Here is a 52015-nt window from a genome sequence, read left to right as displayed (position 1 = left end):
AGGGAAGGAATGTGACTGACTGAGGCTTCAGATGGCTTTGCCTGAGCAGGGCCCAGGTGTTGTGACTGCTCCTTTGCTCAGATAATACTACAGTGTCCACAATAAAATGTCATTGTATTTGAACTTGGTGTTTGTTTGTCCTGTTGAGTCGTCGAGCACAGGGTCTGCAGAAGAGAGCAGTGCTTGTAACTCATCCCGCTCTAATCCTTGTTTCTGAGTGGTAACCATCAGCCAGAAGCATGACACACGTGGAGGCAAGCTTCTGCATACATATCGCAAACAAGTCTTAGCATCTTGCTAGTTGGAGAAGGATTCTTCAGCTGCACCCACTAGCTCCTTAGGACAAATCATTCCTGAGCTTTGGAGATCAGGCCGTAGGAGATCTGCCTTCAGAGCTTTTCAGTGAGCAAGGGCTGGAGGCAACCAGTGCAGCTCTGCTAGAAACTACCTTTGTGCCTTCCACTCTGGGGGTGGGGAGCCACTCACTCACTATTTCCTGAATAGCTTTTTAAAAACCAGTTGGGGGCAGGGTAGAGAGGAGAGGGAGAGTAGTGCCAGCATGTGCAATACAAGCAGCTTTAGCATGGCATGGGCTTTTTGGAGTCGCGATGCCCTAAAGCCATCCACATCAAAGCTGCATAGGTAGCCCCACCCCAGCTGTATATGTAAACAGTAAAGATGACAGGCAATGTTAACACACGGGTGCAGGTTCTTGGATCACAGTACTCAATTTTCCACTGGTATTAGAAGGTGTGGGAAATCTTATGCTCCAGTATGGGGGTTAGTTTATTTCTAATTTATGGAATAGCACAGATGCCATAAGAGCTTTAGTTATTGATGATACAGCAGTGATTATAGAGGAGACAGGCTGGGCAGGGGTAGTGCATCTGTGGAAGGTAAGCATAAGGGCACGGATCTCCACATTTGAATGAGGGCACCATTGAGAGTGGTCCCATTTGCAAGTGTCCGCATGTGGGTAAAGTGATGCTTTGCTGCAGAGTTCTTTGGGAGCAATGAGTAATCTACGTAGTAGTAGTAGTAGTAGTAGTAGTAGTAGTAGACTTAGTGCCTAAACCCTGTTAGTGCAGGGGGGGCTGGCTTTTAATTTAGAGCTTTCTTAATTTAAAAAAAAAAAAAAAAAAAAAGAGAACCCACACGTGCCAACCTTGACCATTCTAAATTGAACTTGGGGAATCTCCTAAACAGTGCCTGCTTCAGATGGATAAATGAACTAGTATTTGCAGAAGCCCAAGGGCTAAGGTCAGTGTGAATGTCTAGTGAAGGCAATGAGGAGAAAGACAGACAAGCATTTCGCTGAAATACGCTATGTGGGGAAAGGCTACTTCTACTGCTAGATGTGCATGTGCCCTAGTTGTAGGGGGGCTGCAGTGCTCACAGACAAAGGGTGCTGGGGGTATACTGAACTCAGTGCTTGGCTGCTACTTCATCAACCATTTGATCCAAAAGGGACCATTACACTTATGGTCAGCTATTGAAATGTAGAGCGGGGTCTCCCAGCTGCAACAGGCTCTACCTAGCTCTAAATGGCTCCTGGAAGGGAGCAGCAGGCCTGTGGCCCTAGGCACAGGGGCCTCTGTACACTTGCCCATTCCCCAAAACTCCCGTGGGCCAGGAAGAGCAACCAAGGGAAGCTCCAGGGCCAGTGCTTCTGGGTGGAGAGGCAGGCAGCATACAGCCTACTCAGGCTTACGGGCCACAGGGTCCTTGCAGCCTCTTCAGGAAAGTGTAATTAGTGGGGCTGGGAGTCCCCTACCTGAGCCCCCACCTCTATTCCTCCCTATACCACACCCCTGTGCCTCAGCCCAGAGCCCTTTTCCACTCCCTGAACCCTTAATTTCTGACCTTAGTGGGAGCGCTTTCCTGCAGCTCATGTCCTACTGCTCCAGTATCCAGCCTGGTATAGGTGAGCAAAGTGTGGGAGAGGGAGAGCTAGGGGGGCGTGAGCCTCTAGCGACAGGGAAGGAAGCAGGGCAGGGGCATTAGGTTTTGTGCAGTAAGAAAGAGAGCAGCTTTTCTCCCTGCTTCAGCTCAGTGTTCAGTGGCCTGCAGCAAGTGGGAGGAACAAGACTGGAGTGTGCTCAGGGGAGGGAGTGAAATGGGGCTGGGTAAGAAAGCAGCAAGGCTCAAGCACCCCTACCGCTGACGCTTTTAGGAGCATGGCATCCCGAAATGACAGCTGTGCCAGCCAAAGGAGGCTAGCCCAGAGATCGATGAACCTTTCAAAATTTCTGGTGCATGCGTAACCTGCCCTTAATAGCACCTCTACTATTAACCTGACCCCTCTCTCTCTCCCCCAGCTTTAACTAAAAATAAGCATTACCAGTTCCTTACCCATCTCCTGTGAGGGAACAGATGAACATCTGACTTGACTAGGATTAGTGTCTGAGTTTACATTGGACCCATAGAGCTAAATTCAGTAAGTTCCCTTGATCCAGCCTCCGGTGGTCCAGAAATCCTGGTGGTCTGCCCTCTGGCAAAAATAGTCCCATTTAAAGAGCTAATGCTACAAAATTTGATGGTGTGGCATGCAGTAGTCTCCCAAGATATGCATGGGTTGCCTTTGACATAACCCTTGGGTCCCTCAAAGTTTGCATGAGTCAGGGGGCTTGGGTAGGGGCTGTGGGAGGGGGAAAGGAGGATTAAGATTGGGGTGGGTTAGGGTGCAGAGGAGCCAGGGGTGGAGTTGAGCTGGGGTGTGCGGGAGCTGGAGTTGGGGAGCGCTACAGGGGTGAAGCTGGAGATGTGTGGTGGTGAAAAAGCAGGAGGAGCGTGGGGGTGGTGAAGTGGCAGGAGCACGTGGTGGGGACATCCAGTGGTCCCAGGCAATTTGGCAATCCAGCACCTGTCCAGTCCTGGACATGCCAGATATCAGAAAGCCCAGCGTAAACTCAGCTGCATTCCGAATGCAAGTGAGGGGCAATGTTTTCATCATGATATTAGGTGGTCAACTTGTTACCTAGGCTCCGCGAGCTACAGTACGAGAGAAGATGGCTTGAGCTAGCGTGCTGAAGTTAGGTGTTAAGTAAATGCAGCCCCTGTCCCTGGTTAAGGAAGGCACTACATCAGCCAAGATGTTTTCCAATTGTGAATCACATTAAAAAGGTACATTTTCAAGAAGGGGAAACACCTCGTTCTGTACACAGCTCTGAAACCACATCTTCAGGTTGCCTCAGAGTTATGAGAAAACTTCAGACCTGGCATAAAAAAAAAAAGGAAAGAAAGCCATGTGCTTTGTCAATTATAGAACAAAAGACGACTTGTAGGACCCATTCTGGGAAGCCCCCACCCCACAATAGCAAGCAGCCAGGGAGCCTGGGTTGTCCCATCCAGACCTCTTAACGTTTCTGTGACTTTTTCCATTATCAGGAGTGTCCGATCTTCTGATGCTAATGGAGACGTTGCCATGGACAAAACTATGATGCAATATTATCGGGAAAAAAAACCTGGAAACATAAGAGCATTAAAAACAGACACATAAGCAGCTGCCCGCTTCTGCAGAGGCCCTGACTCAGTAGCTCGGGGAGGTGTGAGGTGCCCTATTCAGCTAAATGATGCCAAGTGATGGCTATAGAAAAGTCTAGGTTTATCCTATATCATCGCTGCTGATAAATAGCAAGAAGAGAGAGGAAGGATTACCGATCTATGTAATGTACTAGTTGCGGCTTCTCATTTTCCTGGTGAGGGGGGGTGGGATTTGGGAACTCTTCCCATTCACCGACCACAATCTGAGCTTTGGGGGTCAACGGCCGTATGCCACCGATCCCATTGAGCCCAGCCAGCCTTTTCCCTACTAAAGTGAGGGAGGGTGAATGGGTGGGCGCACATCAGGGCCAACAAGAGCCGGTTACCTCTCCTGCTATGGATGCTGCATTGCCCGCTGCTGGAGTCTGGGTGACAGCACAGGCAGCCATCACCAAATCCCTGGCATTCAATGGATGTTTTCAAGCTTTTCCTTGCAGCCCCATTGGACCAAAAAAAAAAAATAGAAAAAGCTTATTTTGAAATGGCAGCTGACATTGACCTAATCACATGACTGGGCTCCAGGCATGTGGCTATTGTGCTGCCATGGTTCTGTGGTCATGTGGTGCGGCTGAACCTCCTGGGAGGGACCTAATCCCAAAGAACCCAGCAGAGCATGCGTGCGCCTGGTCCGAACACCTGCACAGTCTGCTATCAGGAGCATCTCACGCAGGCGGAGCTTGGCCTGTTAGCAGGGCCTGAGACTGTATCACCACTTTTTCCTCTCCCAGTTGAAACCTGGAGGGAGAGCAATGAAGGGGACACAGAGGGATAAACACTCTTTTCTCACACCCTTCCCTTAAAACGGTGGTTCCCAAACTTTTTGGCCCCACGCTCCCCTTTTGAGTTTTGAGAAACCCTCATGTCCCCCCAGTTGTCCTTTCCCACCTTCCAGCCCCCCGCTTTAAAAAAAATCCAACTTGGAATTTGAAATGAACACAGAAACTTGATATAAAAATATTTAAAATTAAAAATAAGCTCAAATAGTTGTTCTTGGCCCCTTGTGGGACCCTGGTGCAGCCCCAGCTGGCCAAGTCCCGTGCCAGCTGCCTGCCTGCCCGCCTGAGCCTCCAGAGCCACCCATCTGAGCTGACCGAGCCCCGTGCTCCTATCGGGGACCAGGGAGTGTGCGGGCAGAGCCCAGCCATGACTAAAAGGTCCTCCTCAAGAGGAAGGATCCACTAAAATACATGGGCCCCAAATAAATTCGGGGGACAACTAAAAAGAAAAACAGGGGCTGGAGTGGAGCCTGGTGCACGATGCCCAGAGGAACTCTGCTCAGATTCGTGATCAGAGGGCGGAACGGAAGTTGGTCCCACCGTCACAGGCCCCTCCCTTGGCCAGCCTCCTTTTCCTGGGCTACATCTCTACTGGGACACAACGTTGAAGTAGGCTACTTCGACGGTTATCGTCTATACGTCCTCCAGGGCTGACAACTTCGACGTTCAACGTTGAAGTAGCCCCGGAGAACACCGAAAAGAGCTGCCCCGGAAGGAAACGCGGAGCGTCCACACACACAATTCCCCTCTTTCGAAAGAAGGGGCCAGGAAAGCCCGCGGACCGGGTCACAGAGCACACTTGCCCTTCCGGGGCAGCTGCAAGCCGCTCCCTTAAAGGGCCCCTCCCAGACACACTCGGCCTGCACCGCACGAGCAGCCCTGCGTTGGTGATACAAGCCTCGCAGACCTCGAGCCCGCAGACATGGACGTGCAGCAGGAGCTGGAAGCCCTGCAAGTCACTTCCCGCGGAGCAGGCGCCCTTCTAGATGCTGCCCAGGCAGCCGCCCAGCAGCTTCTGGAATGCAAGCCCTCCCCAGGAGCACTAGGAGACACCCCCGACCATCGGGCCCTCCTCACCCTCCCGCGCCGTGTGCCCCGCCGACTCTGGAGCTACCCCTCCCACACCGAGTGGTGGGAGCACCTGGTTACGGGGGAATGGAATGATGAGCAGTGGCTGCGGACCTTCCGCATGAGCCGGCAGACCTTCCTGGAGCACTGCCAGTGGCTCACCCCTGCACTCAGGCACCACGACACCCGGATGCGGCGCACCCTCCCCGTCGAGAAGAGGGTCGCAGTGGCTGTCTGGAAGCTGGCCGCTCCAGACAGCTATTGCTCCATGGGACAGCTGTCTGGAGTGGGAAAAGTCACAGTCGGGGCTGTCCTCATGGAGGTAAGGATGCCTGGGGCTGAACTCCCTGCTGCGGAGGGGGGCCTGGGTGAGGGGGGCTGAGGAGAGGGGCCTGGGAGAGAGGGGCCTGGGTGAAGGCGGTCACACTCTGCAAACCCTCACAGGCACTCATGTTCCCTCCCCACAGGTGGTGCATGCACTCAATGCCCTGGTGCTGAAGAGGGTCATCCGAGCTGGGGACCTGCACGCGGCCGTCAAGACATTTGCCGCCATGGGATTCCCCAACTGCTTTGGAGCCCTTGATGGGACCCACATCCCCATCCGCGCCCCAGACCACAGTGGTGGCTGCTACGTCAACCGGAAGGGCTACCACTCTGTGGTCCTTCAGGCCGTGGCCGCTTCCAGGACATCTACGTGGGCTGGCCTGGCTCTACCCACAACGCCCGCGTTTTCCGGAATTCGGGACTATGCCACCGACTGCAGGCGGGGCCCTACATCCCCCAGAGGGAGATCCCTCTGGGGGATACCACCACTGTACCCCTCTGCCTTGTGGGGGACGTGGCATACCCCCTCCAGCCCTGGCTTACGCGGCCCTATACACGCCACCTCTCTGATAGCCAGGACCGCTACAACGCCCGACTCAACCACGCCCAACAAGGAGTCGAGCAAGCCTTCGCGCGCCTGAAAGGCCGCTGGCGTTGCCTCCTGGCACGCCTAGAACTGGGCCTCCCAAACACCCCCCAGGGGAAACTGAGGCACTGAGAAGCTAAGCAACTTGGTCAAGGTCACACAGAAGCTCTGTGAAAGAGGATGGAATTGACAGCAGCTCAAATCCTAGGCTAGTGTCCTAACCCTTTGGAAAAAAATACGTGTCTGTAGAATGCCACTCTTTGCTACAGTGGGCCAGTGTTTACTTTGAAGCTATGAGCAACTTGTAGAGGAGGCAGGTATCTGGATCTCTGCAACCTTACCACCACAGAAGGTTTATATATTTTTTTCTTTTTTCGAGATTTTTCAAAACAAAGCCAGAACTTCAGTTTCAATATTTTCCCTTGTCTCTCTCTTTTCCCATGGTCAATTGCAATGAAGGTCAATAGCTTTTTGTCACAGAAGTTCTTTAGAACATTTTACCTATACTAACTAGCAACTGTTTCAAGACAGCAGTGGTATCAGTGAATTCAGCTGGACGACAGCAGAAGACCCGGGGGAATAATTGGAATCACATATGGTGAAGAACTCAGGCCCAAACTTTGCAGTCCCCAAGGGATTTGCATTCTCTTATTGGTCAAGGAAGTGGAAGCTTTCTTTCACTGGCTCCCTAAACTGTCAGTCCTCATTATTTCACCACTCCCTCATTATGACATCACCAGGAGTGTATAAAATCTTGCCAGAGGGGAAGAAAAGTAAGGCAGTGTTTGGAGTCCTAGGGTAGGTTGGTGGTTGTGACTGGGAATAAGGTTTTGAAGGGGGTTTCCTGTCTTTCTTTTTTCTTTTTCCTCTTCTTTCGTCATGTCTTTTTGTTTATGCTCCTAAGAAATGTTTGGCTGTGCCTGTGTGCTGTGCTTATATTGTGAAGGAGTTGGTCTTAAGCCCTTTCTCTCCTGTGACAGACTCATGTGCTTTTCATGCACTTAAAAGCAACGTAGAACCAATAGAATCTACAGCCTTCAAAGGGCTTATAAAAATGAGACTTTTTTTTTTTTCTGGTTACTCTTATGTGACAGAAAGGAGGAGCATTTTCTTATCTATATAGTAAAATTTTTGGCTCCACTGCTTTTTACAGAGTAAGTGCTAGATACCAGCCATTTGTTAAGCTGTTGGGGCTACCAATTGGCCGTTGTCTGGAATAGAACCATCTTCTTCCCTTTGAAGGGCTGTAGCTCCCTTAGGAAGGGTTACAACTTGCAAAGTAAGCTTCTCTCTCTTCAGGCACATCTAATTCCACTATGGATTCTAATGGCAAGGATACAAAGATGGCATCCCTGGAGCATGGGGAGGAGGAACAGCAGGTAGGTATTGCCTCTTAGGCATCACTGGTTCAGTTGATGACAAAGACACAAGATGTCTGGCTTACCCTATTGAAAACCACTTCTCCCCTCCCTGTCCAGTGACCTTTGTGATCAGGCTCATCTCTCTCAAGTGAGACCTAGCTGTTAGGTGTGCTAGCTCTGTAGCCTCTTGCACCGTTACAGAATCTTTTTGACTCGGGGATAACAGCTGAAAAGTAATGAGTGGCTCCAAGCTACAGCCTTGCTTCTGACTTGCTCATTTTCCTCCTTGCCTCCCTAGACTGTCTTGAAGAGGGTGACCAGTCTCCCGCTAGTGAATGCTGCCTGTGACTCACATTCAGACTCCAATAGGGCATCTTGTAAAATGGCCATGTTCCGTAAGGCTGGGTGTGGGGGAGGAATATGGTCACCCGAGCAAGGTAGGGAGTTCTTCATGTCTAGATGGACAAGTGGTAAACATCCTCCAGTGACTCGACTCCCTGGGCCGATGTGGTTTATTGCCCTGAATGTCTGGTCAGTAATGCTTTGCTTGACCCTTCTCTCCAGGCTGTGCCCGACACACAGGAGTCTGTCTCCTCCAGACTGACAGATGTCAAGGAGGCCATGAGCAGAGTGGTAGACATGACGAAGGAGGCTGTGCAGGATGGGATGAAGGCCACCAAGTCAGCAGTGACGGACAGCATGAGCACAGTAGCAGAATCCAGAATGGGCCAACTGGCCGTGAGCGGAATGGAAGCAGTGCTGGGGAAGTCAGAAGAGCTCTTGGATCACTACCTTCCCATGACGGAGGAGGAACTGGGTGAGAACACAAAGGACAGGGCTATGGTTTCAAAGAGCAAAGTAACACTCCCTTTGGTCCAAACTTGTCTGGACAAGACTGAGAAGCCTCTCAGCCTGCACTGGCTGACAGATGGGCAGCATTTTCATGAGTAACGTGCTTGGCCAAGGGAGTTCCTGGCTACATGCCCATTGAAAATGATGTGAGCAAGTGGGGAAAGGGTGGTGCTCGAAGGTACTATGGCCATGAATTAGGACTACATCTTGGAGTCCATGTCAAGTGTGCAGAAACAGTCCTAGTCGTCTTGGTATGGGGTCAGTTATTAGCCGCCTTAAAGGCAGAGGTTGATCTCATGGCTTTTTGAAGGGCTATTCCGCCAAGAATTTGGGGTAGCATTGGGCAGTTGAGTATAGCTTGTCCTCCTTTCCCAGGCTCTTACCCTCAGATTCTTCTTGCCTTCAGCTGAACTTGCTGAATCCATGGAAGGGACTCCAGCGTCTTCAGCACAAGCGCCGGAGCATCGCAGCTACTTTGTGCGTTTGGGTTCCCTGTCGGCCAAACTCCGCCAGCGCGCCTACCGCTATTCCCTAGACAAGATGAGGCATACCAGCCAAAGCATCAATGAGGCTCTGTCCCAGCTTCGTCAGGTCATCGGACTGGTAAGGACTTGCTCCGCTTCAGGAGGCGGTCTACTAGTAAACCCTAGCCCAGTGCCTGGGCAAATAGAGTTGCTCGTGGCTTGGACTCCTTTGCCCTACTCCCCTGCCTTTCAGGCCAGGCAACTCTTCCACTTCATCCTGTGTGGACCAGGGCGTGTTAGGCTTATAGAACATAAAATGTCTGCAGGTTGAAGTTGTGTCCTCAAGCAGTAGAGCTAGAGGAACTGAGAGATTTATTCAATCCCTTTCTAGATTGAATACATCAAAGAAGGTGTGAGGCTCCAAGATGCCCGGGAGAAGTTCCAGGAGATGTGGCTGAACTGGAGTCAAAAGCAGCCAAAAGGCAGTGAGATCACAGACTTGGAAGAGACAGGGGTATGTCCATAGCTTTGCCCTTCTGCTCGGAGGCTGAAAAGTGTTTTGGGCCTTGCAAGGTAGCTGCTGAGCTCCTCAGCCAGACAGATACCTGGTGACCTCCTACCTTGAGGGAAAACAGGGTTGCCCATAAGTGTTCCTCGAATACATCTCAAATTGGTCACTCGTGAATGCTGTGTCCAAGGGGCTTCACTTCCCTTCTTGGTAGGGTAGCTGTAAGTGTTGCCCTCCCTTAACCTCAGCATAGCCTTCAAACCTTTAGTCATGTAACTGATAAGGAGATCCGTAAACTCTCCCCTGATCGAGCTCTGTTCCAGGCATCTTATGTCTCTTAGTGTCACAGGCTGCAAACAATGGTAATACAGGCTTCCTGAGTCCTAAAAGCCAAATAGCTTCCCTTTCTATGGAAAGAATGGCTAAAGCCAATGCTCTTTCCATGAAAGAGCTCCTGGTTTCTGTCCCTGCTATCCTTTTCAGCACAGCTTCCAGCACGAGGAAATCTCCAGAAGAGGTAGCAGCAAGTCCCATCTTTGTGTGTCTGTGGTGAACGTAAACCTTGGGTTTGTTTCTCCACCAGATGGAGTCTGAGACTCTGGCCATGTCCCGCAGCATTCTCCAGCAGCTGCAGGATGCCTGCCAGGTGCTAGTATCCAGCATTCAAGGCCTCCCCCCCAGCCTTCAGGATAAGGTGCAGCAGGTGTATCGCAACATGGAAGAGCTCCGTGCCTCCTTCTCAAGCGTTGGTTCCTTCCAGGATCTCTCCAGCAGCCTCCTGACCCAGAGCCGGGAGATGATGAGCAGGGCCCAGGAATATGTGGATGAGCTGATGGCTTACATGATGCAGAATACACCTCTGTCCTGGATTGTGGGTCCCTTCATCCCCTCAGGTAAGGGGTCTGCAGGTTCCGTGGAACCACCAAGCCAAGAAAATGAGGATAAAGAAGCAGAAGTCACAACAGCATCTAAGGCTGACTGAGGACCTAAAGCTGGGAAGACTGAATTTCAAAGAAGGAAGGCAGAATTGCTTTTTGTCCCCCAGCTATCCCCCCACCTTTGACTTCACATGCACAAGAGACTTCTTCTTCTTGTCCAGGAGGCTCTGTTTAGATGGAACTTGAGGGAGGTCCAGAATGGGAGCATTTAGAAGTGCTAGTGGTATTAATGTATGCCAGCTGTTGACCTGCCCCTCCGCTTGTTTCTTGGTTGACCTGTTTAAATCTGAGGGAAGGAATGTGACTAACTGAGGCTTCAGATGGCTTTGCCTGAGCAGGGCCCAGGTATTGTGACTGCTCCTTTGCTCAGATAATACTACAGTGTCCACAATAAAATGTCATTGTATTTGAACTTGGTGTTTGTGTCCTGTTGAGTCGCCGAGCACAGGGTCTGCAGAAGAGAGCAGTGCTTGTAACTCATCCTGCTATAATCCTTGTTTCTGAGTGGTAACCATCAGCCAGAAGCATGACACACATGGAGGCAAGCTTCTGCATACATATCGCAAACAAGTCTTAGCACCTTGCTAGTTGGAGAAGGATTCTTCAGCTGCAACCACTAGCTCCTTAGGACAAATCATTCCTGAGCTTTGGAGATCAGGCTGTAGCAGATCTGCCTTCAGCGCTTTTCAGTGAGCAAGGGCTGGAGGCAACCAGTGCAGCTCTGCTAGAACCTACCTTTGTGCCTTCCACTCTGGGGGTGGGGAGTCACTCACTATTTTCTGAACAGCTTTTTTTTTTTTTTTTTTTTTTTTTAAAAACAAGTTGGGGGCAGAGGAGAGGGAGAGTAGTGCCACATATGCAATACAAGCAGCTCGAGCATGGCATGGGCTTTTTGGAATCCCAAGGACCTAAAAGTCATCCACATCCAAGCTGCATGGGTAGCCCCACCCCAGCTGTATGTGCAAACAGTAAAGATGACTGGCACTGTTAACAGTGTGGTGCAGTTTCTTGGATCATAGTACTCAATAGTCCACTAGTATTGCAAGGTGTGGGAAACATTATGCTCCGGTATGTGGGTTAGTTTTTTTCTAATTTCATGTAATAGCCCAGATGCCATAAGAGCTTTAGTTATTGATGATACAGCAGTGACTACAGAGGAGACAGGCTGGGCAGGGGTAGTGCATGTGCTGAAGGTAGCATGAGGACACAATCTCCACATTTGAATGAGGGCACCATTTAGAGTGGTCCCATTTGCAAGTGTCTCCATGTGGGTAAAGTGATGCTTTGCTGGAGAGTTCTTGGGAAGAAATGACTGATCTACTCATGACTAGTAGTAGTGACTTCTGTGACTTAGTGCCTGAACTCTGTTAGTGCAGGGGGGCTGGTCTTTTCTTCATAGTTTTCTTTTTTAAAAAAAACAAAAAAACAAAAATAAACCCACACATGCCAAGGGTGATCATTCTAAATTGAACCTTGGGAATCTCCTGAACAGTGCCTGCTACAGATGGATAAATGAACTGGTATTTGCAGAACCCTTAGGGTTAAGGCCAGTGTGAAGGTCTAGTGAAAGCAATGAGGAGAAATGCAAGTGCTTCTGGTGAAATACACGACTGTGGGTTCCCCACCCCCCCAAAACAAGCTGTGGGGGGAAAGGCTGCTTCTACTGCTAGATGTGCATGTGCACTAGTTGTAGGGGGCTGCAGTGCTCACAGAAAAAGGGTGCTGGGGGTATACTGAACTCATTGCTTGGCTGCTTCTTCATCAAAAAGGGACCCTTACACTTCTGGTCAGCTATTGAAATATAGAGCGGGGCCTCCCGGCTGCAACAGGCTCTCCCTCGCTCTGGAAGGCAGCAGCAGGCTGTGACCCTAGGCACAGGGGCCTCTGTACACTTGCCCGTTCCCCAAAACTCCCATGGGCCAGGAAGAGCAACCAAGGGGAGCTCCAGGGCCAGTGCTTCTGGGTGGAGAGGCAGGCAGCATACAACCTACTCAGGCTTACAGGCCACAAGGTCCTTGCAGCAGCATCTTGGAATTGTAGTTCGTGGGGCTGGGAGTCTGCTACCTGAGCCCCCACCTCTATTCCTCCCTATACCACACCCCCTTGCCTCAGCCCAGAGCCCTTTTCCACTCCCTGAACCCCTCATTTCTGGCCCTAGTGGGAGCGCTTTCCTGCAGCTCATGTCCTACTGCTCCAGTATCCAGCCTGGTAAAGGTGAGCAAAGTATGGGAGAGAGAGAGCTAGGGGGGCGTGAGCCTCCAGGGACAGGGAAGGAAGCAGGGGCATTAGGTTTTGTGCAGTAAGAAAGAGAGCAGCTTTCCTCCCTGCTTCAGCTCAGTGTTCAGTGGCCTGCGGGGAGTGGGAGGAACAAGACTGGAGTGTACTCAGGGGAGGGAGTGAAATGGGGCTGGGTAACAAAGCAGCAGGGGTCAAGCACCCCTACCACTGTTGCTTTTAGGAGCATGGCGTCCCGAAATGACAGCTGTGCCAGCCAAAGGAGGCTAGCCCAGAGATTGATGAACCTTGCAAAATTTCTGGTGCATGTGTAACCTGCCCTTAATAGCACCCCTACTATTAACCTGATCCCCCCCCACCCCCCATCCTTAATTAAAAATAAGCACCAAGTGGTGGGAGCACCTGGTTATGGGGGAACGGAATGGTGAGCAGTGTCTGCGGAACTTCCGCATGAGCCGGCAGACCTTCCTGGAGCTCTGCCAGTGGCCCACCCCCGCACTCAGGCACCACGCCACCCGGATGCGGCGCACCCTCCCCGTCGAGAAGAGGGTCACAATAGCTGACTGGAAGCTGGCCACTCCAGACAGCTACCGCTCCATGGGACAGCTGTTTGGAGTGGGAAAAGCCACTGTCGGGGCTGTCCTCATGGAGGAAAGGATGCCTGGGGCTGAACTCCCTGCTGCGGAGGGGGGCCTGGGAAGGGGGCTGGGAAGGGGGGCCTGGGTGAGGGGGGCTGAGGACAGGGGCCTGGGTGAGGGGGGCCTGGGTGAAGGCGGTCACACTCTGCAAACCCTCACAGGCACTCATGATCCCTCCCCACAGGTGGTGCCTGCACTCAGTGCCCTGGTGCTGAAGAGGGTCATCCGAGCTGGGGACCTGCACGCGGCCGTCAAGACATTTGCCGCTATGGGATTCCCCAACTGCTTTGGAGCCCTTGATGGGACCCACATCCCCATCCGCGCCCCAGACCACAGTGGTGGCTGCTACATCAAGCGGAAGGGCTACCACTCTGTGGTCCTTCAGGCCGTGGTCGACAGCCGTGGCCGCTTCCAGGACATCTACGTGGGCTGGCCTGGCTCTACCCACGACGCCCGCGTTTTCCGGAATTCGGGACTATGCCACCGACTGCAGGCGGGGCCCTACATCCCCCAGAGGGAGATCCCTCTGGGGGACACCACCACCGTACCCCTCTGCCTTGTGGGGGACGTGGCATACCCCCTCCAGCCCTGGCTTACGCGGCCCTATACACGCCACCTCTCTGATAGCCAGGACCGCTACAACACCCGACTCAACCACGCCCGACAAGGAGTCGAGCGAGCCTTCGGGCGCCTGAAAGGCCACTGGTGTTGCCTCCTGGCACGCCTAGACCTGTGCCTCCCAAACACCCCCCAGGTTGTGGGGGCCTGCTGCACACTCCACAAGCTGGTGGAAAGCAAGAGGGAGGCCTTCGTGCAGGGCTGGGCACAGGAGGCTGCAACAGCCTACCCCCAGCCAGCCAGCCGCCGCCCCGAGCCACCAGGCCCACCAGGACAGGGTCCGGGAGGCGCTAAGGGAGTACTTTTACCAGGGGGCCCAGTGAGTGACCCCCCCCAGCCATCCCTGCAGCCCGCCCCAGCACCCACCCCTCACCCTCACCAAAAACACACGGGACACAGGTTTTTGGAAAAATAAAACTATCATTATTTTTACAAGAACAAAAATGTCTCCTCTTTTTGGCATATAAATAATATTAGCAGAAATAAAACAGATTCAATGAAAATAATAACCATATACAATTGGGACATCTCTACAAACTATTACGGGGGGGGGTCAACTATAAATAACTATATACAGTGGTGGGGACAACTCTGTACAAGGGGGAGATGTGGGCACGCCACATCCGCCCATCATTCTGGGGCGGGAGTGGACGGGCGCGAGCCCCGCTGCGTTCGGCTGGCCGGTCCCCCTGTCACCCGGGGTCCCCGGCGAGGCCGGCTGGGCGCCGGGAGCACGGGGAGGTATGGCCGAGGCGGGTCCTCAGCCCCGGGTGGCTCTTGCTCTGAGGAGCTGGTGGGTGGGGCAGAAGGCGGGACATCGGGCGGGACAGCAGGCAGGAAGCAGCAGGCAGGGTGGCGAAGAGGGCAGCACGGATGACATCAGGGGGAGGAAGACTGGCCACCAGCTCCTCAAACGCATTGGCCACCCGGTTGAATGTGGCCATGAATTCCCACCAGGCCTCCCGGCGCCAGGCAGCCTCCCGCTCCTCGAATTGGAGCCTCTGCTCCATGAGGTCCGCCTGGCGCCGGAGGGCCGCAGCCGCCTCCGGGACATAGGTGGTGGTGGTGCGGCGGTGTCCTCGGCAGTGTCCTCGGCGGCGGTGGGCCCGTACTGCGGCAGGTGGTGACCCCGGGAGGTGGTGCTCCGGTGGTCTGGGAGGGCTGTTGGGGACCACGGATGGTGTGGCTGCAGAAATAGGGGGGATGGGAGGCCGTGAGTACCCAGCCTTGACCCATGGCCCACCCCCCATCCCCCCAAGGGCCTGTGTCCCCCCGCATCCATCCCCCATTGGTGCGTGCAGTGATCCTGTGGGTGGTCCCCTCCAGTGGTCCGCCCCTCTCTCCTCCCACCGGGGGTGGGGCACGGAGCTGTCCATGGGTGGAGGTGCTGCTGGGCACTGGTGGCTGTGGCACCATCCCTGTGCTGTGCATTGCCTGGGCCATGTCAGACTGCGGTGTTTTGGGCATGTGTGGGGCCCCCAGTCAAGTGGTGCCCCTGCCCCATGCTCAGGGGGTCTGCGCCCTGTGGGGTACGTACCTGACAGTGCACTGCCAGACTTCAGAGATCCCTATGCAGCAGACACGCGGCTGGAGCTGCAGGACGGGACGTCCAGCACCAGCTCCTGCTCCTCGCTGGACCACTCGGTGGCTGGGGCGGAGGGTCCCGGCTCTAGGCGTGGCGGGGGGCAGGGCTGGCCTCTGGACCCGACCCTGTCTCCGAGGGTAGCTGGGGCTCGTCAGCCATGGTGTCAATGGTGGCTGGGGGGGAGGAGGTGCCCCGGGGGCCCAGGATAGCCCTGAGCTCCCAGTAATAGGGGCAAGCAGCGGGGGCAGCCCCAGACCAGCTGGCTGAATCCTGGGCCTTGGCGTAACCCTGCCGCAACTCCTTGACTTTACTCCTGACATGGTCAGGAGCGCGGGCAGGGTGAGCCCGGGCAGCCAGGCCCTCAGCCAGCCGGGCAAACGCCTCCGCATTCCGCCGCTTGCTCCCCATGACGTGAAGCACCTCCTCCTCACCCCAGAGCCCCAGCAGGTCTCGGAGTTCAGGGTCGGTCCAGGAGGGGGGGCCCCGCTTCCTACCCGGCCGCCTGGAGGCCTGGGAGCCCTGGGATGGCCCGGAAGGGGAGCTCTGGGTGTGCTCGGGTGGCTGGCTGGCCGCCGTGATGGTGTCCCTCTGGCTGTGCAGGGACCTCGTGGCAGGGCTGCTGCACGCACGCTTGCCGCCAGCTTCCTGCTACGGGCTTTCCAGGTCCCTGCGGCTTTAAGAACCGCTGAGTGCAGAGATCATAGAGCCCTGCAGGGGCTGGCCAGCACGTCTCAACCCCTCAGCTGATTGCTGCCATGGAGGACACCGCTATTTCGAAGTAAGGGGACGCGGATTGTCTACCCACACCCTACTTTGACGTTGAACGTCGAAGGAGGACGCTGTTCCCGTCTTCTGATGGGAACAGCGATTTCGACGTCTCGCCGCTTAACTTCGATTTGAACATTGAAATAGCGCACGGCGCGTGTAGAAGGTGTCAGCAGACGGATGTAAAATGATCTCCAGATTAACCTGCATTGCAAAGTGATTATGTTGCAAAGTGACTAGTTACAACATGATGCAGCAAAATCCAAACTCCTGCCAAAAGCAAGTCTTATAAAAGGTTAGCTCTTGTCAAAGCTTTGGATTCATCCTGCCAAGCAAAAGCCTCATAGCATTGGAGTCAGGAGTGACAGATTCTAGCTTCCCCACTCAGACCAAATCTAACTGGCTTGAGCCTTCGTCTGGCAGCGAGACCCATGTTCGCAGGATTGGGGTCAGTGTGTGGGAACACTTATGCGTCTTACTTTGGAGTCTCCAAAATTTGGCATATTGCCTTTTCCCCTAAAACGATAACATGGGAGCTGTAGTCCGTACTGTCAGGACTCTGAATCTTCTACCCCAGCCTAGAATCCTCTCTGCGCCCAACCTCCTTCACAGAGCCTGCACCTCCCTTCCTCTGCCTCATAACTCTCTGCCCCGGCCCCCAGTCCTCTCCTGCACCCAAACCCTTATCCCTGGCCAGAGCCAGGAGGAGCCTTCCTGCCCCTCCCAGACCAACTCCCTGTCCCAGGAGCCTTCTCCTGCACACGGAACCGCTCATTTCTGGCTCCTTCTGTAGCCTGCATCCCTGGGCAGAGCTCCCCTTACACACCTGAGTCCCCCACCCCAGCGCAGTGAATGTGAGTGAGGTTGAGGGAGAGTGAAGAGTGGAGGGAAATGCAATGGAGTTACCCAGACGCAAGGCCTTGGGGAAGGGGCGGGGCACGCACAGCGCCCGTGGGAAGGAGAGGGGCAGGGAGTGCAGCAGAGGTATTCGGCTTAGTGCATTAGAAAGTTAGCAGTGGGACCTTCCCCTGATGTAGGACAGCCGTGGGGGAGGGGAGATGTCCAGCTGGTGAGTGTTCAGCGGAGGGGTGGCATGGGGCACGGGCAGGTGGAGGCAAGGTGGGGGCAGGGCTTGGGGCAGAGCAGAGGTCAAGCACCTTACACTGCCAGCCACTTGGAAACACAGCAGCCCTGGCACCGGGGCTGACAGTGATGCCAGCCAAAGTAGACGAGGCCGGAGATTTATGAAGTTTGCAGATGGGCTCGTTGAGTGGGGACAAAGAAGACAGATGTCCTGGGGCCTGGCAATTTAAAAGGCCCCATGGTGCTTGGCCACTATAGAGGCTACAGCTGCAAAGGTAGCACCCAGAGCCCTGGGTGGCACACACTGCTGAAGGGCTGGCTTGGGTAGGCTCGTCCTCAGCCCTGTTGCTTTGTGCAGGGCTCCACCTCTTGCAGCTGCCCAGAGATGCCCCTCCCACCTGCCCAGGGCCTGCTGAAATCTGCTGGCTGCCCTGCTTACAGGATTCCTTAGGGGTGCATAAACTGCTATTAATCGCGGAAAGAGTCAAAGTTTGCAAGACTTCTTATTTATTTTGGCCTCTTCAAGATAGGATATAGCTCTGATACTCAGACAGACCCTCACAAGGTATAAGTGTCTATTGAATGCATCATATCTGACATGTCTCGAGAAGATGATAGGAAAATTCTGTGGTTTAATCATTAATCCATCAGGATGTCTTTTGTTGACCAATTAAATTATCAATTTGCACTAAGCTATTAACTTTTTGATGAGGTGAATGACATAGATAGTATAAAACTCAATGTAGTACTATAATACATGCAATAATTAATTCAAATGATGGTGGCTCCTTTGCATAACACTGGTTGCTAGTTTGGCTCCTGGACCAGTGAGTATCACTGGAATACAATTTCAACAGATGCTCCTCAATGATCAGGGGGAACAAAACCCAGCAAGGCTGCATTGGCACTGGAAACATCAAAGAGAGTGGCAGCGATGGTTCTGCATGGGGGAGCAGTTTTTGGATGAAACAATAGCGGTTGTGGCTGTCTACCCCCTCAAGAGATGTTTTAAAAATTGCACCTTCACAATATTAATTTCCTTCTTGAAGTTCCAAAGCACTGCATTATTGCCCTGATTCACACGTTTCCCCTGCCCCCGATGACCATCCACCTCATCCTACTGATTAGTAAAGAACAAATTTCAGGACAACATGCAAGACGTTTACTGTACCATAGAAATGCTCCATGCTTCATTTGCCACATTTAGATTCCTTCCAAAACCTGTCTAGACTAAGGCTCGCCAAAATGGGACAGCAGACAGGTCATGAAGGGCGACTTTGGGATCAGCAGAATGGCTGAGTAGGGAGACGTGTTCTGTAGCTGATGGGATAGTAGGCAGTGGAAGGGCTGCTACTGCCTTCCCCACTCGAGATGGGCAGAGAATGGGCAGTCATGAGGGAAGAAGACGTAGATCTTCAGAGTATGTCCTAGGGCACGTGCATAATACAGGCTGGCTTCTCAATTGCCTTGTATCTTGTTCAGTCATTTACTTCAACACACAGTGGGTGATGTTACAAAGGGATGAATTAAAACTCTTGTCTCTCGCCCATCACAGAAAGGGAACTTGTTCTGCTTCTTTTTTCTGAATTGGGGCTGAAAGAGGAGTGAGGAAGGGCTATGCCAGTTACCCGACCCAACTTTTGTTCCCTAACAAAATGTATCCTTCTCTAAGGTGCTTATATGGTCCTGATTGCCAGAGTATCTGAGCACCTCACTACACTTCTGTGAGGTACAGTAGCTCTATCATCCCCACTGGTCAGAGAGGAAACTGAGGCACTGAGAAGCTAAGCAACTTGGTCAAGGTCACACACAAGCTCTGTGGGAGAGGATGGAATTGACAGCAGCAGCTCAAATCCTAGGCTAGTGTCCTAACCCTTTGGAAAAATATACGTCTGTAGAATGCCACTCTTTGCTAGAGTGGGCCAGTTTTCACTTTCAAGCTATGAGCAACGTGCAGAGGAAGCAGGCATCTGGATCTCTGCAACCTTACCACCAGAGAAGGTTTATATATTTTTTTCTTTTTTCGAGATTTTTCAAAACAAAGTCAGAAGTTCAGTTTCAATATTTTCCCTTGTCTCTCTCTTTTCCCATGGTCAATTGCAATGAAGGTCAATAGCTTTTTGTCACAGAAGTTCTTTAGAACATTTGATCTATACTAACTAGCAACTGTTTCAAGACAGCAGTGCTATCAGTGAATTCAGCTGGACGACAGCAGAAGACCCGGGGGAATAATTGGAATCACATATGGTGAAGAACTCAGGCCCAAACTTTGCAGTCCCCAAGGGATTTGCATTCTCTTATTGGTCAAGGAAGTGAAAGCTTTCTTTCACTGGCTCCCTAAACTGTCAGTCCTCATTATTTCAGCACTCCCTCATAATGACATCACCAGGAGTGTATAAAATCTTGCCAGAGGGGAAGAAAAATAAGGCAGTGTTTGGAGTCTTGGGTAGGTTGGGGGTTGTGCTTGGGAATAAGGTTTTGAAGGGGGTTTTCTGTCTTTCTTTTTTGTTTTTATCCTTCCTTGGTCATGTCTTTTTGTTTATGCTCCTAAGAAATGTTTGGCTGTGCCTGTGTGCTGTGCTTATATTGTGAAGGAGTTGGTCTTAAGCCCTTTCTCTCCTGTGACAGACTCATGTGCTTTTCATGCACTTAAAAGCAACTTAGAACCAATAGAATCTACAGCCTTCAAAGGGCTTATAAAAATGAGACCACTTTTTTTTTTTTTTCTGGTGACTCTTATGTGACAGATAGAAAGGAGGAGCATTTTCTTATCTAGTAAAATTCTTGGCTCCACTGCTTTTTACAGAGTAAGTTCTACATACCAGCCACTTGTTAAGCTGTTGGGGCTACCAATTGGCTGTTCTCTGGAGTAGAACCATCTTCTTCCCTTTGAAGGGCTGTAGCTCCCTTAGGAAGGGTTACAACTTGCAAAGTAAGCTTCTCTCTCTTCAGGCATATCTAATTCCACTATGGATTCTAATGGCAAGGATACAAAGATGGCATCCCTGGAGCATGGGGAGGAGGAACAGCAGGTAGGTATTGCCTCTTAGGCATCACTGGTTCAGTTGACAAAGACAAAAGATGTCTGGCTTACCCTATTTAAAACCACTTCTCCCCTCCCTGTCCAGTGACCTTTCTGATCAGGCTCATCTCTCTCAAGTGAGACATAGCTGTTAGGTGTGCTAGCTCTGTAGCCTCTTGCACCATTAGAGAATCCTTTGGACTCGGGGATAACAGTTGAAAAGTAATGAGTGGCTCCAAGCTCCAGCCTTGCTTCTGACTTGCTCATTTTCCTCCTTGCCTCCCTAGACTGTCTTGAAGAGGGTGACCAGTCTACCGCTAGTGAATGCTGCCTGTGACTTGGCTGCAACTGCCTATGCCTCCACCAAGGAGAGCCATCCCTATGTCAAGTCTCTGTGTGACCTGGCAGAGAAGGGAGCGACATCCATAACCAACGTTGCAGTCGGCAGCCCCGAGTCAGTTCCCCCTGTATTTGAACCTCAGGGTGAGTGAAGTCTCTGCAGAGGTGTGTGTGTGTGTGTGTGACAACTTGACCATAGGTGCTTAAGAAATGTAGGCCTGCAATATTAGAGGTGGGAATGATGGTAGTGTAGAAAGGTACAGAAGCCCAGGGATGTAAATATCCACCTAGAGGATAAGGAAGGGGTTTGTTGACACTGACTGTTGCTGAACCTGCAGTTGCCTTCATTGTGGCCAGGAAGTAAAGATTCGGGCTCAGCTAACTTTCTTTCAAGAGCAATAATCCTTGCAGGAGATCCAACTGCAAAATGAGCAGATCCCTGTACAACAAGGGATGCTCTAACCTCTTTCAGTCAGGCAAAACCCAAAAAACCAGATGGAAATATGCTGTCTCTCAACAGGGACTAAGGCTGTTGCTGAAGTAGAGAAGGTGGAGGAGACTCTACCAACTCCTCAGCAGACTGCTGAGATGGTAAGTCTGTCCCCACAATGACATGTTGAGCAATATTTTACGAACGCCACTGAAGGTGGAGGCAGGTGTCTAAGGCCTGATAGCAAGCTGCAGATCTTCTACTGAAGAGTTGACGCCCTCTTGGGCTGAACAAGGGACAATTCCTGACCTCAGGCCAGGACTCAAGGCAGTTCACTCACATTAAGACTCCAATAGGGCATCTTGTAAAATGGCCATGTTCCGTAAGGCTGGGTGTGGGGGAGGAATATGGTCACCCGAGCAAGGTAGGGAGTTCTCCATGTCTAGATGGACAAGTGGTAAACATCCTCCAGTGACTCGACTCCCTGGGCCAATGTGGTTTATTGCCCTGAATGTCTGGTCAGTAATGCCTTGCTTGACCCTTCTCTCCAGGCTGTGCCCGACACACAGGAGTCGGTCTCCTCCAGACTGATAGATGTCAAGGAGGCCATGAGCAGAGTGGTAGACATGACGAAGGAGGCTGTGCAGGATGGGCTGAAGGCCACCAAGTCAGCAGTGACGGACAGCATGAGCACAGTAGCAGAATCCAGAATGGGCCAACTGGCCATGAGCGGAATGGAAGCAGTGCTGGGGAAGTCAGAAGAGCTCTTGGATCACTACCTTCCCATGACGGAGGAGGAACTGGGTGAGAACACAAAGGACAGGGCTATGGGTTCAAAGAGCAAAGTAACACTCCCTTTGGTCCCAACTTGTCTGGACAAGACTGAGAAGCCTCTCAGCCTGCACTGGCTGACAGATGGGCAGCATTTTCATGTGTAACATTCTTGGCCAAGCGAGTTCCTGGCTACATGCCCATTGAAAATGATGTGAGCAAATGGGGAAAGGGTGGTGCTCGAAGGTACTATGGGCATGAATTAGGACTACTTCTTGGAGTCCATTTCAAGTGTGCAGAAACAGTCCTAGCCCTCTTTGTTTGGGGTCAGTTATTAGCCGCCTTAAAGGCAGAGGTTGATCTCGTGGCTTTTTGAAGGGCTATTCTGTCAAGAATTTGGGGTAGCATTGGGCAGTTGAGTATAGCTTGTCCTCCTTTCCCAAGCTCTTAGGAAGGCTTACCCTCAGATTCTTCTTCCCTTCAGCTGAACTTGCTGAACCCATGGATGGGACTGCAGCGTCTTCAGCACAAGCGCTGGAGCATCGCAGCTACTTTGTGCGTTTGGGTTCCCTGTCGGCCAAACTCCGCCAGCGCGCCTACCGCTATTCCCTAGACAAGATGAGGCATACCAGCCAAAGCATCAATGAGGCTCTGTCCCAGCTTCGTCAGGTCATCGGACTGGTAAGGACTTGCTCCGCTTCAGGAGGCGGTCTACTAGTAAACCCTAGCCCAGTGCCTGGGCAAATAGAGTTGGTGGTGGCTTGGACTCCTTTGCCCTACTCCCCTGCCTTTCAGGCCAGGCAACTCTTCCACTTCATCCTGTGTGGACCAGGGCGTGATAGGCTTATAGAACACAAAATGTCTGCAGGTTGAAGTTGTGTCCTCAAGCAGTAGAGCTAGAGGAACTGAGAGATTTATTCAATCCCTTTCTAGATTGAATACATCAAAGAAGGTGTGAGGCTCCAAGATGCCCGGGAGAAGTTCCAGGAGATGTGGCTGAACTGGAGTCAAAAGCAGCCAAAAGGCAGTGAGATCACAGACGTGGAAGAGACAAGGGTATGTGCATAGCTTTGTCCTTCTGCTCGGAGGCTGAAAAGTGTTTTGGGCCTTGCAAGGTAGCTGCTGAGCTCCTCAACCAAACAGATACCTGGTGCCCTCCTACCTTGAGGGAAAACAGGGTTGCACATAAGTGTTCCTCGAATACATCTCAAATTGGTCACTCGTGAATGCTGTGTCCAAGGGGCTTCACTTCCCTTCTTGTTAGAGTAGCTAAGTGTTGCCCTCCCTTTACCTCAGCATAGCCTTCAAACCTTTAGTCATGCTATCAAAATAAAAAACACAGTAATAATAGGAGATTTCAATTATCCCCCTATTAATTCGGTGCATGTCACCTCAGGACGGGATTCAGAGATTAAATTTCTTGATGCCTTAAATGACTGCTGCTTGGAGCAGCTAGTACAGGAACCCACAAGGGGAGAGTCAAGTCTCGATCTAGTCTTGACTGGAACACAGGATCTGGTCCAAGAGGTAACTGTTACTGGACCGCTTGGAAATAGTGACCACAATATAATAACATTTAATATTCCTGTGTTGGGAAGAACACCGCAGCAGTCAAACACTCTGGCCTTTAATTTCAAAAAGGGGAATTACACTAAAATGAGGAAGCTAGTTAAACAGAAACTAAAAGGTAGAGTAACTAAACTAAAATCCCTGGAAGCTGCATGGAAACTGTTTAAAGACACCATACTAGAGGCCCAACTTAAATGTAGACCCCAAATAAAAAAACACAGTAAGAGACCTAACAAAGAACCACCATGGCGAAACAGCCATGTTAAAAAGGCAGTGAGAGAAAAGGGCAGCTTTTTAAAAAGTGGCAGTCAAATCCTAGTGAGGAAAATAGAAAGGAACAAAAACACTCCCAAATTAAGTGTCATAATGTAGTAAGAAAAGCCAAAAAGACTTTGAGGAACAGCTCGCCAAAAATTCAAAAAAGATAGTAAAATGTTTTTTAAATACACTAGAAGCAGGAAGGCTGCTAAAAAAGCAGTGGGGCCCTTGGACGATCAAGATATAAAAGGAGCGACCAAGGAAGACCGTGCCATTGCGGAGCGATTAAATGATTTCTTTGCTTCAGTCTTCACGGCTGAGGATGTTACAGAGGTTCCTAAATCTGAGCCAGCCTTTTTCGGTGACAAAAAGCTGAGGAACTCTCTCAGATTGAAGTGACATTAGAGGAGGTTTTGGAGTGAATTGATAAGCTGAATAGTAACAAGTCTCCAGGACCAGACGGTATTCACCCAAGCGTTCTGAAAGAAGTCAAATGTGAAATTGCGGAGTTAATAACAGTGGCTTGTAACCTATCCTTTAAAGCCACTTTGGTACCAAATGACTGGAAGACGGCCAATATAACACCAATATTTAAAAAAGGCTCTAGAGGAGACCCTGGCAATTATAGACCGATAAGTCTAACATCAGTACCAGGCAAATTAGTAGAAACACTAGTAAAGAATAAAATTGCAAGGCACGTAGAAGAGCACGAATTGTTGGGCAAAAGTCAGCATGGCTTCTGCAGAGGGAAGTCGTGTCTGTCTAATCTATTAGAAGTCCTTGAAGGGGTTAATAAACATGCAGACAAGGGGCACCCAGTGGACCATAATATACCTAGATTTGCAGAAAGCCTTTGACACGGTCCCACACCAAAGGCCTTTTATGTAAATTAGGCAGTCATGGGCTAGGAGGAAAGATCCTTTCATGGATCGGGAATTGGTTAAAAGACAGAAAACAAAGGGTTGGAATAAATGGTAAATTTTCACAATGGAGGAGGGGAACTAGTGGTGTTCCCCAGGGGTCAGTCCTGGGACCGATCCTGTTCAACTTGTTGATCAATGATCTAGAAAATGAGGTAAGCAGTGAGGTGGCAAAGTTTGCAGATGACACCAAGTTGTTCAGGACAGTCAAAACCAAAACAGATTGTGAAGAACTACAAAAAGTTCTCAGCAAACTGAGTGAGTGGGCAGCAAAATGGCAAATGAAATTTAATGTGGGTAAGTGTAAGGTAATGCACGTTGGAAAAAACAATCCAAATTACACGTACTACATGATGTGGTCAAATTTAGCTACGACAGATCAGGAAAGAGATCTTGGAGTTAGAGTGGATAGTTCTCTGAAGACATCCACGCAGTGTGCAGCGGCAGTTAGTAAAGCAAATAGGATGTTAGGAATTATTAAAAAAAAAAAAAAAAAAAAAAGGGATGAATGATAAGACAAAAGAGATCATGCTTCCCCTATATAAAACTATGGTACGCCCACATCTTGAGTACTGCGTGCAGATGTGGTCTCCTCACCTCAAAAAAGATATATTGGCATTAGAAAAGGTTCAGAAAAGGGCGACTAAGATGATTAGGGGCTTGGAACAGGACCCATATGGGGAGAGGCTAGAGACTGGGACTCTTCAGTTTGGAAAAGGGGCAATATGATAGAGGTGTATAAAATCATGAATGGTGTGGAGAAAGTGAATATAGAAAAATGATATACCTTTTCCCAGAATACAAGAACTATGGGACACCAAATGAAATTGATGGGTAGTAGGTTCAAAACTAACAAAAGGAAACTTTTCTTCACACAGCGCTGAGTCAACCTGTGGAACTCCTTGCCGGAGGAGGCTGTGAAGGCCAGGACTCTGTTAGGGTTTAAAAAAGAGCTTGATAAATTTTTGCAGGTTAGGTCCATAAATGGCTATTAGCCAGGGGTAAAGTATGGTGCCCTGGCCTGCAGGAGATGGATGGCAGGAGATAAATCACTTGATCATTGTCTTCTGTTCTCCTTCTCTGGGGCACCTGGCATTGGCCACCTTCGGCAGATGGGATGCTGGGCTGGATGGACCTTTGGTCTGACCCAGTGTGGCCATTCTTACCTAACTGATAAGGAGATCCCTAAGCTCTACCCTGATTGAGCTCTGTTCCAGGCATCTTATGTCTCTTAGTGTCACAGGCTGCAAACAATGGTAATACAGGCTTCCTGAGTCCTAAAAGCCAAATAGCTTCCCTTTCTATGGAAAGAATGGCTAAAGCCAATGCTCTTTCCATGAAAGAGCTCCTGGTTTCTGTCCCTGCTATCCTTTTCAGCACAGCTTCCAGCACGAGGAAATCTCCAGAAGAGGTAGCAGCAAGTCCCATCTTTGTGTGTCTGTGGTGAACGTAAACCTTGGGTTTGTTTCTCCACCAGATGGAGTCTGAGACTCTGGCCATGTCCCGCAGCATTCTCCAGCAGCTGCAGGATGCCTGCCAGGTGCTAGTATCCAGCATTCAAGGCCTCCCCACCAGCCTTCAGGATAAGGTGCAGCAGGTGTATCGCAACATGGAAGAGCTCCGTGCCTCCTTCTCAAGCGTTGGTTCCTTCCAGGATCTCTCCAGCAGCCTCCTGACCCAGAGCCGGGAGATGGTGAGCAGGGCCCAGGAATATGTGGATGAGCTGATGGCTTACATGATGCAGAACGCACCTCTTTCCTGGATTGTGGGTCCCTTCATCCCCTCAGGTAAGGGGTCTGCAGGTTCCATAGAACCACCAAGCCAAGAAAATGAGGATAAAGAAGCAGAAGTCACAACAGCATCTAAGGCTGACTGAGGACCTAAAGCTGGGAACACTGAATTTCAAAGAAGGAAGGCAGAATTGCTTTTTGTCCCCCAGCTGTCCCCCCACCTTTGACTTCACATGCACGAGAGACTTCTTCTTCTTCTTCTCCAGGAGGCTCTGTTTAGATGGAACTTGAGGGAGGTCCAGAATGGGAGCATTTAGAAGTGCTAGTGGTATTAATGTACTCCAGCTGTTGACCTGCCCCTCCGCTTGTTTCTTGGTTGACCTGTTTAAATCTGAGGGAAGGAATGTGACTAACTGAGGCTTCAGATGGCTTTGCCTGAGCAGGGCCCAGGTGTTGTGACTGCTCCTTTGCTCAGATAATACTACAGTGTCCACAATAAAATGTCATTGTATTTGAACTTGGTGTTTGTGTCCTGTTGAGTCGTCGAGCACAGCGTCTGCAGTAGAGAGCAGGATGAGGTACAAGCACTGCTATAATCCTTGTTCCTGAGTGGTAACCATCAGCCAGAAGCATGACAGACATGGAGGCAAGCTTCTGCATACATATCGTAAACAAGTCTTAGCATCTGGCTAGTTGGAGAAGGATTCTTCAGCTGCAACCACTAGCTCCTTAGGACAAATCATTCCTGAGCTTTGGAGATCAGGCCGTAGGAGATCTGCCTTCAGATCTTCTCAGTGAGCAAGGGCTGGAGGCAACCAGTGCAGCTCTGCTAGAACCTACCTTTGTGCCTTCCACTCTGGGGGTGGGGAGTCACTAGCTATTTTCTGAACAGCTTTGTTTTTAAAAACAAGTTGGAGAGAGGAGAGGGAGAGTAGTGCCAGCATGTGCAATACAAGCAGCTCTAGCATGGCATGGGCTTTTTGGAATCCCAAGGACCTAAAAGTCATCCACATCAAAGCTGCGTAGGTAGCCCCACCCCAGCTGTATGTGCAAACAGTAAAGATGACAGGCAATGTTAACACGCGGGTGCAGGTTCTTGGATTACAGTACTCAATTTTCCACTAGTATTAGAAGGTGTGGGAAATCTTATGCTCCAGTATGGGGGTTAGTTTATTTCTAATTTATGGAATAGCACAGATGCCATAAGAGGTTTAGTTATTGATGATACAGCAGTGATTATAGGGGAGACAGGCTGGGCAGGGGTAGCGCAGCTGTGGAAGGTAAGCATGAGGGCACGGATCTCCACATTTGAATGAGGGCACCATTGAGAGTGGTCCCATTTGCAAGTGTCCGCATGTGGGTAAAGTGATGCTTTGCTGGAGAGTTCTTGGGGAGTGATGAGTGATGTACATCGTAGTAGTAGTAGTGACTTCTCTGTGACTTAGTGCCTAAACCCTGTTAGTGCGGGCGGGCTGGCTTTTAATTTATAGGTTTCTTTTTAAAAAAAAAAAAAAAAGAGAACCCACACGTGCCAACCTTGGCCATTCTAAATTGAACGTGGGGAATCTCCTAAACAGTGCCTGCTTCAGATGGATAAATGAACTGGTATTTGCAGAAGCCCAAGGGCAAAGGTCAGTGTGAATGTCTAGTGAAGGCAATGAGGAAAAAGACAAGCATTTTGCTGAAATATGCTATGTGGGGAAAGGCTACTTCTACTGCTAGATGTGCATGTGCCCTAGTTGTAGGGGGGCTGCAGTGCTCACAGACAAAGGGTGCTGGGGGTATACTGAACTCAGTGCTTGGCTGCTACTTCATCAACCATTTGATCCAAAAGGGACCATTACACTTATGGTCAGCTATTGAAATGTAGAGCGGGGTCTCCCAGCTGCAACAGGCTCTACCTAGCTCTAAATGGCTCCTGGAAGGGAGCAGCAGGCCTGTGGCCCTAGGCACAGGGGCCTCTGTACACTTGCCCATTCCCCAAAACTCCCGTGGGCCAGGAAGAGCAACCAAGGGAAGCTCCAGGGCCAGTGCTTCTGGGTGGAGAGGCAGGCAGCATACAGCCTACTCAGGCTTACAGGCCACAGGGTCCTTGCAGCCTCTTCAGGGAAGTGTAATTAGTGGGGCTGGGAGTCCCCTACCTGAGCCCCCACCTCTATTCCTCCCAATACCACACCCCTGTGCCTCAGCCCAGAGCTCTTTTCCACTCCCTGAACCCTTAATTTCTGACCTTAGTGGGAGCGCTTTCCTGCAGCTCATGTCCTACTGCTCCAGTATCCAGTCTGGTAAAGGTGAGGAAAGTATAGGAGAGGGAGAGAGCTAGGGGGCGTGAGCCTCTAGGCACAGGGAAGGAAGCAGGGCAGGGGCATTAGGTTTTGTGCAGTAAGAAAGAGAGCAGCTTTCCTCCCTGCTTCAGCTCAGTGTTCAGTGGCCTGCAGGAAGTGGGAGGAACAAGACTGGAGTGTGCTCAGGGGAGGGAGTGAAATGGGGCTGGGTAAGAAAGCAGCAAGGCTCAAGCACTCCTACCGCTGACGCTTTTAGGAGCATGGCATCCCAAAATGACAGCTGTGCCAGCCAAAGGAGGCTAGCCCAGAGATCGATGAACCTTGCAAATTTCTGGTGCATGCGTAACCTGCCCTTAATAGCACCTCTACTATTAACCTGACCCCTCTCTCTCTCTCCCCCAGCTTTAATTAAAAATAAGCATTACCAGTTCCTTACCCGTCTCCTGTGAGGGAACAGATGAACATCTGACTTGACTAGGAATGGTGGCTGAGTTTACATTGGACCCATAGAGCTAAATTCAGTAAGTTCCCTTGATCCAGCCTCTGGTGGTCCAGAAATCCTGGTGGTCTGCCCTCTGGCAAAAATAGTCCCATTTAAAGAGCTAATGCTACAAAATTTGATGGTGTGGCATGCAGTAGTCTCCCAAGATATGCGTGGGTTGCCTTTGACATAACCCTTGGGTCCCTCAAAGTTTGCATGAGTCAGGGGGCTTGGGTAGGGGCTGTGGGAGGGGGAAAGGAGGATTAAGATTGGGGTGGGTTAGGGTGCAGAGGAGCCAGGGGTGGAGTTGAGCTGGGGTGTGCGGGGGCTGGAGTTGGGGAGTGCTACAGGGGTGAAGCTGGAGATGTGTGGTGGTGAAAAAGCAGGAGGAGCGTGGGGGTGGTGAAGTGGCAGGAGCACGTGGTGGTGACAGCCAGCGGTCCCAGGCAATTTGGCAATCCAGCACCTGTCCAGTCCTGGACATGCCAGATATCAGAAAGCCCAGCGTAAACTCAGCTGCATTCCGAACGCAAGTGAGGGGCAATGTCTTCATCATGATATTAGGTGGTCAACTTGTTACCTAGGCTCCGCGAGCTACAGTACGAGAGAAGATGGCTTGAGCTAGCGTGCTGAAGTTAGGTGTTAAGTAAATGCAGCCCCTGTCCCTGGTTAAGGAAGGCACTACATCAGCCAAGATGTTTTCCAATTGTGAATCACATTAAAAGGGTAAAGTTTCAAGAAGGGGAAACACCTCGTTCTGTACACAGCTCTGAAACCACATCTTCAGGTTGCCTCATAGTAATGAGAAAACTTCAGACCTGGCATAAAAAAAAAAGGAAAGAAAGCCATGTGCTTTGTCAATTATAGAACAAAAGACGACTTGTAGGACCCATTCTGGGAAGCCCCCACCCCACAATAGCAAGCAGCCAGGGAGCCTGGGTTGTCCCATCCAGACATCTTAACGTTTCTGTGAGTTTTTCCATTATCAGGAGTGTCCGATCTTCTGATGCTCATGGAGACGGTGCCATGGACAAAACTATGATGCAATATTATCAGAAAAAAAACTTGGAAACATAAGAGCATTAAAAACAGACACATAAGCAGCTGCCCGCTTCTGCAGAGGCCCTGACTCAGTAGCTCGGGGAGGTGTGAGGTGCCCTATTCAGCTAAGTGATGCCAAGTGATGGCTATAGAAAAGTCTAGGTTTATCCTATATCATCGCTGCTGATAAATAGCAAGAAGAGAGAGGAAGGATTACCGATCTATGTAATGTACTAGGAGCGGCTTCTCATTTTCCTGGTGAGGGGGGGTGGGATTTGGGAACTCTTCCCATTCACCGACCACAATCTGAGCTTTGGGGGTCAACGGCCGTATGCCACCGATCCCATTGAGCCCAGCCAGCCTTTTCCCTATTAAAGTGAGGGAGGGTGAATGGGTGGGCGCACATCAGGGCCAACAAGAGCCGGTTACCTCTCCTGCTATGGATGCTGCATTGCCCGCTGCTGGAGTCTGGGTGACAGCACAGGCAGCCATCACCAAATCCCTGGCATTCAATGGATGTTTTCAAGCTTTTCCTTGCAGCCCCATTGGACCAAAAAAAAAAATAGAAAAAGCTTATTTTGAAATGGCAGCTGACATTGACCTAATCACATGACTGGGCTCCAGGCATGTGGCTATTGTGCTGCCATCTTTCTGTGGTCATGTGGTGCGGCTGAACCTCCTGGGAGGGACCTAATCCCAAAGAACCCAGCAGAGCATGCGTGCGCCTGCTCCGAACACCTGCACAGTCTGCTATCAGGAGCATCTCACGCAGGCGGAGCTTGGCCTGTTAGCAGGGCCTGAGACTGTATCACCACTTTTTCCTCTCCCAGTTGAAACCTGGAGGGAGAGCAATGAAGGGGACACAGAGGGATAAACACTCTTTTCTCACACCCTTCCCTTAAAACGGTGGTTCCCAAACTTTTTGGCCCCACGCTCCCCTTTTGATTTTTGAGAAACCCTCATGTCCCCCCAGTTGTCCTTTCCCACCTTCCAGCCCCCGGCTTTAAAAAAAATCCAACTTGGAATTTGAAATGAACACAGAAACTTGATATAAAAATATTTAAAATTAAAAATAAGCTCAAATAGTTGTTCTTGGCCCCTTGTGGGACCCTGGTGCAGCCCCAGCTGGCCAAGTCCCGTGCCAGCTGCCTGCCTGCCCGCCTGAGCCTCCAGAGCCACCCATCTGAGCTGACCGAGCCCCGTGCTCCTATCGGGGACCAGGGAGCGTGCGGGCAGAGCCCAGCCATGACTAAAAGGTCCTCCTCAAGAGGAAGGATCCACTAAAATACATGGGCCCCAAATAAACTCGGGGGACAACTAAAAAGAAAAACAGGGGCTGGAGTGGAGCCTGGTGCACGATGCCCAGAGGAACTCTGCTCAGATTCGTGATCAGAGGGCGGAACGGAAGTTGGTCCCACCGTCACAGGCCCCTCCCTTGGCCAGCCTCCTTTTCCTGGGCTACATCTCTACTGGGACACAACGTTGAAGTAGGCTACTTCGACGGTTATCGTCTATACGTCCTCCAGGGCTGACAACTTCGACGTTCAACGTTGAAGTAGCCCCGGAGAACACCGAAAAGAGCTGCCCCGGAAGGAAACGCGGAGCGTCCACACACACAAGTCCCCTCTTTCGAAAGAAGGGGCCAGGAAAGCCCGCGGACCGGGTCACAGAGCACACTAGCCCTTCCGGGGCAGCTGCAAGCCGCTCCCTTAAAGGGCCCCTCCCAGACACACTCGGCCTGCACCGCACGAGCAGCCCTGCGTTGGTGATACAAGCCTCGCAGACCTCGAGCCCGCAGACATGGACGTCCAGCAGGAGCTGGAAGCCCTACAAGTCACTTCCCGCGGAGCAGGCGCCCTTCTAGATGCTGCCCAGGCAGCCGCCCAGCAGCTTCTGGAATGCAAGCCCTCCCCAGGAGCACTAGGAGACACCCCCGACCATCGGGCCCTCCTCACCCTCCCGCGCCGTGTGCCCCGCCGACTCTGGAGCTACCCCTCCCACACCGAGTGGTGGGAGCACCTGGTTACGGGGGAATGGAATGATGAGCAGTGGCTGCGGACCTTCCGCATGAGCCGGCAGACCTTCCTGGAGCACTGCCAGTGGCTCACCCCTGCACTCAGGCACCACGACACCCGGATGCGGCGCACCCTCCCCGTCGAGAAGAGGGTCGCAGTGGCTGTCTGGAAGCTGGCCGCTCCAGACAGCTATTGCTCCATGGGACAGCTGTCTGGAGTGGGAAAAGTCACAGTCGGGGCTGTCCTCATGGAGGTAAGGATGCCTGGGGCTGAACTCCCTCCTGCGGAGGGGGGCCTGGGTGAGGGGGGCTGAGGAGAGGGGCCTGGGAGAGAGGGGCCTGGGTGAAGGCGGTCACACTCTGCAAACCCTCACAGGCACTCATGTTCCCTCCCCACAGGTGGTGCATGCACTCAATGCCCTGGTGCTGAAGAGGGTCATCCGAGCTGGGGACCTGCACGCGGCCGTCAAGACATTTGCCGCCATGGGATTCCCCAACTGCTTTGGAGCCCTTGATGGGACCCACATCCCCATCCGCGCCCCAGACCACAGTGGTGGCTGCTACGTCAACCGGAAGGGCTACCACTCTGTGGTCCTTCAGGCCGTGGCCGCTTCCAGGACATCTACGTGGGCTGGCCTGGCTCTACCCACAACACCCGCGTTTTCCGGAATTCGGGACTATGCCACTGACTGCAGGCGGGGACCTACATCCCCCAGAGGGAGATCCCTCTGGGGGATACCACCACTGTACTCCTCTGCCTTGTGGGGGACGCGGCATACCCCCTCCAGCCCTGGCTTACGCGGCCCTATACATGCCACCTCTCTGATAGCAAGGACCGCTACAACGCCCGACTCAACCACGCCCAACAAGGAGTCGAGCGAGCCTTCGCGCGCCTGAAAGGCCGCTGGCGTTGCCTCCTGGCACGCCTAGAACTGGGCCTCCCAAACACCCCCCAGGGGAAACTGAGGCACTGAGAAGCTAAGCAACTTGGTCAAGGTCACACAGAAGCTCTGTGAAAGAGGATGGAATTGACAGCAGCTCAAATCCTAGGCTAGTGTCCTAACCCTTTGGAAAAAAATACGTGTCTGTAGAATGCCACTCTTTGCTACAGTGGGCCAGTGTTTACTTTGAAGCTATGAGCAACGTGTAGAGGAGGCAGGTATCTGGATCTCTGCAACCTTACCACCACAGAAGGTTTATATATTTTTTTCTTTTTTCAAGATTTTTCAAAACAAAGCCAGAAGTTCAGTTTCAATATTTTCCCTTGTCTCTCTCTTTTCCCATGGTCAATTGCAATGAAGGTCAATAGCTTTTTGTCACAGAAGTTCTTTAGAACATTTTACCTATACTAACTAGCAACGGTTTCAAGACAGCAGTGGTATCAGTGAATTCAGCTGGACGACAGCAGAAGACCCGGGGGAATAATTGGAATCACATATGGTGAAGAACTCAGGCCCAAACTTTGCAGTCCCCAAGGGATTTGCATTCTCTTATTGGTCAAGGAAGTGGAAGCTTTCTTTCACTGGCTCCCTACACTGTCAGTCCTCATTATTTCACCACTCCCTCATTATGACATCACCAGGAGTGTATAAAATCTTGCCAGAGGGGAAGAAAAGTAAGGCAGTGTTTGGAGTCTTGGGTAGGTTGGGGGTTGTGCTTGGGAATAAGGTTTTGAAGGGGGTTTTCTGTCTTTCTTTTTTGTTTTTACTCTTCCTTTGTCATGTCTTTTTGGTTATGCTCCTAAGAAATGTTTGGCTGTGCCTGTGTGCTGTGCTTATATTGTGAAGGAGTTGGTCTTAAGCCCTTTCTCTCCTGTGACAGACTGATGTGCTTTTCATGCACTTAAAAGCAACTTAGAACCAATAGAATCTACAGCCTTCGAAGGGCTTATAAAATTGAGACTTTTTTTCTGGTGACTCTTATGTGACAGAAAGGAGGAGCATTTTCTTATCTATATAGTAAAATTTTGGGCTCCACTGCTTTTTACAGAGTAAGTTCTAGATACCAGCCACTTGTTAAGCTGCTGGAGCTACTAATTGGCCGTTCTCTGGAGTAGAACCATCTTCTTCCCTTTGAAGGGCTGTAGCTCCCTTAGGAAGGGTTACAACTTGCAAAGTAAGCTTCTCTCTCTTCAGGCATATCTAATTCCACTATGGATTCCAATGGCAAGGATACAAAGATGGCATCCCTGGAGCATGGGGAGGAGGAACAGCAGGTAGGTATTGCCTCTTAGGCATCACTGGTTCAGTTGACAAAGACAAAAGATGTCTGGCTTACCCTATTTAAAACCACTTCTCCCCTCCCTGTCCAGTGACCTTTCTCATCAGGCTCATCTCTCTCAAGTGAGACCTAGCTGTTAGGTGTGCTAGCTCTGTAGCCTCTTGCACCATTACAGAATCCTTTTGACTCGGGGATAACAGTTGAAAAGTCATGAGTGGCTCCAAGCTACAGTCTTGCTTCTGACTTGCTCATTTTCCTCCTTGCCTCCCTAGACTGTCTTGAAGAGGGTGACCAGTCTACTACTAGTGAATGCTGCCTGTGACTCACATTCAGACTCCAATAGGGCATCTTGTAAAATGGCCATGTTCCATAAGGCTGGGTGTGGGGGAGGAATATGGTCACCCTAGCAAGGTAGGGAGTTCTTCTTGTCTAGATTGACAAGTGGTAAACATCCTCCAGTGACTCGACTCCCTGGGCCAATGTGGTTTATTGCCCTGAATGTCTGGTCAGTAATGCCTTGCTTGACCCTTCTCTCCAGGCTGTGCCTGACACACAGGAGTCGGTCTCCTCCAGACTGACAGATGTCAAGGAGACCATGAGCAGAGTGGTAGACATGACGAAGGAGGCTGTGCAGGATGGGATGAAGGCCACCAAGTCAGCAGTGACGGACAGCATGAGCACAGTAGCAGAATCCAGAATGGGCCAACTTGCCATGAGCGGAATGGAAGCAGTGCTGGGGAAGTCAGAAGAGCTCTTGGATCACTACCTTCCCATGACGGAGGAGGAACTGGGTCAGAACACAAAGGACAGGGCTATGGGTTCAAAGAGCCAAGTAACACTCCCTTTGGTCCAAACTTGTCTGGACAAGACTGAGAAGCCTCTCAGCCTGCACTGGCTGACAGAGGGGGCAGCATTTTCATGTGTAACGTTCTTGGCCAAGGGAGTTCCTGGCTACACGCCCATTCAAAATGATGTGAGCAAGTGGGGAAAGGGTGGTGCTCGAAGGTACTATGGGCATGAATTAGGACTACTTCTTGGAGTCCCTTTCAAGTGTGCAGAAACAGTCCTAGCCCTCTTGGTTTGGGGTCAGTTATTAGCCGCCTTAAAGGCAGAGGTTGATCTCGTGGCTTCTTGAAGGGCTATTCCGCCAAGAATTTGGGGTAGCATTGGGCAGTTGAGTATAGCTTGTCCTCCTTTCCCAAGCTCTTACCCTCAGATTCTTCTTCCCTTCAGCTGAACTTGCTGAATCCATGGAAGGGACTCCAGCGTCTTCAGCACAAGCGCCGGAGCATCGCAGCTACTTTGTGCGTTTGGGTTCCCTGTCGGCCAAACTCCGCCAGCGCGCCTACCGCTATTCCCTAGACAAGATGAGGCATACCAGCCAAAGCATCAATGAGGCTCTGTCCCAGCTTCGTCAGGTCATCGGACTGGTAAGGACTTGCTCCGCTTCAGGAGGCGGTCTACTAGTAAACTCTAGCCCAGTGCCTGGGCAAATAGAGTTGCTGGTGGCTTGGACTCCTTTGCCCTACTCCCCTGCCTTTCAGGCCAGGCAACTCTTCCGCTTCATCCTGTGTGGACCAGGGCGTGATAGGCTTATAGAACATAAAATGTCTGCAGGTTGAAATTGTGTCCTCAAGCAGTAGAGCTAGAGGAACTGAGAGATTTATTCAATCCCTTTCTAGATTGAATACATCAAAGAAGGTGTGAGGCTCCAAGATGCCCGGGAGAAGTTCCAGGAGATGTGGCTGAACTGGAGTCAAAAGCAGCCAAAAGGCAGTGAGATCACAGACTTGGAAGAGACAGGGGTATGTCCATCGCTTTGCCCTTCCGCTCGGAGGCTGAAAAGTGTTTTGGGCCTTTGAAGGTAGCTGCTGAGCTCCTCAACCAAACAGATACCTGGTGACCTGCTACCTTGAGGGAAAAGAGGGTTGCACACTAGTGTTCCTCGAATATATCTCAAATTGGTCACTCGTGAATGCTGTGTCCAAGGGGCTTCCCTTCCCTTCTTGGTAGGGTAGCTGTAAGTGTTGCCCTCCCTTAACCTCAGCATAGCCTTCAAACCTTGAGTCATGTAACTGATTAGGAGATCCCTAGGCTCTCCCCTCATCGAGCTCTGTTCCATGCAGCTTATGTCTCTCATTGTCACAGGCTGCAAACAATGGTAATACAGGCTTCCTGAGTCCTAAAAGCCAAATAGCTTCCCTTTCTATGGAAAGAATGGCTAAAGCCAATGCTCTTTCCATGAAAGAGCTCCTGGTTTCTGTCCCTGCTATCCTTTTCAGCACAGCTTCCAGCACGAGGAAATCTCCAGAAGAGGTAGCAGCAAGGCCCATCTTTGTGTGTCTGTGGTGAACGTAAACCTTGGGTTTGTTTCTCCACCAGATGGAGTCTGAGACTCTGGCCATGTCCCGCAGCATTCTCCAGCAGCTGCAGGATGCCTGCCAGGTGCTAGTATCCAGCATTCAAGGCCTCCCCACCAGCCTTCAGGATAAGGTGCAGCAGGTGTATCGCAACATGGAAGAGCTCCGTGCCTCCTTCTCAAGTGTGGGTTCCTTCCAGGATCTCTCCAGCAGCCTCCTGACCCAGAGCCGGGAGATGGTGAGCAGGGCCCAGGAATATGTGGATGAGCTGATGGCTTACATGATGCAGAACGCACCTCTGTCCTGGATTGTGGGTCCCTTCATCCCCTCAGGTAAGGGGTCTGCAGGTTCCATGGAACCACCAAGCCAAGAAAATGAGGATAAAGAAGCAGAAGTCACAACAGCATCTAAGGCTGACTGAGGACCTAAAGCTGGGAAGACTGAATTTCAAAGAAGGAAGGCAGAATTCTTTTTGTCCCCCAGCTGTCCACCCACCTTTGACTTCACAGGCACGAGAGACTTCTTCTTCTCCAGGAGGCTCTGTTTAGATGGAACTTGAGGGAGGTACAGAATGGGAGCATTTACAAGTGCTAGCGGTATTAATGTACTCCAGCTGCTGACCTGCCCCTCCGCTTGTTTCTTGGTTGACCTGTTTAAATCTGAGGGAAAGAATGTGACTAACTGAGGCTTCAGATGGCTTTGCCTGAGCAGGGCCCAGGTGTTGTGACTGCTCCTTTGCTCAGATAATACTACAGTGTCCACAATAAAATGTCATTGTATTTGAACTTGGTGTTTGTGTCCTGTTGAGTCGTCGAGCACAGGGTCTGCAGTAGAGAGCAGGATGAGGTACAAGCGCTGCTATAATCCTTGTTTCTGAGTGGTAACCATCAGCCAGAAGCATGACAGACATGGAGGCAAGCTTCTGCATACATATCGTAAACAAGTCTTAGCATCTGGCTAGTTGGAGAAGGATTCTTCAGCTGCAACCACTAGCTCCTTAGGACAAACCATTCCTGAGCTTTGGAGATCAGGCCGTAGGAGATCTGCCTTCAGATCTTCTTCTCAGTGAGCAAGGGCTGGAGGCAACCAGTGCAGCTCTGCTAGAACCTACCTTTGTGCCTTCCACTCTGGGGCAGGGGGGGGAGTCACTCACTATTTTCTGAAGAGCTTTTTTTTAAAAAACAAGTTGGGGGCAGGGGAGAGAGGAGAGGGAGAGTAGTGCCAGCATATGCAAGACAAGCAGCTCGAGCATGGCATGGGCTTTTTGGAATCCCAAGGACCTAAAAGTCATCCACATCCAAGCTGCATGGGTAGCCCCACCCCAGCTGTATGTGCAAACAGTAAAGATGACAGGCACTGTTAACAGTGTGGTGCAGTTTCTTGGATCATAGTACTCAATAGTCCACTAGTATTGCAAGGTGTGGGAAACATTATGCTCCGGTATGTGGGTTAGTTTATTTCTAACTGCATGTAATAGCACAGATGCCATAAGAGCTTTAGTTATTGATGATAGAGCAGTGACTACAGAGGAGACAGGCTGGGCAGGGGTAGTGCATGTGCTGAAGGTAGCATGAGGATACAATCTCCACATTTGAATGAGGGCACCATTTAGAGTGGTCCCATTTGCAAGTGTCTGCATGTGGGTAAAGTGATGCTTTGCTGGAGAGTTCTTGGGAAGAAATGACTGATCTACTTGCTGGTAGTAGTAGTAGTGACTTCTCTGTGACTTAGTGCCTGAACCCTGTTCGTGCAGGGGGGGCTGGTTTTTTCTTCATAGTTTTCTTTTAAAAAAAACCAAAAACAAAAAAAACCACACACATGCCAATGTTGATCATTCTAAATTGAACCTTGGCAATCTCCTGAACAGTGCCTGCTACAGATGGATAAATGAACTGGTATGTGCAAAACCCTAAGGGCCAAGGCCAGTGTGAATGTCTAGTGAAAGCAATGAGGAGAAATGCAAGTGCTTCTGGTGAAATACACTACTGTGGGTTCCCCACCCCCCCCCCCGAAACAAGCTGTGGGGGGAAAGGCTGCTTCTACTGCTAGATGTGCATGTGCTGTAGTTGTAGGGGGGCTGCAGTGCTCACAGAAAAAGGGTGCTGGAGGTATACCGAACTCATTGCTTGGCTGCTTCTTCATCAAAAAGGGACCCTTACACTTGTGGTCAGCTATTGAGATAGAGAGCGGGGTCTCCCAGCTGCAACAGGCTCTACCTCGCTCTGGAAGGCAGCAGCAGGCCTGTGGCCCTAGGCACAGGGGTCTCTGTACACTTGCCCATTCCCCAAAACCCCCATGGGCCAGGAAGAGCAAGCAAGGGGAGCTCCAGGGCCAGTGCTTCTGGGTGGAGAGGCAGGCAGCGTACAACCTACTCAGGCTTACAGGCCACAGGATCCTTGCAGCAGCATCTTGGAATTGTAGTTAGTGGGGCTGGGAGTTTGCTACCTGAGCCCCCACCTCTATTCCTCCCTATACCACACCCCCCTGCCTCAGCCCAGAGCCCTTTTCCACTCCCTTAACCCCTCATTTCTGGCCCTAGTGGGAGCGCTTTCCTGCAGCTCATGTCCTACTGCTCCAGTATCCAGCCTGGTAAAGGTGAGCAAAGTATGGGAGAGGGAGAGCTAGGGGGGCGTGAGACTCCAGGGACAGGGAAGGAAGCAGAGCAGGGGCATTAGGTTTTGTGCAGTAAGAAAGAGAGCAGCTTTCCTCCCTGCTTCAGCTCAGTGTTCAGTGGCCTGCAGGGAGTGGGAGGAACAAGACTGGAGTGTACTCAGGGGAGGGAGTGAAATGGGGCTGGGTAACAAAGCAGCAGGGCTCAAGCACCCCTACCGCTGATGCTTTTAGGAGCATGGCGTCCCGAAATGACAGCTGTGCCAGCCAAAGGAGGCTAGCCCAGAGATTGATGAACCTTGCAAAATTTCTGGTGCATGTGTAACCTGCCCTTAATAGCACCTCTACTATTAACCTGATCCCCCCGCCCTCCCCCCATCCTTAATTAAAAATAAGCACCAAGTGGTGGGAGCACCTGGTTATGGGGGAACGGAATGGTGAGCAGTGTCTGCGGAACTTCCGCATGAGCCGGCAGACCTTCCTGGAGCTCTGCCAGTGGCCCACCCCCGCACTCAGGCACCACGCCACCCGGATGCGGCGCACCCTCCCCGTCGAGAAGAGGGTCACAATAGCTGACTGGAAGCTGGCCACTCCAGACAGCTACCGCTCCATGGGACAGCTGTTTGGAGTGGGAAAAGCCACTGTCGGGGCTGTCCTCATGGAGGAAAGGATGCCTGGGGCTGAACTCCCTGCTGCGGAGGGGGGCCTGGGTTAGGGGGGCTGAGGAGAGGGGCCTGGGTGAAGGCGGTCACACTCTGCAAACCCTCACAGGCACTCATGTTCCCTCCCCACAGGTGGTGCGTGCACTCAACGCCCTGCTGCTGAAGAGGGTAACCCGAGTTGGGGACCTGGACGCGGCCGTCAAGGGATTTGCCGCCATGGGATTCCCCAACTCTTTGGAGCCCTTGATGGGACCCGCTTCCCCATCTGCGCCCCAGGCCACAGTGGTGGCTGCTACGTCAACAGGAAGGGCGACCACTCTGTGGTCCTTCAGGCCATGGTCGACAGCCGTCGCCGCTTCCAGGACATCTACGTGGGCTGGCCTGGCTCTACCCACAACGCTCGCGTTTTCTGGAATTTGGGACTATGCCACCGACTGCAGGCGGGGACCTACAGCCCCCAGAGGGATCTCTCTCTGGGGGATACTACCACCGTACCCCTCTGCCTTATGGAGGATGCGGCATACCCCCTCCAGCCCTGGCTTATGCGGCCCCATACAGGCCATCTCTCTGATAGCCAGGACCGCTACAACGCCCGACTCAACCACGCCCGACAAGTGGTCGAGCGAGCGTTCGGGCGCCTGAAAAGCCGCTGGCGTTGCCTCCTGGCACACCCAGACCTGGGCCTCCCAAACATCCCCCAGGTTGTGGGGGCCTGCTGCACACTCCACAAGCTGGTGGAAAGCAAGAGGGAGGCCTTCGTGCAGGGCTGGGCACAGGAGGCTGCAACAGCCTACCCCCAGCCAGCCAGCCGCCGCCCCGAGCCGCCAGGCCCACCAGGACAGGGTCCGGGTCCGGGAGGCCCTAAGGGAGTACTTTGACCAGGGGGCCCAGTGAGTGACCCCCCCAGCCGTCCCTGCAGCCCGCCCCAGCACCCACACCTCAACTTCACCAAAAGCACGTGGGACACAGGTGTTTGGAAAAATAAAACTATCATTATTTTTACAAGAACAAAAATGTCGCCTCTTTTTGGCATATAAATAATATTAGCAAAAATAAAACAGATTCAATGAAAATAATAACTATATACAATTGGGACATCTCTACAAACTATTACGGGGGGGGTCAACTATAAATAACTATATACAGGGGTGGGGACAACTCTGTACAAGGGGGAGATGTGGGCACGCCACATCCGCCCATCATTCTGGGGCGGGAGTGGACGGGCGCGAGCCCCGCTGCATTCGGCTGGCCAGTCCCCCTGTCAGCCGGGGTCCCAGGCGAGGCCGGCTGTGGGCCGGGAGCACGGGGAGGTATGGCCGAGGCGGGTCCTCAGTCCCGGGTGGCTCTTGCTCTGAGGAGCTGGTGGGTGGGGCAGCAGGCGGGACATCGCGCGGGACAGCAGGTGGCACAGCAGGCAGGAAGCAGCAGGCAGGGTGGCGGGGAGGGCAGCACGGATGACATCAGGGGGAGGAAGACTGGCCACCAGCTCCTCAAACGCATTGGCCACCCGGTTGAATGTGGCCATAAATTCCCGCCAGCCCTCCCGGCGCCAGGCAGCCTGCCGCTCCTCGAATTGGAGCCTCTGCTCCATGAGGTCCGCCTGGCGCTGTAGGGCTGCAGCCACCTCCGGGACATAGGTGGTGGTGGTGCGGCGGTGTCCTCGGCGGCGGTGGGCCCGTACTGGGGCAGGTGGTGACCCCGGGAGGTGGTGCTCCGGTGGTCTGGGAGGGCCGTTGGGGACCACGGATGGTGCGGCTGCAGAAATAGGGGGGATGGGAGGCCGTGAGTACCCAGCCTTGACCCATGGCCCACACCCCATCCCCCCAAGGGCCTGTGTCCCCCCGCATCCATCCCCCATTGGTGCGTGCAGTGATCCTGTGGGCGGTCCCCTCCAGTGGTCCGCCCCTCTCTCCTCCCACTGGGGGGTAGGGCACGGCGCTGTCCATGGGTGGAGGTGCTGCTTTGCACTGGTGGCTGTGGCACCATCCCTGTGCTGTGGATTGCCTGGGCCATGTCAGACTGCGGTGTTGTGGGGATGTGTGGGACCCCCAGTCAAGTGGTGCCCCTGCCCCATGCTCAGGGGGTCTGCGCCCTGTGGGGTACGTACCTGACAGTGCACTGCCAGACTTCAGAGATCCCCATGCAGCAGACACGCGGCTGGAGCTGCGGGACGGGACGTCCAGCACCAGCTCCTGCTCCTCGCTGGACCACTCGGTGGCTGGGGCGGAGGGTCCCGGCTCTAGGCGTGGGGGGGGCAGGGCTGGCCTCTGGACCCGACCCTGTCTCCGAGGGTAGCTGGGGCTCGTCGGCCATGGTGTCAAGGGTGGCTGGGGGGGAGGAGGTGCACCGGGGGCCCAGGATAGCCCTGAGCTCCCAGTAATAGGGGCAAGCAGCGGGGGCAGCCCCAGACCAGCTGGCTGAATCCTGGGCCTTGGCGTAACCCTGCCGCAACTCCTTGACTTTACTCCTGACATGGTCAGGAGTGCGGGCAGGGTGAGCCCGGGCAGCCAGGCCCTCAGCCAGCCGGGCGAACGCCTCCGCATTCCGCCGCTTGCTCCCCATGACGTGAAGAACCTCCTCCTCACCCCAGAGCCCCAGCAGGTCTCGGAGTTCAGGGTCAGTTCAGGAGGGGGGGCCCCGCTTCCTACCCGGCCGCCTGGAGGCCTGGGAGCCCTGGGATGGCCCGGAAGGGGAGCTCTGGGTGTGCTCGGGTGGCTGGCTGGCCGCCATGATGGTGTCCCTCTGGCTGTGCAGGGACCTCGTGGCAGGGCTGCTGCATGCACGCTTGCCGCCAGCTTCCTGCTACGGGCTTTCCAGGTCCCTGCGGCTTTAAGAACCGCTGAGTGCAGAGATCATAGAGCCCTGCAGGGGCTGGCCAGCACGTCTCAACCCCTCAGCTGATTGCTGCCATGGAGGACACCGCTATTTCGAAGTAAGGGGACGCGGATCGTCTACCCACACCCTACTTTGACGTTGAACGTCGAAGGAGGACGCTGTTCCCGTCTTCTGATGGGAACAGCGATTTCGACGTCTCGCCGCTTAACTTCGATTTGAACATTGAAATAGCGCACGGCGCGTGTAGAAGGTGTCAGCAGACGGATGTAAAATGATCTCCAGATTAACCTACATTGCAAAGTGATTATGTTGCAAAGTGACTAGTTAAAACATGATGCAGCAAAATCCAAACTCCTGCCAAAAGCAAGTCTTATAAAAGGTGAGCTCTTGTCAAAGCTTTGGATTCATCCTGCCAAGCAAAAGCCTCATAGCATTGGAGTCAGGAGTGACAGATTCTAGCTTCCCCACTCAGACCAAATCTAACTGGCTTGAGCCTTCGTCTGGTAGCGAGACCCATGTTAGCAGGATTGGGGTCAGTGTGTGGGAACGCGTATGCGTCTTACTTTGTAGTCTCCAAAATTTGGCATATTGCCTTTTCCCCTAAAACGATAACATGGGAGCTGTAGTCCGTACTGTCAGGACTCTGAATCTTCTACCCCAGCCTAGAATCCTCTCTGCGCCCAACCTCCTTCACAGAGCCCGCACCTCCCATCCTCTGCCTCACAACTCTCTGCCCCGGCCCCCAGTCCTCTCCTGCACCCAAACCCTTATCCCTGGCCAGAGCCAGGAGGAGCCTTCCTGCCCCTCCCAGACCAACTCCCTGTCCCAGGAGCCTTCTCCTGCACACGGAACCGCTCATTTCTGGCTCCTCCTGTAGCCTGCATCCCTGGGCAGAGCTCCCCTTACACACCTGAGTCCCCCACCCCAGCGCAGTGAATGTGAGTGAGGTTGAGGGAGAGTGAAGAGTGGAGGGAAATGCAATGGAGTTACCCAGACGCAAGGCCTTGGGGAAGGGGCGGGGCACGCACAGCGCCCGTGGGAAGGAGAGGGGCAGGGAGTGCAGCAGAGGTATTCGGCTTAGTGCATTAGAAAGTTAGCAGTGGGACCTTCCCCTGATGTAGGACAGCCGTGGGGGAGGGGAGATGTCCAGCTGGTGAGTGTTCAGCGGAGGGGTGGCATGGGGCACGGGCAGGTGGAGGCAAGGTGGGGGCAGGGCTTGGGGCAGAGCAGAGGTCAAGCACCTTACACTGCCAGCCACTTGGAAACACAGCAGCCCTGGCACCGGGGCTGACAGTGATGCCAGCCAAAGTAGACGAGGCCGGAGATTTATGAAGTTTGCAGATGGGCTCGTTGAGTGGGGACAAAGAAGACAGATGTCCTGGGGCCTGGCAATTTAAAAGGCCCCATGGTGCTTGGCCACTATAGAGGCTACAGCTGCAAAGGTAGCACCCAGAGCCCTGGGTGGCACACACTGCTGAAGGGCTGGCTTGGGTAGGCTAGTCCTCAGCCCTGTTGCTTTGTGCAGGGTTCCACCTCTTGCAGATGCTCAGAGACGCCTCTCCCACCCGCCCAGGGCCCGCTGAAATCTGCTGGCTGCCCTGCTTACAGGATTCCTTAGGGGTGCATAAACTGCTATTAATAGCGGAAAGAGTCAAATTTTGAAGACTTCTTGTTTATTTTGGCCTCTTCGAGATAGTATATAGCTATGATACTCAGACAGACCCTCACAAGGTATAAGTGTCTATTGAATGCATCATATGTGACATGTCTCGAGAAGATGATAGGAAAATTCTGTGATTTAATCATTAATCCATCAGGATGTCTTTTATTGACCGCTTAAATGATCAATTTGCACTAAGCTATTAACTTTTTGATGAGGTGAATGACATAGATAGTATAAAACTCAATGTAGTACTATAATACATGCAATAATTAATTCAAATGATGGTGGCTCCTTTGCATAACACTGGTTGCTTGTTTGGCTCCTGGACCAGTGAGTATCACTGGAATACAATTTCAACAGATGCTCCTCAATGATCAGGGGGAACAAAACCCAGCAAGGCTGGATTGGCACTGGAAACATCAAAGAGAGTGGCAGCGATGGTTCTGCATGGGGGAGCAGTTTTTGGATGAAACAATAGCGGTTGTGGCTGTCTACCCCCTCAAGAGATGTTTTAAAAATTGCACCTTCACAATATTAATTTCCTTCTTGAAGTTCCAAAGCATTGCATTATTGCCCTGATTCACATGTTTCCCCTGCCCCCGATGACCATCCACCTCATCCTACTGATTAGTAAAGAACAAATTTCAGGACAACATGCAAGACGTTTACTGTACCATAGAAATGCTCCATGCTTCATTTGCCACATTTAGATTCCTTCCAAAACCTGTCTAGACTAAGCCTCGCCAAAATGGGACAGCAGACAGGTCATGAAGGGCAACTTTGGGATCAGCAGAATGGCTGAGCAGGGAGACGTGTTCTGTAGCTGATGGGATAGTAGGCAGTGGAAGGGCTGCTACTGCCTTCCCCACTCGAGATGGGCAGAGAATGGGCAGTCATGAGGGAAGAAGACGTAGATCTTCAGAGTATGTCCTAGGGCACGTGCATAATACAGGCTGGCTTCTCAATTGCCTTGTATCTTGTTTAGTCATTTACTTCAACACACAGTGGGTGATGTTACAAAGGGATTAATTAAAACTCTTGTCTCTCGCCCATCACAGAAAGGGAACTTGTTCCGCTTCTTTTTTCTGAATTGGGGCTGAAAGAGGAGTGAGGAAGGGCTATGCCAGTTACCCGACCCAACTTTTGTTCCCTAACAAAATGTATCCTTCTCTAAGGTGCTTATATGGTCCTGATTGCCAGAGTATCTGAGCACCTCACTACACTTCTATGAGATACAGTAGCTCTATCATCCCCACTGGTCAGAGGGGAAACTGAGGCACTGAGAAGCTAAGCAACTTGGTCAAGGTCACACAGAAGCTCTGTGGGAGAGGATGGAATTGACAGCAGCAGCTCAAATCCGAGGCTAGTGTCCTAACCCTTTGGAAAAATACAAGTCTGTAGAATGCCACTCTTTGCTAGAGTGGGCCAGTTTTCACTTTCAAGCTATGAGCAACGTGCAGAGGAAGCAGGCATCTGGATCTCTGCAACCTTACCACCAGAGAAGGTTTATATATTTTTTTCTTTTTTCGAGATTTTTCAAAACAAAGCCAGAAGTTCAGTTTCAATATTTTCCCTTGTCTCTCTCTTTTCCCATGGTCAATTGCAATGAAGGTCAATAGCTTTTTGTCACAGAAGTTCTTTAGAACATTTGATCTATACTAACTAGCAACTGTTTCAAGACAGCAGTGGTATCAATGAATTCAGCTGGACGACAGCAGAAGACCCGGGGGAATAATTGGAATCACATATGGTGAAGAACTCAGGCCCAAACTTTGCAGTCCCCAAGGGATTTGCATTCTCTTATTGGTCAAGGAAGTGAAAGCTTTCTTTCACTGGCTCCCTAAACTGTCAGTCCTCATTATTTCACCACTCCCTCATAATGACATCACCAGGAGTGTATAAAATCTTGCCAGAGGGGAAGAAAAGTAAGGCAGTGTTTGGAGTCTTGGGTAGGTTGGGGGTTGTGCTTGGGAATAAGGTTTTGAAGGGGGTTTCCTGTCTTTCTTTTTTGTTTTTACCCTTCCTTGGTCATGTCTTTTTGTTTATGCTCCTAAGAAATGTTTGGCTTTGCCTGTGTGCTGTGCTTATATTGTGAAGGAGTTGGTCTTAAGCCCTTTCTCTCCTGTGACAGACTCATGTGCTTTTCATGCACTTAAAAGCAACTTAGAACCAATAGAATCTACAGCCTTCAAAGGGCTTATAAAAATGAGACCTTTTTTTTTTTTTTTTCTGGTGACTCTTATGTGACAGAAAGGAGGAGCGCTTTCTTATCTATATAGTAAAATTTTTGGCTCCACTGCTTTTTACAGAGTAAGTGCTAGATACCAGCCACTTGTTAAGCTGCTGGGGCTACCAATTGGCCATTCTCTGGAGTAGAACCATCTTCTTCCCTTTGAAGGGCTGTATCTCCCTTAGGAAGGGTTACAACTTGCAAAGTAAGCTTCTCTCTCTTCAGGCATATCTAATTCCACTATGGATTCCAATGGCAAGGATACAAAGATGGCATCCCTGGAGCATGGGGAGGAGGAACAGCAGGTAGGTATTGCCTCTTAGGCATCACTGGTTCAGTTGACAAAGACAAAAGATGTCTGGCTTACCCTATTTAAAACCACTTCTCCCCTCCCTGTCCAGTGACCTTTCTGATCGGGCTCATTTCTCTCAAGTGAGACGTAGCTGTTAGGTGTGCTAGCTCTGTAGCCTCTTGCACCATTAGAGAATCCTTTGGACTCGGGGATAACAGTTGAAAAGTAATGAGTGGCTCCAAGCTCCAGCCTTGCTTCTGACTTGCTCATTTTCCTCCTTGCCTCCCTAGACTGTCTTGAAGAGGGTGACCAGTCTACCGCTAGTGAATGCTGCCTGTGATTTGGCTGCAACTGCCTATGCCTCCACCAAGGAGAGCCATCCCTACGTCAAGTCTCTGTGTGACCTGGCAGAGAAGGGAGCGACATCCATAAGCAACGTTGCAGTCGGCAGCCCCGAGTCAGTTCCCCCTGTATTTGAACCTCAGGGTGAGTGAAGTCTCTGCAGAGCTGTGTGTGTGTGTGTGTGTGTGACAACTTGACCATAGGTGCTTAAGAAATGTAGGCCTGCAATATTAGAGGTGGGCATGATGGTAGTGTAGAAAGGTACAGAAGCCCAGGGATGTAAATATCCACCTAGAGGATAAGGAAGGGGTTTGTTGACACTGACTGTTGCTGAACCTGCAGTTGCCTTCATTGTGGCCAGGAAGTAAAGATTCGGGCTCAGCTAACTTTCTTTCAAGAGCAATAATCTTTGCAGGAGATCCAACTGAAAAATGAGCAGATCCCTGTACAACAAGGGATGCTCTAACCTCTTTCAGTCAGGCTGTTTCAGCCTCCTCTACTTAGTACCTGTGGGCCAACAAAACTGCCAACAGTTTAAAAATGGCTCTGAGCTGCTTGTTGAGCTATTGCCTGATGTGACCAGCTATGTCATACGCATGAAGGAAACAATTAACCGACTGTTGCAGTTGAGGCTTTGTGAATGCCCTTCAAAAGGTACTAGGCGGCTACTAAGATGAGGTCAAAATCCTACAAGCTGTAAGACTATATGGAGTGAAATCCTTCCATGTAGTCCAGCTCTACTGCATACAAACCCAAAAAAACCTCTTGCATGAAGAAGGAGCCTGGGAAGTAGAGGGTTAAGAATTGTGCAGTAAGCATGGGGGCGCAGGAACATTTTGCTGCTAGTGGTAACAATCTTGCCTGGGTAAGTGGAAGGAAACCCTAACCTGCAGGAGAGAGACCCTCTCCCACAAGGTGTTTGCATTAAGTAAATGAGGGGCTTGTCCCTTCCTTCCCCATGCCCAGTGAGGCTCTAGATGGTGTCATAGTTGCCGTACACCGACGCTTGCATTCACTCTATGGCAGCCTGAATGCTTGGAAGACCAAGGGGTGTCATTAGAGATGAGCCAGATGCTCTACCTCATGCAGTGGCAAAACCCAAAAAACCAGATGGAAATATGCTGTCTCTCAACAGGGACTAAGGCTGTTGCTGAAGTAGAGAAGGTGGAGGAGACTCTACCAACTCCTCAGCAGACTGCTGAGATGGTAAGTCTGTCCCCACAATGACATGTTGAGCAATATTTTACGAACGCCACTGAAGGTGGAGGCAGGTGTCTAAGGCCTGATAGCGAGCTGCAGATCTTCTACTGAAGAGTTGATGACCTCTTGGGCTGAACAAGGGACAATTCCTGACCTCGGGCCAGGACTCGAGGCAGTTCACTCACATTCAGACTCCAATTAGGGCATCTTGTAAAATGGCCGTGTTCCGTAAGGCTGGGTGTGGGGGAGGAATAAGGTCACCCTAGCAAGGTAGGGAGTTCTTAATGTCTAGATGGACAAGTGGTAAACATCCTCCAGTGACTCGACTCCCTGGGCCAATGTGGTTTATTGCCCTGAATGTCTGGTCAGTAATGTCTTGCTTCACCCTTCTCTCCAGGCTGTGCCTGACACACAGGAGTCGGTCTCCTCCAGACTGACAGATGTCAAGGAGGCCATGAGCAGAGTGGTAGACATGACGAAGGAGGCTGTGCAGGATGGGCTGAAGGCCACCAAGTCAGCAGTGACGGACAGCATGAGCACAGTAGCAGAATCCAGAATGGGCCAACTGGCCATGAGCGGAATGGAAGCAGTGCTGGGGAAGTCAGAAGAGCTCTTGGATCACTACCTTCCCATGACGGAGGAGGAACTGGGTGAGAACACAAAGGACAGGGCTATGGTTTCAAAGAGCAAAGTAACACTCCCTTTGGTCCCAACTTGTCTGGACAAGACTGAGAAGCCTCTCAGCCTGCACTGGCTGACAGATGGGCAGCATTTTCATGTGTAACGTTCTTGGCCAAGGGAGTTCCTGGCTACATGCCCATTGAAAATGATGTGAGCAAGTGGGGGGGAAAGGGTGGTGCTCGAAGGTACTATGGGCATGACTTAGGACTACTTCTTGGAGTCCATGTCAAGTGTGCAGAAACAGTCCTAGCCCTCTTTGTTTGGGGTCAGTTATTAGCTGCCTTAAAGGCAGAGGTTGGTCTCGTGGCTTTTTGAAGGGCTATTCCGCCAAGAATTTGGGGTAGCATTGGGCAGTTGAGTATAGCTTGTCGTCCTTTCCCAAGCTCTTACCCTCAGATTCTTCTTGCCTTCAGCTGAACTTGCTGAATCCATGGAAGGGACTCCAGCGTCTTCAGCACAAGCGCCAGAGCATCGCAGCTACTTTGTGCGTTTGGGTTCCCTGTCGGCCAAACTCCGCCAGCGCGCCTACCGCTATTCCCTAGACAAGATGAGGCATACCAGCCAAAGCATCAATGAGGCTCTGTCCCAGCTTCGTCAGGTCATCGGACTGGTAAGGACTCGCTCCGCTTCAGGAGGCGGTCTACTAGTAAACTCTAGCCCAGTGCCTGGGCAAATAGAGTTGCTGGGGGCTTGGACTCCTTTGCCCTACTCCCCTGCCTTTCAGGCCAGGGAACTCTTCCACTTCATCCTGTGCGGACCAGGGCGTGATAGACTTATAGAACATAAAATGTCTGCAGGTTGAAGTTGTGTCCTCAAGCAGTAGAGCTAGAGGAACTGAGAGATTTATTCAATCCCTTTCTAGATTGAATACATCAAAGAAGGTGTGAGGCTCCAAGATGCCCGGGAGAAGTTCCAGGAGATGTGGCTGAACTGGAGTCAAAAGCAGCCAAAAGGCAGTGAGATCACAGACTTGGAAGAGACAAGGGTATGTCCATAGCTCTACCCTTCTGCTCGGAGGCTGAAAAGTGTTTTGGGCCTTGCAAGGTAGCTGCTGAGCTCCTCAACCAGACGACAGATACCTGGTGACCACCTACCTTGAGGGGAAAACAGGGTTGCACATAAGTGTTCCTTGAATACATCTCATATTGGTCAGTCGTGAATGCTGTGTCCAAGGGGCTTCCCTTCCCTTCTTGGTAGGGTAGCTGTAAGTGTTGCCCTCCCTTAACCTCAGCATAGCCTTCCAACCTTTAGTCATGTAACTGATTAGGAGATCCCTAGGCGCTCTCTCATCGAACTCTGTTCCATGCAGCTTATGTCTTAGTGTCACAGGCTGCAAACAATGGTAATACAGGCTTCCTGAGTCCTAAAAGCCAAATAGCTTCCCTTTCTATGGAAAGAATGGCTAAAGCCAACGCTCTTTCCATGAAAGAGCTCCTGGTTTCTGTCCCTGCTATCCTTTTCAGCACAGCTTCCAGCATGAGGAAATCTCCAGAAGAGGTAGCAGCAAGTCCCATCTTTGTGTGTCTGTGGTGAACGTAAACCTTGGGTTTGTTTCTCCACCAGATGGAGTCTGAGACTCTGGCCATGTCCCGCAGCATTCTCCAGCAGCTGCAGGATGCCTGCCAGGTGCTAGTATCCAGCATTCAAGGCCTCCCCACCAGCCTTCAAGATAAGGTGCAGCAGGTGTATCGCAACATGGAAGAGCTCCGTGCCTCCTTCTCAAGCGTTGGTTCCTTCCAGGATCTCTCCAGCAGCCTCCTGACCCAGAGCCGGGAGATGGTGAGCAGGGCCCAGGAATATGTGGATGAGCTGATGGCTTACATGATGCAGAACGCACCTCTGTCCTGGATTGTGGGTCCCTTCATCCCCTCAGGTAAGGGGTCTGCAGGTTCCGTGGAACCACCAAGCCAAGAAAATGAGGATAAAGAAGCAGAAGTCGCAACAGCATCTAAGGCTGACTGATGACCTAAAACTGGGAACACTGAATTTCAAAGAAGGAAGGCAGAATTCTTTTTGTCCCCCAGCTGTCCACCCAACTCTGACTTCACATGCACGAGAGACTTCTTCTTCTTCTTCTCCAGGAGGCTCTGTTTAGATGGAACTTGAGGGAGGTACAGCATGGGAGCATTTAGAAGTGCTAGTGGTATTAATGTATGCCAGCTGTTGACCTGCCCCTCCGCTTGTTTCTCAGTTGACCTGTTTAAATCTGAGGGAAGGAATGTGACTGACTGAGGCTTCAGATGGCTTTGCCTGAGCAGGGCCCAGGTGTTGTGACTGCTCCTTTGCTCAGATAATACTACAGTGTCCACAATAAAATGTCATTGTATTTGAACTTGGTGTTTGTGTCCTGTTGAGTCGTCGAGCACAGGGTCTGCAGAAGAGAGCAGTGCTTGTAACTCATCCCGCTCTAATCCTTGTTTCTGAGTGGTAACCATCAGCCAGAAGCATGACACACGTGGAGGCAAGCTTCTGCATACATATCGCAAACAAGTCTTAGCATCTTGCTAGTTGGAGAAGGATTCTTCAGCTGCACCCACTAGCTCCTTAGGACAAATCATTCCTGAGCTTTGGAGATCAGGCCGTAGGAGATCTGCCTTCAGAGCTTTTCAGTGAGCAAGGGCTGGAGGCAACCAGTGCAGCTCTGCTAGAAACTACCTTTGTGCCTTCCACTCTGGGGGTGGGGAGCCACTCACTCACTATTTCCTGAATAGCTTTT

The 52015-nt window shown here is 51.5% G+C and overlaps 4 protein-coding genes across 4 annotated transcripts; all 4 read left to right on the top strand.

Annotated features, from left to right (window-relative positions):
• The first annotated feature begins 7613 nt into the window (after positions 1-7613).
• On the top strand, positions 7614-10464 carry LOC142016090 (perilipin-3-like). The gene is made up of 7 exons (XM_075000288.1): positions 7614-7676; positions 7957-8063; positions 8195-8475; positions 8917-9113; positions 9366-9488; positions 10066-10176; positions 10243-10464. The coding sequence occupies exons 1-7, from the start codon at positions 7614-7616 to the stop codon at positions 10462-10464; spliced, it is 1104 nt and encodes a 367-aa protein (XP_074856389.1).
• A 9849-nt stretch (positions 10465-20313) lies between these two features.
• LOC142007192 (perilipin-3-like) lies at positions 20314-26529 on the top strand. Its single transcript, XM_074983752.1, has 8 exons — positions 20314-20376; positions 20654-20849; positions 20969-20980; positions 21226-21296; positions 21687-21939; positions 22391-22587; positions 22840-22962; positions 26131-26529. The coding sequence occupies exons 1-8, from the start codon at positions 20314-20316 to the stop codon at positions 26527-26529; spliced, it is 1314 nt and encodes a 437-aa protein (XP_074839853.1).
• A 7827-nt stretch (positions 26530-34356) lies between these two features.
• On the top strand, positions 34357-37205 carry LOC142016045 (perilipin-3-like). Its single transcript, XM_075000154.1, has 6 exons — positions 34357-34419; positions 34963-35215; positions 35658-35854; positions 36107-36229; positions 36807-36917; positions 36984-37205. Exons 1-6 carry the CDS (start codon positions 34357-34359, stop codon positions 37203-37205), a joined length of 969 nt encoding a protein of 322 aa, XP_074856255.1.
• A 9821-nt stretch (positions 37206-47026) lies between these two features.
• Positions 47027-51261, top strand: LOC142007191 (perilipin-3-like). Its single transcript, XM_074983751.1, has 8 exons — positions 47027-47089; positions 47367-47562; positions 47686-47697; positions 48554-48624; positions 49016-49268; positions 49713-49909; positions 50162-50284; positions 50863-51261. Exons 1-8 carry the CDS (start codon positions 47027-47029, stop codon positions 51259-51261), a joined length of 1314 nt encoding a protein of 437 aa, XP_074839852.1.
• Positions 51262-52015: the final 754 nt, after the last annotated feature.

The sequence above is a fragment of the Carettochelys insculpta genome, chromosome 1 (genome assembly GCF_033958435.1).
Source record: "Carettochelys insculpta isolate YL-2023 chromosome 1, ASM3395843v1, whole genome shotgun sequence".
NCBI classification, from domain to species: domain Eukaryota; kingdom Metazoa; phylum Chordata; order Testudines; family Carettochelyidae; genus Carettochelys; species Carettochelys insculpta.
Note: the sequence above shows the minus strand (reverse complement) of the source record. Positions and strands in the feature narration are given on the sequence as shown.

Coding starts and splice junctions, on each gene's coding strand:
- LOC142016090 (XM_075000288.1), top strand. CDS start 7,614: ATGGATTCTAATGGCAAGGATACAAAGATGGCATCCCTGGAGCATGGG. Junction 7,677..7,956: donor ATGGGGAGGAGGAACAGCAG/GTAGGTATTGCC, acceptor TTGCCTCCCTAG/ACTGTCTTGAAGAGGGTGAC. Junction 8,064..8,194: donor GCCATGTTCCGTAAGGCTGG/GTGTGGGGGAGG, acceptor ATGTCTGGTCAG/TAATGCTTTGCTTGACCCTT.
- LOC142007192 (XM_074983752.1), top strand. CDS start 20,314: ATGGATTCTAATGGCAAGGATACAAAGATGGCATCCCTGGAGCATGGG. Junction 20,377..20,653: donor ATGGGGAGGAGGAACAGCAG/GTAGGTATTGCC, acceptor TTGCCTCCCTAG/ACTGTCTTGAAGAGGGTGAC. Junction 22,963..26,130: donor CAGACGTGGAAGAGACAAGG/GTATGTGCATAG, acceptor TTTCTCCACCAG/ATGGAGTCTGAGACTCTGGC.
- LOC142016045 (XM_075000154.1), top strand. CDS start 34,357: ATGGATTCCAATGGCAAGGATACAAAGATGGCATCCCTGGAGCATGGG. Junction 35,216..35,657: donor CATGACGGAGGAGGAACTGG/GTCAGAACACAA, acceptor TCTTCCCTTCAG/CTGAACTTGCTGAATCCATG. Junction 35,855..36,106: donor TTCGTCAGGTCATCGGACTG/GTAAGGACTTGC, acceptor ATCCCTTTCTAG/ATTGAATACATCAAAGAAGG.
- LOC142007191 (XM_074983751.1), top strand. CDS start 47,027: ATGGATTCCAATGGCAAGGATACAAAGATGGCATCCCTGGAGCATGGG. Junction 47,090..47,366: donor ATGGGGAGGAGGAACAGCAG/GTAGGTATTGCC, acceptor TTGCCTCCCTAG/ACTGTCTTGAAGAGGGTGAC. Junction 48,625..49,015: donor CTCAGCAGACTGCTGAGATG/GTAAGTCTGTCC, acceptor CCTTCTCTCCAG/GCTGTGCCTGACACACAGGA.